This window comes from Sus scrofa, chromosome 5 (assembly GCF_000003025.6).
Source record: "Sus scrofa isolate TJ Tabasco breed Duroc chromosome 5, Sscrofa11.1, whole genome shotgun sequence".
NCBI lineage: Eukaryota > Metazoa > Chordata > Mammalia > Artiodactyla > Suidae > Sus > Sus scrofa.
Genome location: NC_010447.5, coordinates 51,785,130 through 51,855,167, shown reverse-complemented (window position 1 = coordinate 51,855,167; position 70,038 = coordinate 51,785,130). Strand labels below are relative to the sequence as shown.

The window sequence follows — 70,038 nt, the reverse complement described above, 5'->3', positions numbered from 1 at the left end:
GCCTGAAACTAACATAACATTGTAAATCAACTATACTTCAACTAAATTAAAAAAGAAAGTAGAAACAATTGGCAAAAAAAAAAAAGAGTTGACAGGACTTGGAGTTGATTGAGTGTGCAGAAATAAGAATAGTTTTGTACATTCTTTGGGCAACTAGGCAGATGGTCATGCAGTGTGCTAAAATAAGAAACACTGGGGGAAGAATGGATTTACTTGAGAGATTAGGTAACGATTTCAATTTCAGAAAGGGGGAGTTTGAAATACCAGCCAGAGGTCCAGTAGAAAGTTAGATATTCTCCCTCCTCAGAACCTCAGAGGAGAGATCTGGGCCACAGCAGGTCATGGAAGTGGGAAGAGCTCTGGAAGAGGAGAGCAAAGTGGGTAGGGGAGACTGACTTGAAACAGAACTCCAGAAGATTCAGCTTTTACAGCAGAGGTTACAATATGGTGCCCCAAGTTTTACTTGGTGTACCCAGTGCTTGGTATAGAAGATGCAATTATTTCTCAAAAAAAGAGAGATTTCACATAAAACTTGGGACTTCTGTTTTTTCCTTAAAAAAAAATCTAGATCCTATTTGCATACCTTCCCAGCAACAATCAGCTGGAGCTGGATAAATCTGTCTTCTTAACAGTCACCATAGTTACCTTAGTCTCCACAGGAATCTTTTACTCATTTACACTAACTGGCAATGTGTTCCTAAAACACAGAGTCTTAAGCTTTTGATTTAATTTTTTACTGTACACCTTTGGAGTTGCTGATCAGGAAATGGCCAAAGAAAGATAAAGTAGCTATACTTAAATTAACCTCGTAATCTAAGTTGACCACACCCACCCATCACATTGAAGGCAATGAGAAGGATTTTTGACTTGACTGTTGAGATTATTTTAGTGGCAGCATAAATGGAGTCTCACTCAGATGCCCAGGACTTGTTTTTAGAGTAGAGCTTTTGGTTTCGCTGTGCTCTCTCCTCTAGCTTTATTCTATTTTTATTCTTATTTTGGCCACATCCATGGCACGGAAATTCCTGAGCCAAGGATTGAACCTACAGCACAGCAGTAAAATTGCCAGATCCTTAACCCACTGAGCCATCAGGAAACTCCACTGGCTTTATTTTAAACCCTTCTTTCACTGAACAACTGTATAAGATGAAGAAATTTGGAAGTGTAGCTTTAGCCTCTGTGGATGAAGATCTGAAAGAATGAGATTTGGGGAAGAGAGAAGGCAGAGAGATATTTGTCTGGGGAGAGAGTAAGTCACCCTGAGAAGTTCAATCAAATTTTGTGGGAGTTCCCATCGTGGCTCAGCGGTAACAAACCCAACTAGTATCCATGAGGAAGTGGTTCCATCCCTGGCCTTGCTCAGTGGGTTAAGGATCCAGCATTGCCGTGAGCTGCAAAGTAGGTCACATGTAGTTCGGATCTGGTATTGCTGTGGCTGTGGCATAGGCCAGCAGCTGGAGCTCCAATTGGACCCCTAGCCTGGGAACTTCTATGTGCCACAGGTGTGGCCCTAAAAAGAAAAAAAAAATTGTAATGCTTTTGTCAATGTATATCCCTCCTCTTTTTTCCCGTTAAAATTTCAATATAATCACTTTAAAAAAATATCAGTCTGGAGTTGCAGTTGAGGCTCAGCAGGTCTCTGTGAGGATGTGGGTTTGACTCCCGGCCTCGCTCAGTGGGTTAAGGATCCAGTGTTGCCACAAACTGTGATGTAGGCTGGCAGCTGCAGCTCTGAATTGACCCCTAGCCCGGGAGCTTCCATAAGCCGCAGGTACAGTCCTAAAAATAAATAAATAAATAAAATTTTAAAAATTAAATATTAGTTTAAAAAAGAAGAATCAAAGCAAAAATTGAGAGCAAACACTGCCAAGAGCAGAAAACAAGGCCTGATGATACTATAGGTTTATGAGATTGCTGGAGAGGTAGCAGCGTGAAATCATTTTGGAATCAGGCTATTCTTAGTCAGAAGTGGAACTCTTTCCTAGCCTGTGGCATGGGAGTGATTATACCTACCTCATGAGAATGTATACATGTCCCTGGTATAATGTCTGCCAGATCCTTCTGCAACTCAGATCCAGGGACTGCAATCCAGATGCATGACGTTGACCCAGGCAGGTCACTCAAGCTGAGAATCTGCCTCTTGCCCTGGTCTCCGCTCAGGAAACCATTAGTGGGTTGCCATTCGAAACTCCCTTTTCTCTGAGCTCTACTTGGATGCAGGGCCACTGGTGTGGAGGTTAGAAATATCAAGTTACAGGCTTACTTTTCTGACATTCTCCATCCATCAAGTTCAGAATATAAAATGAGGCCAAATCTTTTTACACAATGATTTTAGACTAACAGATATAAAAAAATATATGTGCAGAAGCTTATAAAATATACACATGCACGACAAATACAACAAGGGTAACAAGTCAAGTTACATATGTGATAACGTTAAACTAATTTTCCTCCAAAACATTGTCATGAAAATAGTTAATAGAGTAATATTTATTTGTTTGGGTTTTTAAATACTATGAAAGAAACTAGTGTTATCATGGTCATTGTACAAAAGTGACATCTGCCAGGGGGAGTGTCTGTTAGCAATCACCTTCTTTACCTTCTAAGTCAATGCTCAGGGTAGTTAGGCGAACTAGAGAATCAGTCCTAACCAACCTTGATGGAACCAGCCGTCCATGGGACTCCCATTAACTCTAATACCATCAGTGTTCAGCAAATGTCCCCTTGAGAACACATATATTTGGACTTACCTGTTTCTAACCACCTAATCAATCTCCATTTTCATGTGCAAAAGACATAAAAGAATGTTGTCATTAAACACAGATCCTGGATGGGATATAGTGTTAGATCACAAGGGAAAACAGACATCACTTGGCCCTATTATAAACACAATTTTGTAGGGAAATCAGATTTTAAAATTTAATGTTAGATCATATTGAATTATTTTTTTTTCATGTTGAAATGAAAAAAAAAAAACTGTAACTTTCACAAGAGCGATACCAGGCAATTTCTCAATCACCGTGCTTGAATAAGAAGTATTACTTTATGTGGTTGGCAATTCCACATGCACTTTGACTAGAAAACAAGTTGTTCTTATAACGCTGAAATGATTTCAAGAAACACTGTGAAATTACTCTCTCAATATGATTATAAAATTCTCTAGTGCTATGCTGATTTAGATTGGAAGGCTAAGAGGAAAGCGATATTAGAAAATGCCATGGGTAGTTTTTTGGGTGTTGTTTTTTTTTTTTTTTTTTTTTTTTTACTTCTAGGGCCACACCTGTGGCACATGGAAGTTCCCAGGCTTGGTTGAATCAGAGCTGCAGCTGCGGGCCTACATCACAGTGGTGGCAACACCAAATCCTCAAACCACTGACTGAGACCATGGATCAAACCTGAATCCTCACAGGCACCGTGTCAGGTTCTTAACCCACTGAGCCACAGTGAGAACTCCAATAGATTTTTTTCTAAGCCTGTATACCAGCTGACACATGGCAAATATGTTCTGTTGTTATCAGAGGTCTAACACAATGTAACAAAGATAAGTACTATAGGAGGCAAATATATACTTCAGCATATTGATATCTTAGTGATGAAGAGCATCGTTTTGACTCTTGGGGTTGTCTTTTTTTTAGATGTGTGATCCCAGGCAATATTTTAAATGAAATCAGTATTTCCCCAAACATGTATATAGCTGCCTACTCAAAACCACACATGAATAAATAAATCAAAGATGAATAAACGAGTGAATGATAAAGATAATGCTTCTCTCTCTACTAAGGACATGTCAACATCATTATGATTGTTAAAAGTTTTTCTGTCTTTCTCTCTTTCTTTTTTTAAGGAGGCAATACTGAGAAATGTTAGCTTGGCTTGCAAAACCAAAAGTTTAATTCTTGAATAGAAGCAAAGTTTAAAAATGCTTACTTTTTAGGAGTTCCCATCGTAGTGTAGCGGAAACGAATCCTACTAGGAACCATGAGGTTGCGGGTTTGATCCCTGGCCTTGCTCAATGGGTTAAGGATCCCACATTGCTGTGAACTGTGGTGTAGGTTGCAGACATGGGTGAGATCCTGCACTGCTGTGGCTGTGGTGTAGGCTGGCAGCTGTAGATCTGATTGGACCCTTAGCCTGGGAACCTCCATATGCCACAGGTGCAGTCCTAAAAGAGGAAAAAAAAAAAAAAAAAAAAAAAAAAAGGCTTACTTTTTAGATTATATACTAAACCGGCTTTCCCGTTCATCCTGGGAATATGGCCACCTGGCTGAGACACATTTCCCAGTTTTCTGGAGACGAGGTATGTAGACACAGTACTAATTTTTTACCAAAGGAATGTGAACAAAATGGATTTATGCCCCTGACTTCAGAAAATTCCTTAATTCATGAAAAGTTTTATTCTTGGGAATATGTCCTATAACATCATCATTAGCTAAAGAGCAGTTCTTTTTTTTTTTTTTATTATTATTTTCCCACTGTACAGCAAGGGGGTCAGGTCATCCTTAGATGTATACATTGCAGTTACAGTTTTTTCCCCCACCCTTTCTTCTGTTGCGACATGAGTATCTAGACATAGTTCTCAATGCTATTCAGCAGGATCTCCTTATAAATCTATTCTAAGTTGTGTCTGATAAGCCCAAGCTCCCGATCCCTCCCACTCCCTCCCCCTCCCCCTCCCATCAGGCAACCACAAGTCTCTTCTCCAAGTCCATGATTTTCTTTTCTGAGGAGATGTTCATTTGGGCTGGATATTAGATTCCAGTTATAAGTGATATCATATGGTATTTGTCTTTGTCTTTCTGGCTCATTTCACTCAGTATGAGATTCTCTAGTTCCATCCATGTTGCTGCAAATGGCATGATGTCATCCTTTTTTATGGCTGAGTAGTATTCCATCGTGTATATATACCACATCTTCCGAATCCAATCCTCTGTCGATGGACATTTGGATTGTTTCCATGTCCTGGCTATTGTGAATAGTGCTGCAATGAACATGCGGGTGCATGTGTCTCTTTTAAGTAGAGCTTTGTCCGGATAGATGCCCAAGAGTGGGATTGCAGGGTCATATGGAAGGTCTATGTATAGATTTCTAAGGTATCTCCAAACTGTTCTCCATAGTGGCTGTACCAGTTTACATTCCCACCAGCAGTGCAGGAGGGTTCCCTTTTCTCCACAGCCCCTCCAGCACTTGTTATTTGTGGATTTATTAATGATGGCCATTCTGACTGGTGTGAGGTGGTATCTCATGGTAGTTTTGATTTGCATTTCTCTTATAATCAGCGATGTTGAGCATTTTTTCATGTGTTTGTTGGCCATCTGTATATCTTCCTTGGAGAAATGTCTATTCAGGTCTTTTGCCCATTTTTCCATTGATTGATTGGCTTTTTTGCTGTTGAGTTGTATAAGTTGCTTGTATATTCTAGAGATTAAGCCCTTGTCAGTTGCATCATTTGAAACTATTTTCTCCCATTCTGTAAGTTGTCTTTTTGTTTTCTTTTGGGTTTCCTTTGCTGTGCAAAAGCTTTTCAGTTTGATGAGGTCCCATGGGTTTATTTTTGCTCTAATTTCTATTGCTTTGGGAGACTGCCCTGAGAAAATATTCATGATGTTGATGTCAGAGAGTGTTTTGCCTATGTTTTCTTCTAGGAGTTTGATGGTGTCCTGTCGTATATTTAAGTCTTTCAGCCATTTGGAGTTTATTTTTGTGCATGGTGTGAGGGTGTGTTCTAGTTTCATTGCTTTGCATGCAGCTGTCCAGGTTTCCCAGCAATGCTTGCTGAATAGACTTTCCTTTTCCCATTTGATGTTCCTGCCTCCCTTGTCAAAGATTAATTGACCACAGGTGTCAGGGTTTATTTCCGGATTCTCTATTCTGTTCCATTGGTCTGTCTGTCTGTTTTGATACCAGTACCACACTGTTTTGATGACTGTGGCTTTGTAGTATTTCTTGAAGTCTGGGAGAGTGATGCCTCCTGCTTGGTTTTTGTTTCTCAGGATTGCTTTGGCGATTCTGGGTCTTTTGTGGTTCCATATAAATGTTTGGATTGTTTGTTCTAGTTCTGTGAACAATGTCATGGGTAATTTGATAGGGATTGCATTGAATCTGTAGATTGCTTTGGGTAGGATGGCCATTTTCACAATATTGATTTTTCCAATCCAGGAACATGGAATATCTTTCCATTTCTTTACATCTTCTTTGATTTCTTTGATTAAAGTTTTATAGTTCTCGGCATATAGGTCGTTTACCTCTTTGGTCAGGTGTATTCCAAGGTATTTGATTTTGTGAGGTGCAATTTTAAAAGGTATCATTTTTTTTGTATTCCTTTTCTAATGTTTCATTGCTGGTATACAGAAATGCAACTGACTTCTGAATGTTAATCTTATATCCTGCCACTTTGCTGAATTTATTAATCAGTTCAAGGAGTTTTGGGGTTGAGTCCTTAGGGTTTTCTAGGTATAGTATCATATCATCTGCATACAGTGACAGTTTTCTCTCTTCTCTTCCTATATGGATGCCTTTTATTTCTTTTGTTTGTCTAATTGCTGTGGCTAAGACTTCCAAAACTATGTTGAAGAGCAGTGGTGAGAGTGGGCATCCCTGTCTTGTTCCAGATTTGAGTGAGAAGGCTTTCAGTTTTTCCCCATTGAGGATTATATTTGCTGTGGGTTTATCATAAATGGCTTTGATGATATTCAGGAATGTTCCCTCTATACCCACTTTGGCGAGGGTCTTGATCATGAATGGATGTTGAACTTTGTCAAATGCTTTTTCTGCGTCTATTGAGATGATCATATGATTTTTGACCTTTTTTTTGTTAATGTGGTGTATGATGCTGATTGATTTGCGTATGTTGAACCATCCTTGTGAGCCTGGGATGAACCCAACCTGGTCATGGTGTATAATTTTTTTGATATGTTGTTGGATTCGGTTGGCTAAGATTTTGTTGAGAATTTTTGCATCTACATTCATCAATGATATTGGGCGATAGTTTTCTTTTTTGGTGGTATCTCTGTCTGGTTTTGGAATGAGGGTGATGGTGGCCTCATAGAATGTCTTTGGGAGTATTCCTTCTTCTTCAACCTTTTGAAAGAGTTTAAGGAGGATGGGCACCAATTCCTCTTTATATGTTTGATAAAATTCACCTGTGAAGCCATCTGGTCCTGGACTTTTATTTGTAGGGAGTGATTTTATGACCTCTTCAATTTCATTTCTAGTGATCGGTCTGTTCAGTTGGTCTATTTCTGCTTGATTCAGATTTGGCAGGCTGTAAGATTCTAGAAAATTGTCCATTTCTTCCAGATTGTCAAACTTGTTGCCATACAGTTGTTCATAGTATTCTCTTATGGTTTTTTGTATTTCTGCTGTATCCGTTGTGATTTCTCCTTTTTCATTTATAATTTTGGTTATTTGGGTTCTTTCTCTCCTCTTTTTAGTGAGTCTGGCAGAGCAGTTCTTTTGTAAGGGACAGCATATTCCTGAGGATGACCCAAACAGGGAAGATAAACTAACTGCAATACAAGCAGATACCACTCAGGCAAGTTCAGGAAATGAATAATCAGGATATAAGCATGCAGTGTCTTCTAAAATAACCAAGGAAGAGTTAAAATTAAAAGGTTTATTATCTCTTTGACAATTAGCTTAGTAGTTCTTACCCTCAGAGGAGAGATGGGCAGATACACAGGGACACCAGGTTAGAGGTTTGCAATTAAAAATTGATGTTGAGTCCCTCAATCCTACACCAATTAACTTCTGGATTAAAGTTCAGAGATACTGCTTGTTCAGAAAGCATTTATGATCTCAACTTTGCACCTTATTAAAATTATTAGGCCTTGATTCAGGAACAAAACATACAGTTTTCACATTACTTGTGGAAAAACAGAGAAAGACCTTGAAAGTTTTTCTTAAGGTTTATTTTGTCTTAAACCATAAAAATCTTGATTAAGAATTGTAAGATATCAGAATACTTCAATAAGAGAAAAAAAATCTAGGTTTGAAACTGGATGATTTCTATTAAATAACAAAGAAGGTCTTTGTCTTTTTTTCTTTTCTTTTGTCTTTTTTAGGGCCACACCCACAGCACATGGAGGTTCCCAGGCTAGGGGTCTAATCAGAGCTGTTAGCTGCCAGCCTATACCACAGACACAGCAATGCCAGATCCAAGCCTCGTCTTCGACCTACATCACAGCTCATGGCAACGCCGGATCCTGAACCCACTGAGCATGGCCAGGGATCGAACCCACAACCTCATGGTTCCCAGTCAGATTTGTTTCTGCTGCACCACAACGGGAACTCCAAGAAGGGCTTTTTAAGTTTGCATGAAATATTGGTGGATACCTGGCATAGTTCATCACCCCACAGGAGCCTGGGTACCTGCCAGGACATGTGTACCAGTCTGTGAGCATCTATATGACATTAAGAATTTTATCTTAATTCAGTATTCTATGATAATCTATGGGGGAAAAGAGAGAGAATTGATATGTATATAACTGGATCACTTTCTACGGCAGAAATTATCACAGCCTTGTAATTTAGCTATACTTCAATGAAACTTAAAATAATTAAGGATTTTTATCTTAGTTATGTAGAATTTTAGAAATTCACCTCTACCAAAATGCATCATTTAAAATGAAAATGTTGGAGTTCCTTCAAGGCTCAGTGGTTAACGAACCCAAATAGGATCCACGAGGATGCAGGTTTCATCCCTGGCCTCACTCAATGGGTGAAGGATCCAGCCTTGCCCTGAGCTGTGGTGTAGGTGGTAGGTATAGCTTGGATCCCGAGTTGCTGTGGCTGTGGCGTAGGCAGACAGCTGCAGCTCCGATTCAACCCCTATCCTGGGAACTTCCATATGCCCCAAGTGCGGCCCTAGAAAGCAAAATAAATAAATAAATAAATAAATAAAAGAAGAAGAAGAAAAAAAATTTTTGTTTCCTTCAATGAGGAGTAGATCCGTTTGTAGAATAACAGGAAGAGAAAGTTGTTATCTGTTCTAAGCATCTGTTTCTTTCTCTTTTGATTTTTTTTTTTTTTGAGGGATTCAGAAGACATTTACTCATGTTATTGATGGTAATTCTTTGTCAAAAAGATACTTTTGAAAAACATCCTCATGCAGAGTTCACCTCCTTAAACCTGCCTGAGAAGTCAAGAGAAACAGATTGTTCCTCCCCGGGGGCAAATAATTCATTCTCCAGGAGTTCCTGCTGTGCCTCAGTAGGTTAAGAAACCAACAGTGTCTGTAAGGATGCTGGTTCAATTCCTGGCCTCACGCAGTGGGTTAAGGATCTGGTGCTGCTGCAAACTTCAATTTAGGGTGTAAATGAGGCTCGAATCTGGTGTTGCTGGATGGTGTATGCCAGCAGCTGTAGCTCTTAATTTGACACCTAGCCTAGGAACTTGCATATGCTGCAGGTGAATTCTCAAAAAGATAAAAAAAATTCATTCTCTAGAGTCAACATAGCATACAGAAATTGGACTTGGTAAAATAACATTCAGTGAGAAATACTAACCTGGTTTCCTTACTCTGGATAGCAGAAGTTTGAGTGCAATTCAGGTAGCATTCACCTGGTTGAGATATTTAATGCATATCAGTCTCTGGAGATTTTTATTATTTAGGATTTCATGAAGACAACACTGTTAGGTGAGCACGACTGAACTGACATTATGCCTTGAGTAATACAAACAATTGTTAAACATTTAAGCATAATCTATGCAGAAGAATACAAATGAAAGTTCTGATATCAACTTGTAGTTGCTTCTTTGCAAGGAGCTGGGGAAAGCCCTTAGCTAGATTCAGAAGAGAATAAAGTCTTTCTTCTCATTATTTTTGCTTTTTAGGGCCACACCCATAGCATATGAAGATTCCTGGGCTAGGGGTTGAGTGGAGCTGTAGCTGTAGCCTACACCACATACACAGCAACATGGGATCCAAATGGCACCTGTGACCTATACCATAGCTCACAGCAACACCGGATCCCCAGCCCACTGAGCAAGGCCAGAGATCGAACCTGTGTCCTCATGGATGCTAGTCAGATTTGTTTCTGCTGAGCCACGTCAGGCACTCCTTCTGTATCTTCTTTTTGAGGTGCCCTAGGTTTTACTGAAACTTTCCCTAATGCTTCCTAGCAATCTGTTTCAAGACACTCCCTATGGGAAATCATTACCTTGTGTCAGGGCCCTTATTAATACTTCCGAATTTTTCATTCTGCATCTGGAAATGTTCATAGTTTAACATTTAAGCCCTGAGTCCTATCCATTTTCTTTCTGTTAATGATATCTCAAAAGATTCCATTTCTCTGTCACCACTGTGGTCTATTGGGTAACACTCAGAACAGGATTTCAATGCTCCAGTGCCAACAGCCTGCATTCACAGCCCCCACACAAAGTTCTGAGCTGCTTCTCTTGCTGGGCAACCATTGTCCTCTCTGCAGGAATAGTCTATGGGCCACTCATTCAGTGTCCTGGGCCAACTCCTTTCTGCTTCTCTAGGTGTCACCTGGACCAAGACTTTCTTAAGCTCTACCCTTCTAGGTTAAGTTAGATTTCCACTTTAATGTTTCTTTATTGCCTGGGTGTACCTCTGGCTACTTTTGTCACACTGCATTTCGTAATGATTTTCCGTTTGCCTCTATTTCTTCTCTACAAGATTGTTGTAGGTGGAATTGTGTTGTTTTCAATTTTTTTTTTTTTTTTTTTTTGGCTGCTCCAGCAACATGCATAAGTTCCCAGACCAGGGATCGAACCCACCCCACAGCAGTAACAATGCTAGATTCTTAACCTGCTGAGCCACCGGGGGACTCCTATTTTCATCTTTGAATCTCAACTCCCTAGCACAATATCTGGAACGTGACAGTCAATAACAATTTGGAAATTCTGCTTGTTACTGTATTTTGTGTAGTGTCATTTACTTGAAGCATACATTTTTTTTAGACAACATTTCACATGGCTTACAATTATCCATATAGTAGTGCAAAGGCAGTACAACTTTGAAGTAGGATTAAAAAGAAAAAAAAAAAACAAGAATGGAGATATAGAGTATCCAGTAAAAAAAAAAAAAAAAAAAAACTGGACACAATCATGTGTAAAACTCCTTATAGCATGGATAAGTCTCAAAAATATCCACGTAAAACAGGACCTCATTTCTCTTATTCTGTTCTTTTTGTTCACAAGATAATAAGCAAAATCAATTTCTCGGGAGATTTTTATTTTTACCTTTAAAAAATTTAGAGTATCCAAATATATTTTTATTATTAAAATTAAAAAAAAAAAAAGGAGTTCCCATTGTGGTGTAGTGGTTAACGAATCCAACTAGGAGCCATGAGGTTTCGGGTTCAATCCCTTGCCTTGCTCAGTGGGTTAAGGATCCAGCGTTGCCGTGAGCTGTGGTGTAGGTTGCAGACGCGGCTTGGATCCCGAGTTGCTGTGGCTCTGGCACAGGCTGGTGGCTACAGCTCCAATTCGACCCCTAGTCTGGGAACCTCCATATGCCTCAGGAGCGGCCCAAGAAAAAGGCAAAAAGACCAAAAATAAATAAATAAATAAATAAATAAATAAAATGAACTTACTTCTTAGTGTATGGGTTGAGGCATAGAGGAAAGCATTTAAAGGCACAATTTTAAAATGAAATATAAAAGGAGTTGCCTCCTGGTGGCTCAGCAGGTTAAGGATCTGGCGTTGTCACTGCTGTGGCTTGGGTCACTAATATGGCGCGGGTTTGATCCCTGACCTGGGAACTTCTGCGTGCTGTGGGCATGACCAAAAAAAATGAGATGTAGGAGGTCTCGCTGTGGTGCAGTGGGTTAAGAATCTGACTGCAGGAGTTCCCATTATGGCTCAGCAATAATCAACCAGACTGGTATTCTTGAGGGTGCAGTTTCCATCCCTAGCCTCACTCAGTGGGTTAAGTATGGGTGTTGCCGTGAACTGTGGTGTGGGTCACAGATGCAACTCAGATCCTGCATTACTGTGGCTATGACGTAGGCTGGCAGCTGCAGCTCTGATATGACCCCTAGCCTGGGAACTTCCATATGCTGCAGGTGAGGCCCTGAAAAAAAAAGAAAAATCTGACTGCAGCGACTCAGGTCACTTCGGAGGTGTGGGGTTTGATTCTTTAGCCCAGTGCAATGGGTTAAAGAAAAGGATCTGGTGTTGTCACAGCTGCTGTATAGGCACAAACACATGTTTTAACCTAAAATTTTGTTTTTTTTAATATACAAGTGAATTAACATTCATTATAAGCCTGCTTGTGCCAAGCTTTTAGCACAAGCTTTTTAGCACACTTTTCCTCTCTCTCATCTGCCCCCTCTGCCCCATTATTATTAGGGATAGAAACAGAATGTAATATATCTAAAAATTCTAAGTACGTTTATGATGTTTCCTTGTAAAGCCCTCGGCTAATCTATATGTGTTATTTCTGCCTACAGTTAAAAATATCCTGTGCATTGTTTTAGAATTATGTAGTTGATTAGAAATGACCATTTATATCTTCAAGATGAATTGAAAGTACCAGCTGCCCGGTATCAGGTGGGAGTCATAATTTCCAGCCAGCCATCTAGTTCCCCATTGCTAAGAGGATGTGCCAGGCAACCTTGAGTGTTTGGTAATTTGGGCAGTAAAATATCATGTCAGCCAGCCATCTAGTTCCCCATTGCTAAGAGGATGTGCCAGGCAACCTTGAGTGTTTGGTAATTTGGGCAGTCAAATACCATGTAGTAGAACAAACATGAGATAACCTGGGAAGTGAGTTGTCATCACCCTCAGATTGATTTTTTTTCCCTTGGGAGAAAAATTCACTGTGTATTTAACCCTTCTAAACCTCGGGGTTTGGTATATCTCTTGGAACATAGACATCAGATTTATTTCATGATAATCTCATTGCATGAATTTGAAGTAGAATAATCACTTCCATAGCTTTGGAAGTGTAACATTTGAACATAAGTGTAGTGTTCGTGCACTAGACTAAACATATAAATGTCATATGACTACATCCATATATATGTTTTATTTCTCTGATCTCTAGTAATAAAATTTCGAGAATTCCCATTGTAGCTCTGCAGTAATGAACCCAACTAGCATTCATAAGGATGCAGGTTCAATCCCTGGTCCCCCTCAGTGGGTTAAGGATCTGGCATTGCTGTGAGCTGCAGTGTAGTTCGCAGATGAGGTTCAGATCTGGTGTTGCTGTGGCTGTGGCATAGGCCGGCAGCTCTGATTGGACCCCTAAGCCTCAGAACTTCCATATGCTGTAGGATACAGCCTTAAAAAGAAAAAAAAAATTCTAGGTTGTTTTAAATTAAATCTGTCTTCTAAGAATGAAAGAATTCATTTTTCCTCCATTTTTTCCAGTGAAATCTATTGGTTTAACACGGTAAGGTTTGTCCTCTATTATCTGAGCATAGATAAAGTAAAACAGAATATTTAAGGAGAATAGTGGCTCTTCAACTATTAGCTTCTGTGGGTTTCAAGCTAATAACCTAGAAATAAGAAAATTTGGGTCTCAATTCTAGACTCTGAAACACAGTGTCTATTAAGAAACAACCTGTTCCAGGGGCTTGAAAAAAGACACAGAGTTTATGTCTTATAATAACATTTATAACCTGTCATACAATGAAAATATTTTATATACTGTAACACTTCATAGAATCTCAAAAATTCCCCAAAGATAATTATTAGCTTTACAGAACTCTGATTTCTGTAAACAGTAGCAAGTAACTCTTACAATCCAATGACCTAATTAGCATGGGTTGCTTTATTTTGTAAACTAGACAAGAACATTAAAAAAATCATCACTAGAGCCTTCAGCATCCAAAGGACACTTCATAAAAGATTAAGTTGTTTTTGCTATTTTCCCACAGTGTAGAACACTGGAGAAAAGTGAAACAAGAAGACAACATTAATTTGTCAGAATTTCTGAAGATGTTAATGTCCTTGATATTATTTTTAACATTTAAAGTAATTTTTACATTTTTAATTCAAAAAAATTAATCAATACATTCACCTGCTTCAAAAGCCATAAAAATATAAAAATTTTACCCTAAAATTCTCCCTTTCATATGTCCAGTTCTTACCACATTCCCTCTCCCCTAACCCCTAACCATCACTCTTTTTTTAAATGAACTTAAAGTTTCTTAATGTACATAACACCAAATATCAATTTTTTTCCTCCCTCTATTTTTCTGCAGGCTGTTATTTTCACCCATCAATCCATCTTCCTGTACTGATATTTGGAGAGCATGCTGATTCATTCAAACATGGAATAATATGCCACTGACTGAAAAGGCATGCTTTAACAGTCTTTCTATTGAAAGACATTTCAATTGTTCACCATCTTCTGGTATTATAAACGATGCCGCCTGACTACACTAACACATGCATCATGCTGCTCTTTGCTAGTATGCAGGGTTAAGTTTAAAAAATGGAACTTCTGAATCAAAGGCATATATGCATTTACAACTTGAGAGATGTTACTGAATTGCCCTCCATAAGAGTGCATCAATCTGTATTCCTTCCAGCAATATATGACTCCCAATTCCCCACAGGGAGTTATTAGAGAGTGTCAACAAATGTTCGGATTTTTCCTAGTAGGTGAAAAGTGAAACATCAGTTTCCTTTTAACCTGCACTTCTTATGAATGAAGCTGGGAATTTTTTCACCTACTTCATAGTAATTTGCTTTCTTCTTTGTGAACTGTATATGCACGGCCCTTTGATTCTTTTTCTATGGCATTTAAATAATTAAGTTCTATTAGAATGGACATTTAGAATGCATAAGCAATTATGTCCTACTGTACAGCACAGAGAACTATATCCAATTTCTTGGGATGGTGGAAGATAGTATGAGAAAAAGTATGTGTGTGTGTGTGTGTGTGTGTGTGCGTGCACACGCATGTATGACTGGGTCATTGCTGTGCAGCAGAGATTGAAATAACACTGTAAATCAACTACACTTCAATAAAAATAAAATTTTTAAAAAAATTTAAAAGCTTAAAAAGTTAATTCCTAAGGAGTCCTTATACATTAGGGAGACTAACCCTTAGCCTGGGATTTGATATTTTTCACCAGTTTTTCATTTTCTTTTGACTTTGTTTGCATTGTTTTTTCAGGTAAGCAGTTCTTTTTTTCTGCTGTTGAACTGGGCTAATCTTCCCTTTAATGACTCTAGACTTGGAGACTTAATTAGAAAGGTCCTCTCTAGTCCAAGATAATAAAGGAATGTTCTAGGAGTTCCCGTCATGGCTTGGTGTTTAGCAAACCCGCCTAGGATCCATGAGAACTCGGGTTCAATCCCCTGGCTCCGCTCTGTGGGTTAAGTAACCAGTGTTGCCGAGAGCTGTGGTGTAGGTCACAGATGCAGCTCGGATCCCTCGTTGCTCTGGCTGTGCTGTAGGCGGGTGGAGGTGGCTAAGGCTTCGATTGGACTCCTTAGCCTGGGAACCTCCGTATGCTGCAAGTGCAGCCCTAAAAAGACAAAAAGACCAAAAAAAAAAATTGTAAAATAAAGGAATGTACCATATTTTCTTTTACAACTAATATTTTTTCCTTCTTTCTGCGTTTAAACTATTGATTCATTTAGAAATTATCCCGTTTTAGGATGTGAGACATACAGACAATATTTTTTCCAGTCATGCTGTTGAGTTATTCATAATCCTTTCCACTTATTTAAATCTTATATGCTAAATTATGCCCATAAAGGGTCTCTCAGTCCATAAAGATTTACTTTTCAGAACTGTCGTGGCACATGGGATTCTACCACTGTACAATTATTTTTATGATAATATTGCACATATGTAGGTTTTGACAATTTATGACATCATTTCCTACATGTCATCTCATTTATAGCCTTAGTCACTACAACCAAAAGGAAAGAGCCATGACTCACTCTGCAACATTTAGGAACAAGTATAATTCTCTGTGTACTGTACTAAACATCTAAATGCCCCATTACTACACTTTTATATGTTTTATTTCCCTGAAGACATGGGCTTTGCCTTCTGACTCTCACCATGACAACTAGAAGAGTTATTTATACCAAAGAGACACAAGAAATATTTGTTTATTGGCTAATTGAATGTATTATGGCTTCCTTTTTTAATTCTCTGCTTCTTTTTATTCACATAGAACTGTTTGCTCCAAAACTGGAAGCAGGAGTCCTACTTGCCTTTGATCTTGCAGTTTTTTAAAATAAAATCTTATGTTTCTACAGGGAGCTTCAGTAATATCAGGAAGCAAATTGAGTCAGATGCTAGAATAGAAAATGTAGTGGTTTCCCCTCAAAAGATCTGCATTTGATGTTCATTGCAGCAATGTTTACAATAGGCAAGACATGGAATCAACTTAAAAGTCCAACAACAAAAGAAAGGATAAAGAAGATGTGGTGCATTTATACAATGGAATATTACTCAGCCATTAAAAAGAAAGAAATAATGCCATTTACAGCAGCTTGGATGGACCCAGAAATTATCATACTAAGTGAAATAAATCAGACAAGGACAAATATCATATGAGATCACTAATACATGGAATATAATAAAAATGATACAAAAGAACTTATTCACAAAACAGAAACAGACTCCAAGATTTTGAAACCAAACTTAATGGTTACCAAGGAGGAAGTGTTGTGGGGAGGGATGGATTGGGAGATCGGGATTGGCATATACGCTCCGCTATATTGAAAATGGATCAGTAACAAGGACCTACTGTATAGCTGGTGGAAATCTATTCAGTACTCTGTGATAGCTTATATGGGGAAAGAATCTGAACAAGAATGGATGTGTGGGAGTTTCTGTTGTAATGCAGCAAAGATGAATCTGACTAGTGTCCATGAGGATGTGGGTTTGATGCCTGGCTTCGCTCAGTGGGTTTAGGATCCGATGTTGCCATGAGCTGTGATGCAGGTCGCAGATGCGGCTTGGATCCCACGTAGCTATGGCTGCGGTGTAGGCTGGCAGCTGCAACTCCAACCCCTGCCTGGGAAATTCCATATGCTGCATGTGCAGCCCAAAAGAGCGGGGGGTGGGGGGTGGGGGGGAAGGAATGGATGTGAGTACATGTATTACTGAATTTGTTTTACAGCCGAAATTATCACAATGTTTAAATCAACTGTACTTCAATGAAAACTTTAAAAAAAAAGTAAGAATGCATATTTTGGTAACTGCATATCTTAAATAAAATCGGATCAATTTTCAATAAAAATCTCACTTAGCCAAAAATACTCCTAGAGGAAAAAAAATCCCCCTGTGGAGGAAAAAAGTTAACCTGGTCCAAAAAGAAGAAACGTTTGCCACTCAAAACTTTCTTTTTTAAAGCCAACTTGCTGCTTTCCTTTGTTATCTAATACAGTCTTGACGTTAACAAAATTTTTATCCCTTTTTATACCCATCATTTCTTCCACTTTTAGAGGTTTAGTGTTTCTTTCTATTGATCTTCTCTCTCACCGTCTCCTTTCTGTCCTCCCAGAGTCAAAACTCGAGGCTATTTTTAATGCCCTTAGTGTTCAATCCATTGAAAAGTAGATGTATACATTTCTAAAGTTTCTGTTCACATTGCATTTCCTTTTGAAAGACACTGAAAGACAAAATCTCTTTATTTTATTTTATTTTTTGGCTTTTTTTTTTCTTTTAGGGCTGCACTTGTGGCACATGGAGGTTCCCAAGCCAGGGGCTGAGTTGGAGCTACAGCTGCTGTCCTACACCACAGCCACAGCAACCCAGGATCCAAGCCTTCTCTGTGACCTACACCACAGCCAGATCCTTAACCCACTGAGCCAGGCCAGGGATCAAACCCTCAACCTCATGATCACTAGTCAGATTCGTTTCCATTGCATCACAAGGGGAACTCCAGGACTAAATCATTTTCACTGACCCCTGCAAGACCTTAGCCCTGACTGTTCCTCACCTCTTACTAAACCTAACTGTCCCACCAATGACTGCTAACCCACGGCCCCTTGATAAGCCTGCCTCTTGTGCTGTGATTAACATGACCTCAGATTTTTCACACCTTTCAAGAACTTGAACAATGAAATTTGACCTTCCTTAATAGAGCCTAAAATAGCTGTAAGTGTCTTTTCCCCCTAGAACTCTCACCTTGAGCACTCATCACATTGTAATTTTAAAAATAAATGCCTGACTTAAAAAAAAAGAAAAAAGAAGAAGAATCTGAAAAAGGACAGATATATAGTTTCTGTATGGCTAATTCATTTTTCTGTATACCTGAAATGAGCACAACATTCTAAGTCACCTGCCCTCCAATAAAATTGTTTAAAAATCTGTATTTGACCTTAAAAACACCTTCACTAAGGCAGAATCCAGATATAACTGAAAGCATTTATTACACAGCTATTGGAACACAGTAATACCAGACAGGAAAATGGGGTGATGGAAAGGATCAGTTTGGATGGCAGGACTTGAAGACGTGTACTGTTCTTATCACCTACCATCTATTCTTTCCTAGTGTCTCGTAATAATACCTGAAATTTCTTTCTTTCTTTCTTTTTTTTTTTTTTTTTTTTTGTCTTTTTGCCTTTTCTAGGGCCGCTCCTGTGGTATATGGAGGTTCCCAGGCTACGGATTGAATCAGAGCTGTAGCCACCAGCCTGTGCCAGAGCCACAGCAACGCAGGATCCAAGCCGCGTCTGCAACCTACACCACAGCTCACGGCAACGCTGGATCCTTAACCCACTGAGCAAGGCCAGGGATCGAACCTGCAACCTCATGGTTCCTAGTCAGATTCGTTAACCACTGCGCCACGACGGGAACTCCAATACCTGAAATTTCTTCTGGATCACAGCCCTCCAGCAAGCTCAGTTCATGGGCTCGGTTCCAGAAAAACCAAGTCATTAGTCAGTGAGAGCACAGCATCTCCCAGGCCATGGAGGTAGGTCCAGGTTTGTGTATTTGACTCGGTCAGAGCCAATGGGATGCAATGAGATATCTTCTGGAGTTTCTAGGAAAGCAGTAAGTACAATTTCCTACCAGACCTGAGCATGAGAGGAGGTGAGACTCAAGTTGTTGTAGACAATTTGCCACCATCTGAAAATCAAATACTCATACAGAGAAGAGAAAAGCTACAGAGTTGGAAACATACTTGATAATTCTGGTGACACTTTTTGTTCCCAAATTTAATCTTGCTTACGGTTAATGCCACTTCTAGGCTTTTCAGTTCGGCACACCAAGAAATCCTCCCACCGTTTGGTTTTGTTTGTTGTATCTAGTTTGAAAGAATACTAGCCCATAGGTCAACTCCATATACTAGCTTGGTTGCATTTAGACAAGTCAGATTAGCACTTGTGTCTCAGGTGTCTTTTGTAAAGTAGTATAGGGACAAGGTCACTTCCGATGCCAAAATTATGAGACAAAATTATTTTTATGGGTAACTTATCTATGTCAGTCTCCAACAATACATTATTTTTGTATTTTGGATATTGATCTATGGAACGTCTGAATCCATGTATTAACTGGTAAGGTGTTATTGGGCATTTGATCTATTTAGGGCATATTAGCAGTTCTATTTTCCATGTTTCCCCAGAGCACAAAAAAACAATCCAAGTGCTCAATATGTGAAGACTCAGTTTTTCCTCTTAGTTTTTACAGCATCTTGTTTTGCTATTTGTGGTTCGTGTCTATCTCCTCGATTAGACAAAAATTTATTTGCTAACAGGTGCTTTGTCTTATGGTTGGTTATCCTAATAAAAGTCTTGGAGAATGTGTCACTGAATTAAATTTGGCTGCCGAGACACATGCCCGAAAATAACAGCGATAGGTGTTGATTTCCTCCTAATGCGACTACACTTTGAAAGTAGGCAGTCTGTAGCTGGTCCAGCAACTCCATGAAAACCAAGGACCCAGGCTTCTTCCAGCTCTTGGCTCCTGTATAACATGGGTTTTGCTTTTCTGCTCATGGTCCAAGACAGCTGACAAATTTGAGATGATGGTTTTCTCCTTCTTTTGGCATTAAAATGTCTATTCTTCTGTATAATGGTAAGAACATGTGGTCTTTTTCTTCTCCATGTCTTTATTTGGCAAAATAAGAAGTTGGCAAGCTTATCTGGAGGCCACCTGCCTCCTTCCACACGAGAACTCATTCCCCATCCCTGACAAAGTTTAAGACATTGTAAGCTGCTCCATGAAAGTCAAGCTTGGAAACCAATGGCTTGCTGTAAATTCAATATTCACAGAGAAATTGGAACAATGAATTACAGACATAAATTAAAATAACTTTTCTCCTAAAACAAACACCATATGATATCGCTTATATGTGGAATCTAAAACATGACACAAATGAATTCATCTAAGAAACAGAAACAGACTCACAGGCAGAGAATAGATTTGTGGTTGCCAAGGGGGAGGAGGATGTGGGAAGGAAGGGTTGGGAGTTTGGGATTAGCAGAGGCAAACTATTATATATAGGATAGATAAACAAGGTCCTACTGTGTAGCACAGGGAACCATATTCAATATCCTGTGATAAACCATAATGGAAAAGAATATGAAAAAGAATATAAGAGTTCCCATTGTGGCTCATTAGGTGAAGAACCTGACAGTGTGTGTGTGTGTGTGTGTGTGTGTGTGTGTGTGTGTGTGTGTGTGGATGCAGGTTAGATCCCTGGCCTCACTCAGTGGGTTAAGGATCTGGCGTTGCTGCAACTGGAGTGTAGGTTGAAGATACAAATCAGATCCCGTGTTGCTGTGGCTATGGTGTAGGCCAGTGGCTGCAGCTCCAATTAGACCCCTAGTCTGGGATTTCCATATGCCGCAGGTGCAGGCATAAAAAGAAAAAAGAATAGGGAGTTCCTGTCGTGGCACAGTGGTTAACGAACCTGACTAGTATCCATGAGGATTCGGGTTTGATCCCTGGCCTTGCTCAGTGGGTTAAGGATCCGGTGTTGCCGTGAGCTGTGGTGTAGGTTGCAGACGAGGCTCGGATCCCAAGTTGCTGTGGCTGTGGTGTAGGCCGGCTGCTACAGCTCTGATTCCACCCCTAGCCTGGGAACCTCCACATGCCTCAGGAGTGGCCCTAGAAAAAAGACCAAAAAAAAAAAAAAAAAAAAGTATATAACTGAATCAGTTTGCTATACAGCAGAAATTAACCCAACATTCTAAATCAACTACACCTTAGTAAAATTTAAAAAAATTTTCCCTTATATCTAGCTAGATATGGTCATTATCTCAAAAGACTGAGTTATTTTGGAAATGGGACCTGAGCAACATACTTAATACCTCTGGCTTAGTCTCTCTGCAATACAGGGATATCCTCTAGCATTAAATGAAAGAATGACTTACACATTATTTTATAAACACTAATGAGACAAAAATGTAACAATACCTAACACTTACGGAACAGTAGTGTTTTTAGGAGAACAGGTTAAGAAGCTATAATGCCTAGGCTGAATCCCAAGTTTGCTACTTAGTGGCTGTGTGACCTGGCATGTCTGTTTCAGTTTCCCCATCTGTAAAATGAGGAAGTGATTCTGTCCCTTTCTCTAAACTATGGATGTTGGTGCATTTAATGTTGTCCCAGAGTTCTCTGAGACTCTCTTCATTTGTTTCCAATCTTTTTTCTCTTTTCTGTTCCGCATCTGTGATTTCCACTTATCTGTCCTCCACCTGGCTTTTTTGTTCTTCTGCCTCCTGTATTCTGCTGTTGGCTGTTTCTAATGAATTTTTTATTTCAGTTATTGTATTTTGCATCTCTTCTTGCTTAAGTTTTATATCTTGTATCTCTTTGCTCAGTGTTTCCTGTACATTATCCATCTTTGCCTCCAGTTTATTTCCAATGTCTTACATCATCTTCAGCATCAACAGTCTAAAGTCTTTTTCCTGGAGGCTGAGAATCTCCTGATCGCTTAGCTGTTTTTCTGGGGTTTTTTTCTTTCTCTGATTTATAGTTCTCTGTCTTTTCATTTTTATATGTTTTTGGGGTGGTGACCTTTTTACAGATAATAGAGTTGTAGCCTTTCTTACTTCTGGGGTCTGTCCCCCTTGTGGCTGAAGTTGGTATGTGGGCTTGCTGTAGCCTTCCTGCTGCGAGGGACTGGTGCCTGCCCACTGGTAGGTGGAGCTGATTCCTATCCCTCTGGTGGGTGGGGCTTTGTCTCTGGATGAGATTAGAGGCATCTGTGTGCCTTGGGGAGTCTTTCGGCAGCTTGTTTACTGATGGCTGATTGTTGTTTAGCCTGGGGCTTCTCAGTGCTGATAGGTGGGGCCAGATTTTCCCTAAATGGCTATGTCTAAATTCCCAAGAGCTTTGCTTCCAACGCCCTTCCCCACAAGCCACATTCACACCCTGTTTTCTCAAAGAGGAAGTGATTCTGAAGCAGGGTGATTTTTTTCGAGACATTTGGAATGTATGCAGACACTTGAGTTGACACACCTGGGGAGATAGGTGTGTAACTGGCATCCAGTGGGTAGATACCAGGAATGGTGCTAAACATCCTATTACTCCAAGCCCAAACCAATCACACCAAAGTTGAGAAACACTGCCTTATAAAACAGGAAGATTTAGGTGAGTAACCATGTATGGAAAGCACCTGGAACAGTAAGCACTACTGAAGTTTTTAGTTACTTTTACAATGAAGCCTTGTACTGTTTTGTTTTTTTTTTGGGGGGGGGTCTTTTTAGGGCCACACCCCTGGCATAGGGAGGTTCCCAGGCTAGGGGTCAAATCTGAGCTGTAGCTGCCCGCCCTACACCACAGCTCACAGCAAGGCCAGACCCTTAACCCACAGAACAAGGTCAAGGATCAAACCCTGCAACCTCATGGTTCCAGTCAGATTTGTTTCTGCTATGCCACGATGGAAACTCTGTTTTACATTTTCTCATTTAACTCACACACCCATATTGAACAAGTACCATTACCTCCACGATATAGGTGAGAAAATTAAAGCTTGGGAATTAAGTAGCTAACTTTCCCCAAACTGCAGTTAATCGATGAAATTCAGGTTTAAGTGATAACAAGCTTCATGATTTTAACACTACCTAAACTGACCCCTAGGTATTACATACATTGGAAACTTTTGTTCAAGGAAGTTAACCCCATTAGGCTATCAATAGCCTGGCTCTGAATAATTCAACCCAAATTTTCATTTTTCCTCATTATCAAGTGGAACCAACTCTAACAAAGATCACTTCAATTTTAGAAGCTGATTTAGAGGCTCCTCTTTTTAGAGAAATAAAATGCATTCCCTTATAAATATCACCCACTGGTTCTAGTTCTTTTTTCAGTTGTAACCTTAAAATGGTAAACTCAGTATTTAGAGCAGTGAAAATCCTGATATTGTGATGATGGATACATGTCATTATACATTTGTCTAAGCCCACAGAACCGCCCCCATACCAAGAGTGAACTGGAATGTAAACTAGTCTTTGGGTGATGGCATGTCAACTTCGACTGTAACAGACAGGACAGTCTGGTGAGCGATGTTGATAATGGGGGGAAGCTATGTGCGTAGGGGACAAGCGGTTCATGGGAAATCTCTGTATGTTTCTCTTGAGTCCTTAAAAAAAAAAAAAAAAAAAAACAGGACAACAACAAAATCGTAAACACATTGTGACAAAGAATTGTGCTGTTTGGTGGAAGGGGTGGAAACGATGGAATGCAGATGACAGAATTTAGGAAGATTCATGATGTGGGGGAAGAGTTAGAAAAGCTAAGATCGGAGTTCCCAATGTGGCTCATCAGAAACAAATCTGACTAGCATCCATGCGGACGCAGGTTTGATCCCTGGCCTCGCTTACTGGGTCAAGGATCTGGCACTGCCCTGTGGTGTAGGTCACAGACGTGGCTCAGATCCAGTGTTGCTATGGCTGTGGTGTAGGCTGGCAGCTAAAGCTCCAATTCGACTCCTAGCCTGAAACCACCATATGCAGAGTACGGCCCTAAAAAGACGAAAGAAAGGAAGGAAGGAAGGAAGACAGACTAAAATCTTTCAGGAACCATTCAAGAAAGAATTTGAGAGACAGAAGCACACTATGATAGTTAACTTTATTTGTTCAAGGACTTGCTTGAAAGCATTAAACTAAGCATGGGCTTTGACTCTGGGAGCCCACATTCACATATTTAAGGAAGATAAAAGCAAACTGTGCTCCACATACATGGATGAAAACTAAAGGCTTGTGGGAAATCACACTGTAGTTTGTAGGTTACTACAACCTAGAAGCCGGGAGTCACAGGTCCTTCAGATCCTTCTGGATGCCCCACAGAGTGTCAGCACTGTTCTTGAGCTGGGCAACCTCATCATCCTTCAGCTTCTGGTTGATAACACTGGTTAGTCCTCGAGCATTCAGGACACATGGGAGGCTCAGGAAGACCTCATTCTCAATGCCATACATGCCCTGCCAGAGCAAGAAAAACATCAAGGTTAAGAAATGAAACCAGATGGAGTTCTCTGGTGGCCTAGTGGTTAAGAATCTGGCATTGTCACTGCTGTGGCTTGGGTTCAATCCCTGGCCTGGGAAAGTACACGTGTTGAGGGTGTGGCAAAAACAACAATAACAACGAAGAAGAGGACTTTTGATGACAAACCACCACAAAATGGAGTTCCTGTTGTGGCTCAGGGCAAATGAATCCAACTAATACCCACGAGGATACAAGTTTGATCCCTGGCCTTGCTCAGTGGGTTGAGGATCTGGCGTTGCCGTGATGAAGGTTGCAGATGAAGCCTGGCTGTGGCTGGCAGCTGTAGCTGCAATACGATCCCTAGCCTGGGAACTTCCATATGCAGTGAGTCCGGCCCTAAAACAAACAAACAAAACCAACAGGAAATGAAACAACAGATCAAGATAATCACAGGTCCTGGGTTTGAACAAAAAGAACTGCAGGAAATTTGTTAAGTATAAACTCACTCCTTAGTTTTTAATCACTTACATAAGGCCTATATATCCCTAATATTTGTGTTTCAAATTGGATTTTATACATGGAATATACAAATATATGCCACGATAAAACTAGAAATTCAAGGAGTTCCCGCTGTGGAGCAACAGGATTGGCAGCATCTTGGGAGTGCTGCGACATAGGTTCGATCCCCGGCCAGGTGCAGTGGGCTAAAGATCCAGCATTGCCGCAGCTGCGCTCAGACCTGATCCCTGGCCTGGGAACTCCATATGCCAAGGGGTGGCCAAAAAAGAAAACAAAAACAAAACAAAACTAGAAACTTAAGCAATAATTGCTTTTTTTTTTATTGAGAAAGAATGGATATGTGTACATGTACAGCTAAATCACTTTGTTGCATAGAAGAATCACAACATTGCAAATCAACTACTCTTCAATAAAGCTTTAAAAAAAGAAAAAAAAAGTAAGTTCTTTTACTCACTGACACCGTATTGAACTTATTGACACCTCTATTTTGATTCACTTTAATAGATTTTGATATATACATCTTTGAATTAAATCACATTCCAATGTGGTTCTTATTAAGCTTCTTTTCATGGAATTTTAAGTTTTTAAAAATCCTTTAGTTAAGGGGCAAATTTTAGGCAGTAGTTGACCTACAAGGTACAGGATACCAGGTGGAGGCCACTCTAAGGCAAGATTCTTACAACGCCTAAGAGTTGCTGAAAAAAATAGTACTACTTTCAAAACAACTTACCCATGTGTATTAATTTCTCACAGGGGCAATTTAACTACATAATTAACTGATTATTTAAGTATATTAATCAAGTTACTTGTAGGAAATGAAGGAATTATCTTAGACAGCGCTTTAATACAATTTTAGCTTTATTTAAAAATAATCTCTACTGTACCACAGCTTCTGAATTAAACTGAATTTGCTAAGGTATCAAGTGCTATATCAAAGCCATTTATAGTTTAATATACTAGCTTAATGAAACTATTAAACCTATTCAAATGATCAGCTGAGAATGATGCTAAATAAAATAAGAGTTAATATTTAATTGGCCACATCAAAGAAGGAACAAACTGTAAACAGGTATGTGATGTCTCAGCCTCTGCAGATTTTTTGCTCTTGGTGTTTGAAACTCCTGTTGCAAAGGAGAAAACTGCCCATAAAACCCTGATGAAAAAATAACTGTGGACCGAGACATTATCTTGTTCTTAAAATGACTCTACTGGAAATCATATAATATTTTAGAACAGTTTACCTGCACCATTGTTGACACTGGGTGAATCCTGGATAGGTTTTTCAACATGGATTCAATAAGATCAGCCACGCTTAAGCCAATTGCCCAGTTGGTGTAGCCTTTCAGCTTGATGACTTCGTAGGCACTAAGGGAGAAAAAAAAAAAAAAAAAAAAAATCATAAAAGAGATCATTGAAACCAGACTCTTTGGGTTTGACTCCAGCTCCATCTCTTTACTGTGTAATCGTGAGTAAATTATTTCACTTATCTGTCTGTGTCCACTTCTGTAAAATAAGAACAATGGCATCCACTTCATAAATTTGTGAAATGAGTTAATATCATGTAACATCGAAAATGTAAACACTACATGGTAGGTGCTAAGTAAATGCTTTGACACATTTAAAGAGTTTACTCTTTGACACATTTTAAGAGTTTACTGTACAAATGACTACCTATAAAGTCGCAGTGGGAAAATGTACATTTTCCAACCCATCTTCTTATTCCTAAACATAAATATTTCCAAAGATATTCATGAAATCAGGAGATAATGACCTTTACATTCAAAGAACAAAACAATCCTTGATTTTCAGGTCCCTTTGTGGTCACTAACCATTGTCCCCATAAAATACCACGGCCAACTAACTTAAGAGTAAAGTGATGGCAATACTCTGCCTGGCAACTTTCTGAGCACAAATTGTACACTTTGGAACCCACAAAGGCACTTGGACTTGAGAAGTAGGTAGCAGGAGTATTATTTAACGCAGTCTATCACTGACTGAAAGACCTTGAGCAAGTCACATTACCTGGGTGAGCCCTGGTTTTCTCATTTGTAGCATAAAGGGTTTATGCTAATGAAATTCTTCCACTTCCTTCTCTTTCAACTTTTTTTTTTTTAAATGGCTGCACCCTTGGCATAGGAAAGTTCCCAGGTCAGGGATGGGGTCTGAGCTGTGGCTGTGACCTGCACCACAGCTGCAGCAATGCCAGATCCTTTAACCCAACGCACCAGAGTGGGAACTCCCCTTTCAACTTTCTAAAGATATACAGGTCAAATTCCTGAAAAACAAGTCATTAAAATGGAACTAAACTAAATGATTCCATATTTGAGACATCAGTTAGTCTGTTACAATGCTCTGAAAATAAAAGCTAACAATCTGAAGCTAAGCACATTCTTTACACTAGTCCAAAATGACACCATATTTCATGATACGAAGGCCATACAAAGAGAGGATGGTTAGTAACAAAAGATAGTGGGACTTGCACAGCAAGTCTGACCAGTACAAAGTTAGCCTTTTCTGTTTCAGAAGCTGCCTCTTAACTATATTAAGGTTTATCTGAGCAGGCAGCCATGCAAAGTATTCACAATTTTGTCTAACTAACAATGCAATTAATTATCTTAAATCGAGCCCCCTCCCACTTACCTTTCAACCACCATCTTATGCACTTCTTTCCAATTTTCACTATCATTGTCCGTTCCCATCTCTGGATTCAGTTCCTGGAGAGACACACCTGCCACATTCACCCCACTCCACACAGCCACTATGGGGGGGGGGGAGAGAAAGATACAACATTTTACCTATGCCTGACATTATTTTTAAAAATTCATTTCTTCTCAATTCAGATTTATTTCACCACGTTACCCACTTTAACTGCTCCAATGACAGCTGTGTACAATACACCCCCCAAAGGCTGACACTTGCCCTCAAATAACCACACGCATCTAACCTTGTAACTTTCAACCGTTTTGGTGCTGTCATACTCCCAGACAAGATGGAGTTCTTGCCTTTCTCTAGGTTTGTGAAGTCATAAGGGATTCTAATTTGGGACTATCCTAAACACTGGGTTTGAGGAATTCTTCAACTTTTCCCCTGCTTATTCTTCAAATATAAGCCGTGTTGTTTTTTTTTTTTTTTTTTTTTTTTCCTTAAAGGGAAGTGAAAAAGTTATTCTTGGAGAAAGCCTAGAGTCTATCTCTTCCTATGTCCTAAGTTTAGTCCCATTTCTCGAGAAAATGAATTTCTCATGAATGAATTTCTCTGGTCTTAAGAGGATCAATTATTTCCTTCCAAGAATGTCCCCCAAAGTTAGAATTTACTTGGAGAAAAAGCTAAGTCAAGGACACTAAAGCAATGGGATATTCTCTCCCAGAGGGATGGAGAAGGTTTAATAAGCCATAAACAAAGGTCTTCTTAATGTAGGGGAAAAACAAATATCAGAAAGGACTACAAAAAAATAGGCCTTTGAACCAGACCTTGAAAAGTAAGTGTTCCTCAGGGATCTTTGACAGAGAACACTGTAGTTTCAGGAAATCTGAGCAGAGGCAAGGGGGTAAAGCCTAGAACCAGCTATGAAGGGCAAAGCTGCTTCCCAACTTTCATGAATTCAGGCTAATTGCTGAGAAAACTAGGGCATTTTCATGGTCTTTTATGAAGACTATGAGATCTACATAATGAGGCCTAACTGAGCATAGTTTGTTTCATTTTATGTACACAATATAGAAAGAGGGGGAAAAATGACACAGTCATGAGTGAATAAAACACTGGCTAGGACTCAGAAGACAGGAGTCCAGCTGCAGTTATGCCACTAACCAGCTACAGAATCTTCAATGAGCCATCAGGTCTGCTTTGCCTCAACTGTTTCTCCATTAAAATGCAAACCCTGAACTAGAGGACATGTGACAGCTCTTCCACTTTTGTGGTTCTAGTAACTGCGTAACTGATAACCAGCACTTATTGGGCTTTTACTGTACACCAGACATTGTACCAAATAATAAAATTCAGACAAATCCTGGATGAGAAATTCTTGAATAAAGTGGTACAATGTGTCAGAAAAAAAAAAGTCAGCATCATTATATAAGAAAGCACAAATTGCAATAATTTTAAGATCAAATTCTTACAGTACCAAAGTAAACTCTACTCAAAGCTTTTGCCACCCAATTCCTTCCTCCTTCAGGAAATATGAATACAATAGCTCTGTCCACTGAAAGGGCCTGCAAAGACATACCAGGAACATGAGCATAGCTATGCCCAGGTCTTAGTTTCTAAATATGATGCCCGTAGAAGGAGATAGGACCCTCTGGAGAAATAGACGATTCTAGTACTGAGAAAAGGAGAGTATGATATGAACCTTGTACACGCTGCTGTCCTAAGGAAGGGGTCAAAAAATGATGAGACATGTCAACAAGACAAAAAAGCCAGCTTAAGGGCCTGTTACTTGCCAAATTCTAGACAATTTGCACATTACGACATTTGTGGAATAAAACAAAAATCTGAGACTATGTTGACATAAATAAGAAAGAAATGAAAAATCAGAGTTCCTGCTGTGGTGCAGCAGAAATGAATCCATGAGGATGTGAGTTCAATCCCTGGCCTCGCTCAGAGGGTCAGGGATCCAGCTTTGCCATGAACTGTGGTGTAGGTTCCAGATGTGGCTTGGATCTGACATTACTATGGCTGCAGCTCTGATTCGACCCCTAGCCTGGGAATTTCCATATGCTGCGGATATGGCCATAAAAAGCAAAAAAAGAAAAAGCTCCTCCTTCAGTTGAATACGAATAATATCAGAAGAAATGATGGAATCAGAATATCATGTTTGGGATGTTCCCTTATAACACAGTGGTTAAGGATTCAGGGTTGTCACTGCTGTGTGTGGCACAGGTTTGATCCTCGGGCCCGGATGTCCACAGGCTGTGGGCATGGTAGGAAAAAAGTAAATGTTTGACAACTATCATAGTAATAATTTATTTAACTAAAAATCATTACTGAATGGTCAACTTAGCAGGCAAAAAATTGATGAGGAATCAGATGTTCACCCAGTTAGTATCAAAGTATCCTCCCCAAATTCCTTATTTGTAACGTAAAGCACATTAAAATTATAAAAATAAAATGGAGAAACAAAAACTCAGAACGGCAAGAGTAATACCATAAGTGCACAGGAAATCGTGTGTGTGTGTGTGTGTGTGTGTGTGTGTGTGTGTGTGTGTGTGTGTGTGTGTGTGGTGTTTGGTTTACCGCTTGAGTCGCCATGTTCTCCCAAAATCCACCCGTGGCAGCTGCTGGGATGAACACCAAGCTTTTCAGCCATAAGATAGCGAAACCTTGCAGAATCCAGGTTACATCCACTTCCAATCACACGGTGCTTGGGTAATCCACTTAGCTTCCAGGTAACATATGTGAGAATATCCACTAAAAATTTAAAAAATAACAAACATTAAGTACATTAAAAATGATTTCAGGAGTTCCCGTCGTGGCACAGTGGAAACGAATCCGAATAGGAACCATGAGGTTGTGGGTTCAATCCTTGGCCTCGATCAGTGGGTTAAGAATCCGGCGTTGCCATGAGCTGTGGTATAGGTCGCAGACGTAGCTCAGATCTGGTGTTGCTGTGGCTCTGGCGTTGGCCAGCAGCTACAGCTCTGATTTGCCCCCTAGCCTGGGAACCTCCATATGTCGCAGATGTAGCCCTGAAAAAAAAGACAAAAAACAAAACAAAACTGATTTCAACTGCTAAGTCCATTGGTGGGTGCCCTGCTTTCCTCCTCTTCCACGGCCCCATTCCCCAAATGAGATATGATCAGAAAAATGTAAATACTTGACTTTCATAGTGAAGATGTCCATGGGTTAGAAAGATAAGAAAACATATCTAAGCTTTAGAGTAAAAACGATCATAAAAACATAAAAAATGCAACATTGTGGGGTTTTATTTACATCATTACTTGAGGCAAGAATACCGTAGGTTCTTGCGGATTAATTTACTTTATGCGAAAAGAAAAAAGTTGAATTAGATCATCCCTTAACGTTTCTTCCAGTTCTAACATTCCATGGTTGTAATGACTGTCATCATAAACCAAAAACTACTGGTTAAATTACAAACACACGCTACTATAAATTTTCCTGGGAATAAGACCCTAGCATTTTCTAGTCTTTAATGATAGGAATTCTATGACAGAGCCTTTGCTCTGGTGCAGCACAACCCGGAGACAGCACAGGGGTAAAACCTGTTGGTCTAGAGAACAGCATTAGCACTTACGGGCTCTGCTGTAAAAAGCAGGAAAATGTGCACACAAGGAAGGTAAGTCTCACCCCCCCACCCCCCCCACCCCCAGCAGACAGACACCAGCTAAGATATTTTAAGGTCGTTTTGGCCCGGATGTTGTAAACTCTTCCTTGGTAACTTTGACTCAGTGGGAGTGACTCCCTGGTGAGTTAAGACTTTGAAGCTATACCTGGAAAGTTGTATAAACAGTTCATAACATTTGCCTTAAACACAGGATGTGACGGCTTCATCTGTGCCTGCTGTTTGTCATTCATGTTCAACCTATCTGCCCCTCTACATTTATGAGAAATTTTAGATGCAAGACTAAACTATTAAGGAAACGCCAACCCAGGGTTGCAGAGAATATTAAAATCATCTCTGGTCTTGCTGGCTTGCATCTCTCAATATCTCAAATTTTAAGAATTCTCCTGGCTCTTATTTATCACTTTTCTCTATGGGGTGTATCAGAGATCATAGGTTTTACCATTTCATTAATATATCTACTCTGCTCACCAGTAAATAGTAAACTTGGTGGCAAATTGTAAGGCAAAATAAGTGTGAAATAGAGAGTGAATTTTGACTGTTTAGGCTAAAAAAATGCAATTCTTTCTAGCCAGAAGTTTTAAGTTACAACATTTGGTGTTTAACATGTATTTGTCCATAAATACAGTCTATTTCTATCTGTAAGCCTAGACTAATGGTTTTCTTAAACTCTTCAAATTTAATCAAATCCATTTCAAAGAAATTTAGAAATAAGGAGACTAGAATGCATTTCCTCTAAAACAGAAGGTCAAATACGCTAAAATATTCCAAATGGAGACCTCGTTCAAATGTTTCATTATGCATCCCAGGAGAGGCTTGACAGCAAATTTTAAGAGTTTTTAGACTCTGCAACAAACCCAGATAAAACAAGCAGATGACACTGCTTGATATAAAACGCTTCTCCCATTTTTAAGCATTTGGCTTAAAATGCTGGGATGGAGCCACTGGTGTTGCAAACATTCTTTTGTGGCCAATAACCGAAGACATGTGAATCGCTTCTGCCAGTGAACACTTTTTTTTTAAGTTCAGAGAAAAAAAGAAAAAACAAATATTCAAAATATTGAATTTAACAGAACTTAAGGCATTATAATACCTGGGTTCGAAACCACAATTATGATGCAGTCAGGACTGTACTTGACAATCTGAGGGATGATGAACTTGAAGACATTGACGTTCCTCTGCACCAGATTGAGACGACTCTCTCCCTCCTGCTGGCGAACGCCTGCCGTCACCACCACAATCTTGGAATTGGCGGTCACAGAGTAATCTTAAAGGACAGGGGAAAAGGTAAGGCACTTGACATACAACTTATCACCAAAACACGCCATAGGATGTGCTCTAGAAAGCCAAACATACGTAAATGTCCTGAACTTCTGTGAGAATTATGTGTTCTATATAAGGTGCTGCATTGCAACACCAGTGTTCTGTGGCGTTTTCCTCCTTGAGCCATATGGACACATGCCAACAACAACACTGGCTGAGAAAGTGAACCCAGGAAATAAAGAAGGCCATAAATTGTTTCCAGCGAACAACCTCAAAATGCTATTGGCTTTAGAGAATACTGAACTGGCAGTAATAATACAAAGCATAATCAGCGAGTCCATGGGGAGTTCCCTTGTGGCTCTGTGGGTTAAGGATCATGGCTGTGGTGCTAGTTTGATACCCAGCTTGGGAACTTCTTGATGCCATGGGAGTGGCTGAAAAAAAAAAAAGTGTGAGTTCAAAAGGTCAACAGGCAGCCCTTCAACAAAAAAGCAATTTAGGGAGTTCCCGTCGTGGCGCAGTGGTTAACGAATCCGACTAGGAACCATGAGGTTGCGGGTTCGATCCCTGCCCTTGCTCAGTGGGTGAACGATCCAGCGTTGCCGCGAACTGTGGTGTAGGTCACAGACGCGGCTCGGATCCCGCGTTGCTGTGGCTCTGGCGTAGGCTGGCAGCTACAGCTCCGATTCGACTCCTAGCCTGGCAACCTCCATATGCCGCGGGAGTAGCCCAAAGAAATAGCAAAAAGACAAAAAAAAAAAAAAAGGCAATTTAAAGGTAACCGCAAAGAATGTACATATATGTGTATGACATATATCTGTACAGCAGAAATTGGCACATTTTCAATCAACTATACTTAAAAAAATTTAAAGGAAACTGCAGACTTGCAATGTAAATTCAATCCACGAAGGGGAAGAAAAGGCAGTGAAGTGTTTGTTCATTAATTCTAACACTTAATATATTAAAAAAGTTTCTTCACTTTTACCAGGGACCTTCTTTAGAGAATACTGCATTTTTCAAGTACGTACATCCTTTCCCAATTCATACAGACATTGCCTTGTGACCCGACCATTAGACTCAATAGCTATGGATGATTCATATAATTAAACCATGTTGCTAAGTGACTTTTGATAGCTAATCAGCTTCCTCTCCCGTAAGATAGAATAGGACCTACCTCTCATAGGGATTACTGTGAAGATGAGACATGTAAAAAGTTTCACACAGTACCCAGAATGCTACCAATCCAATTAGCAATAGCTATTATCAGTAGCAGAATTGTTAGAAATTATTTTGGAGTTCCCTATTTCTATATCTATAGGTACAGCCATGCTGTGGGGACAGTACCTGCCTAAAGATACCTAGAATATGAATTTATTTAGTTTCTTCAAGGCACGCAAATTGCCTTGTACCAATACGTCTTTGGATCTGAAACATCCCTGTTCTCAGATACATGTAAACAAGCATTATAATACAATTTCCCCCAAATGTTATCATGTCCATGGAAGCCACGTGGGGGGAGAGTTTATAGAGGTACCACTTGTGTCTGTCCTTGAGGATGAACTGGACCCAAAAGGAAGGAACTGCCAACACTAGATTCACTAGAATGGGAAAATCCATTTTCTATCAAGGAGGGAGGATATCCATTTATTTGACCACTTTGGGCATGAAATGAGACTACCTTTATCTGCCACAATTTTGGGTGTCTGAAGGAACAAGCTTCCGTGCTGCAGATCCATCATTTCTCCTTTGAGTTTATCTTCCAAAACATCCACCAGAGCAAGCTCATCCGTCAGAGACTGTAAACACAAAATCAGGTGTTAGGACACCTAAGCCACGCCTGCACAAGCTAGAGACAAGTACCAAACGTCTAAAGATCTAGAGAATTTTCACCATGGAGCTAGGTGTGCTCTTTCAACAATTTCATGACAAAACGTCTTGAATAACCAACTGTTAATATTTACACCAAATTTTCATATTTCACCTCCTAGCATTCCATTAATTGCTTAAAGAAGATGTAGGTATGAAACCAACTTGGTTCAACAGTGGCCTCAGAGTGTTGGGGATGACAGTGAAAAAAGACACACAAACCCACAAACAAGCTTGGGCAGTGTGTCCATCCCTGAAGGTCACCCCCAATTTAGAAGGGTTGTGAGAGGGCAGATTTGGCCGAAACCATCAAGAGGTTGAGTTCATTTTATAGCAGGATTTGAAGCCCTGGTTGAAGCTTGGAAGCCTCAGGTTGGCTCCGGCCAAGGTCCTGGTGGGGAATAACAGTCTTATGGACACCAGGCATCCAGTACTAGTAAATTCTCCATACATGATCAACCCAAACTTGCCCAGTCTCAGAGTTCTTGTTTTCTACTCTCATGTCATCCTGTGCCACATGACCCAAGTAAAACCAAATCAGTAATCATGTGCATTCTTCAGCATGGCTTCGATCTTCTAGGAAAAATGACGGTGTGTGTGTGTGAATCTACCTGCATGTTATTAACTTTTCAGCTTCTAAAGTTCTTTAAAAAGCACTTCTCCTCCCCCTCTGAAATATGACCAGAATCCTTGCCTTTATGGGTTCTAGGGTTGTTAGCAAAATAATTTAACATACCACACTTTAAAAAAATACTTCTAAGGATAGTGTGGTCGGTTCTGTAGGTGGTGGGTGGGTTGCAGGGAAAATAAGACTAAGTAACTGGGGTTCCAGAAGCATTCTGAAGACTAAGAATAATCTAAGAGCTGGGTTTCCTAGTGACCTAACAGTTTAAGGATCCAGTGTTGTCACTGCTGAGGACTTCATATGATGGGTGCAGAGAAGGCGGCACTGAGCAGCAGAGAGAAGCAAAGAGAGGGAGAATCCTTAGTCACGTTCAGCTTGCCAACAAAGCAGATCCCACTCCTCACAGGAGCCTAGGAATGAACACTGTCTCCTGTTTCCAGAATCCCAGTGGCAGCTGGCCTCAAGCTGTGAGCTATTGTAGGCTGGCCTGTGAGGGTTTCCCTGAGCCTCCCTGTGACTGAATGTGCTCTTAGTTGCAAGCAATTGATTCACTTGCAAACTTCTGAAACAACCCTTTTATGAGTTGGGGAGGACTTGGTAAATATTGTCTCATTTCCATATATGTCAAATACTGGTGTTTATCTTCACCCGTTTTCAACTACAACACCTTTGAACACTTTTAAAATGGTTTCATTCCTCTGACACCTCTAACAAGGTCACACCAAACCCTCATCTGTGTTTCTGAAGCCCTAAACTCATACTCAGTAGCTCGACAGTTCGGTCAAGGTTCCGAGCAGCAGGAACATCACTCTTATTTTGGGACCATCACGTGCGTGCCACTGAATCAATGGGGCTTAATTTGGGGCTTAAGTGCAAAAGGATGTCATAGGATCTTAGATCCTGTCTTTTGTTTCAGTGGGTAGAGAATTGGCTGAGAAGTGCATAGTCAGCTGGCAAGGAAGGAAGCGATCCAACACTCGGAGAAAATAATTGCAGCGCTGAATTTAGCTGCATCTGTGCAACTGAATATCCTCCCAGTTGGTGGCAAGCAAATGGATGTGTGACTAAGTACTGACACTTTGGCTTAAATAAATCTCTGTAGTCATACTGTATACTAGCCTCTGAATTTACCATATGTACATTCCACTTAAGTCGTAAATATATTTTAAAAGGTTTGATACATCAAGGTTTAGATTAATTGCAAAAGCAGTAACTTATTAGGGGTCCGAGTCAGAGAAGCCAAGAGCATCACTGTTGAAATCTTAGTTTAACCTACTGTAAAAAATATCTGAAATCCTGTGTGGACCAAATATATCCAAAATTATCTACCTCTTGACCTTCTTAGCTAATAAATTTCAGCCTTAATATTTTATGGCTGCCTCCCCTCCTCTCTTGACCTGCACATGTGGCATGTGGAAGTTCTTCGGCCAGGTATTGAACCTGCACCACAGCAGGGAAATGCTGGATCCTTAACCCACTGAGCCACCAGGGAACTCCTTGATGGCTGCATTTTTAATATTCAGGTGTTTAGTCTGCATGAAATTTATGGGAGGAAAAAGTAACTTTTCTCAAATAATTAGCTAAATAAATGGACAAGCACCATGTATTCAATGTCATCTTCTCCTCTGGAATGCCACTTTTTATTCAATACTCTTTGGGCCTGTTTCTGGGCTTTTAGTCTGTTCCATTAACCTGTCTATTCTTATACAAATACAAAATTTTAATTTAAGTCCCTCTTTTAAGCCAGGTCCTGCGCTGCAAAAACTACTTTGCGGTATGTCTGTAATTACACTGCTCCTTCTATGCGACATCTTTTGCTATGTCTATAGCACAAGGGTGTGGCCACGGCTGACTAAATCAAAAACAGACACTCAAACCAAAAATAGCTAGACAATGGCTAAGGATAGAATAACTGCAGGGAAGCTCTACGGGACCTTGACAATATGATGGGACCCTGGCAGCTAAAACACGGGGCTTGAGGGTGGTTGATGGGGGGCAGAAGCCATGAAAATGGAAAAGCTATGATCAACCGTTGACCAAATGGAAATGCATTTTTTTTAGTAATGGCAGGGATATTCATTTATTTAATACAAAATTATACTGAACGAGCCAGGCACTATTCTACTAATGAGGGCTGCAGTATTGACCAAATCTGGCAAAGTTCCTGCTCTCAGGGAAGGTACCAGGAAGGGAACAGGCACAAAGCACACAATTTAAGATGATTCTGATAATGGGAATGCTATAAGCAGCATAAGGCATATGAAGTTAAAGGTACTACTGGAAGGAAATTTACTTGGCATTGGATAGTCAGGGAAGCCTGCCGGCAAAGCCAATAACATGAAGGATGGAAAGGGGTCAACTCTGATGCTCTAGGGCAGACACCGGGGAGAGGGAAATCAATTATTAAAAGGGCTTAAGCAGCAAGCGAGCTTGGTATTTTGAAGGGCGGAAGGTAAGGGAAGAAGTCAGGGGCAGTATCACCACACAGCACAGGAAGGCTCTCCTGACACTCTGTGAATGGCGCCCCCTAGAGGTGTGCACCCCTTCTTGCTCTAACAGACAGGCAGGGAGAGATCCTTGACCCTCACCCAATTTTATGTTTGTGGCTAGAGCGCTGTGACACTATCAGAAAGTTTGAAGTAGGGGAGCTACTTTAATTTTTAAAGCTCACTATGGTAATGAGGATGGGGACAGTGGGCAAGAGAAGCAGAAAACACCTGAGTCTTTTTTTTTTTGGTCTTTTTACGGCCGCACCTGTGGCATATGAAGTTCCTAGGCTAGAGGTTGAATCAGAGCAAGCTGCTGGCCGACACCACAGCCACAGTAACTTGGGATCCTGAGCCACATCTGTGACCTACGCAGCAATTTCGGCAACGCTGGATCCTTAATCCACTGATGAGGCCAGGGATCGAACCTGCATCCTCATAGATATTAATGGGTTCTTAACCCCCTAAGCCACAACTCCCCTGAGTTTTTGTAACGGTGGGACACTGTACTCAGTAAAGAGTCCCAGCTATCTCCCAGGGCCGACCCAAGGTGTGGGCCTTCTTGACCTCCATCTCTGGTGGCTTGGCTCACTTTCTGAGCCAGGGCAGTGTGTGAACGACCTCTGAAAAGAACACCAGGAATAGACTCAAGAGGCCGGACCTGCCACCTACCAGCTATGATCTTAATCAAGGTGCTTTATCTTTCTGAGTTTTTTTGTTTGTTTTTCGTTTTCCAACAGTAATAATATATAGCTGACAATACTCCTTAGCGCTTTCGTGGAAGATTAAGGTAACTTGCAGGCACCTGACAAAGTCGCACTGTTGGTTCCCTTTCTTATTAAAGGAGTGGGGCTTACAGTCCTTATCAAACATTAATAACAATTTTGACTTTTAATCCTCCCCTTGAAAGTAAGATTTAAACATTTTTAATTAGTAAGATGGTCTTTGAAGAAGGCAGTCCTTCCTTCATGGCAGCCCAGCTGGAAGATTCCTACTGTGTTAGTAGCCTGGTCTGTTCTCAAGCACTTGAATTAGGCCAAAGTATTATATAACTGCTGAGAGAGTCTCAATTAAATTATTTACCAAAGAGGACTTTTAATTTACAGTTAAAGCGATCAGAGAGGTACTCCTTATAGAATCATGATAGCTCAGATGTAGCTTCCTTAAAAGTCCCAATTTTGAGATTAGCAGGAGGAATAAAAAATCTTTACCGAGCATTTTATTAATACATTTATATCTGGGTGGGGAGAGAGATAAATTAAGAGTTTGGGGTTAACATATATACACTACTACTATGTATGAAACATGTCAACAATAAAGACCTACTGTATAGCACAGGGAATTAAAGTATACTCAGTATCCTGTAAAAACTTGTAATGGAAAAGAATCTGGAAAGGGATATATATTTATGTGTGTTATATACATATATGTACACACGCATACATACACACATATGTATAACTAAATCACTTTGCTGTAAACCTGAAACACAACTCTAAATTAACTATACTTCAACTTAAAAAAAAATATTTATGTCTCTAATTGCCCGAATATGTGTATAGAATAAAAAGAAATTGCAGAGTCACTATGTTAAGAGTTCAGAATCCTGGGCTCAAAATGTAGCTGTGACTGTAATCAGGCCACTTAATCTATTCAAGTCTCAGCTACCTCATCTGGAAACAGGATGTGAACAATTTCCATTTCTTGAGGTTGTTTAAAATGAAGCACTTGAGTCAAAATACTTCAAACATGGTACCTACTCAATAAATAGGTTAAAAAAAAGGTAAGTTGGAATACTCATTTTAACTAGTACAGCATCAAACTGTGATTACTCACATTCCCAATAATTTGGGAAGCAGCTGTCCAAATCGAGAAAACTAGTCAATTAAACCAGCAGGTAAAAGTACAAAAGAAAACCTGCATCGGGAGTTCCCATTGTGGTACAATGGAAACGAATCCGACTAGGAACCATGAGGTTGTGGGTTCGATCCCTGGCCTTGCTCAGTGGGTTAAGGATCTGGTGTGGCTCTGGCGTAGGCCGGCAGCTGTAGCTCCGATTCAACCCCTATCCTGGGAACCTCCATATGCTGCAGATCAGCTCTAAAAAGCAAAAAAAAACAAAACAAAACAAAACAAAACAAAACAAAAAACACCTGCATTGGTGTGTACTACATATTTTAGTAGGATTTTTCTGTTTTTGGCTCTTTGTCTTTTTAGGGCCTCACCTGCAGCATATGGAGGTTCCCAGGCTAGGGATCTAATCGGAGCTGTAGCCCCCAGCCTATGCCACAGCCACAGCCACAGCAATGCGGGATCCAAGTGGTGTCTGCAACCTACACCACAACTCACCACAACGCAGGATCCTTAACACACTGAGCAAGGCCAGGGATGGAACCCGCAACTCATGGTTCCTAGTCGGATTCGCTAACCACTGAGCCATGACGGAAACTCCTATTTGGGTTTGTTTCCGCTATGCCGCGATGGGAATTCCTAGTTGATTTTTTTTGATGACTTTTTCCTAGTGAAGATTCATTCAGAATTTGTGCCTTTAGAATTTAAACTGTGTAAATAGAAATATCCTGGCTAGGAATTATTCAATGCAGTCTAGAGGAGCGGAAGGTGCTAGTAGCGTGGCATTAGTGTTAATCTCCTGATGTTGATAATTGCACTGATTATGTGAGAGTATGTCCTATTCTGAGGAAGTGTACTCTGACAGACAGAAGGAAAGGAAGGGCATGACTGCACTTATTCCCAAATGGGTCAGAAAAAAAAATATATATATATATATGTATATATGGAAAAAAATGTTAAGAATTGGTAAATCTGGGTGAAGTGATATAAAAGATTACTCTGTAAAAAACTGTTCTTGCTAATTTTCTGAAATTATTTCAAAATCAAATGACCGAGTGGAGGTTTGAGAATAGGATATTTGCATGACTTCAAAAGCAACTATGCAGATTATTATAGAGGGTAAAGAGACCTCTGCAGTGGAGAAATCTTGCAGTTACCACTTTAATCAGAGGACTCTTGGGCACCATCAGTAACAAGACAGACATTACACACCTCCTGATATGATGCTTCACGAAGAACCTGCCATTACCTGGTCATAACCCCACCCCTCAATCTAACCTGAACCCAATTACAAGGAAACATCAGACCAACATAAATTGAGGGACATTCTACAAAACTGATGGGAGTTTCTACAAACATATCAATGACACAAGACAAAGAAAGGCTAAGTTCCAGATTAAAGAAGAATAAAGAGATATGATGAGTATATAAAAATATGATCTTAGATGAGGGGTGAAAACAGCTATAAAAGGTATGACAGCTGGAGAACTTCTAATCTGGCTACTGTATACTAGATAGTAGTACTGCATCAGTGTTAAATTCCCTGAGTGCAGTAACGGTACTGTGTCAGAAAGGAAGAATGTCATTCTCCCAGGAGATACACACTAAAGTGTTTAAAGGTAAAGTATCATGATGTTTACAACTTATTTCATATTATTCAGGTGAAAAAAATCTTTTAAAGATACAATAAAATTCCCAAGCACCTAAGGAGCTAAGTACACACACTGAAATTGTCTATCAGGTATGGTGTTCTTGAAATGTACCTTTCCCAGAATGCTGATGGCACATGCCATACCGACTTGTCCAACACCCACTACAGTGATCTTATTGTTTGGGATTGTTGTCTCTTCTTCTGCAACTGGTGCAATCAGTTTTTCCTTAAGAGTTGCCATTGTGCGCTGAAAGAAAAGAATCAAAATATTATGCATGCATCCACAGAAGAAACCTGAATGGGAAACTGTAATGCAACTGTTCCAAGTCTGACCTAAAATACATTTTGAAAGAGCCGAATGATGTTCTAGAACACAGAATATATTTTTAAAAACCACCTGACCCATGTAACAAAAAATTTAACCAAGGCAAAATACCTCCAGGAAGCCTTACTATAACATGGGTTCTTCTCTTCAGTCTGTGATTCTCTAGCAATATTTAACAAAGTTGTGAAATTTTGCCTTATGACTATTCATTCACTGGCTAAAAAATATGAATACTTACATATAAATTAGCTGATTTGTTTTGATGCCCCCTATAAAGTATTTATGTGTAACTACTCAAGTTAGAGCCTGGTGTCAACACATACTTAAGCTTGGTTTAAAAGAATGGCCAGTTATGAATGTAATTTCTGCTACCAATGGTCAGTATCAATCTTAGACGATAGGGGCCAACTTGGTTCTTTTTTATTCTTCTAAGTCTCACTTAAAATTTGTCAGTGTACTGGATATACAATGTGCGCTTAAATAAATACAGTGATGGTAACAATGATGAAAAATGTTGTGTAAAACTGGCAAAAAATTTGACTCCTTTTAATGCACCTTGTAAGCTTATAAGCTTATTGGAAGGTGAGTAGATACATGTTTTTTTTTTTTTTCCAGGGAGTCACATTAGAAGAATATCAGCCTTTGAGTCAGTTTCTTTCCAGCCATTAAAGAGTAGTCCAAAAAAAAAAAAAAAAAAAAATTCCAGAGTTTGCAAAAATGTTAGAAAACATTTATGGAGTTAATACCAAATTGATCTGTATGACATTGGATATCAGATCATTGGATATCAGATAAATTTTCAGGAGAACTAAAATAAATGGTAAAATTTATTGTATCATCCTGCCTTCTTAGGGAGGGTATAAGATGATAAATAAGCCCTTTCGTTGGAAGTTATCACTTGTAATTATAACCCATTATAATGACTATTGTTTGCCTTGTGCTTTTAATGCTAGACTGTGCATGAGGAAGACAATGTCCCTGTTTCAAACTGTACTCCTGCTTCCCAGTCTTGTTTTGTTTCTCATCTGCAAAGGACTAAGTAACAAAACCTAGTTTAGTAACTGTATATATAAAGTAAGAGTTAGTAAGGCTCTGAGTTGGAATAAAGTACTTAAATTTGGAGACAACTAGTTAACTATTTCATTCTATTTTTTCCCCCAATTCTTAGGGACTAAACTAAGATGTTATTTTGCCTTTACAAACACATTTGCATTTTTCTTATGGATGCTGTTGAAAAAAAAAAAAATACAATGGTGTGCAACTGTCTCCACACAGATGACCTTACACATGTCCTACATTTTGAGTAGAATCAGAAGAATGCTGCGTCTCCCACTCGAACAGAAATACAAATGCAAAGTTTTTCTCCATTATATTATTTTCGCCAGATCCTTCAGGTATACAGAGGAGCCAGAAAAGCAGTGGAAAACGAAAAGCCAGAAAGACTGCTAGTAGAAATACAGATTATTTGTTCAAATAAGACCTTTTAAACTATCTAGGGGTTTCAGAAATGACAATTTAGAATTCTGAGCCAGTGCAGATTTTTTCCCATCTTTCTTGAGAAAAAGAGATTTAAAAAATTTTTTTCCTTTGTAGGGGTTATTTAATTGCAGTTAGGTAAAAACATCCCCACCCTCCTGCCCCTTCTGTGCTTATAAATCATTTGAAATGAACCCATGCCTTAAGATCAGGAACAGAGATCCACTTTGCCGACTGCCTCTCAACTCTAACCTTTTAAAGGCCCACCACGTTTTGCCCTCCAATTCATCCACTAAAATGTGCACGCTCTCCCCGCCCCCTCTCTTCAAGGCCCCAACCACAGACTGCAGTGCAGGCCGCCCAGGGGCCACCTCTTCCTCTTGGCGCCCGCAGCGCAGAGCGCAGGTCAAAAGGGGAAGCAGCAACCATGAATCTCCTAGGAGAAGGTATCTAGGGGAAGAAGTCTAGGCTTTCCTTACTCTGGACACCAAGAGCTGGCTAATAAACAAAGCACCTGAAGCATCAAGAAAAGAGGCCAGAGGAGTTCCCGTTCTGGCTCAGGGGTTAGCGAATCCGACTAGGAACCATGAGGTTGCAGGTTCCATCCCTGGCCCTGCTCAGTGCGTTAAGGATCCCGCGTTGCCGTGAGTTATGGTGTAGGTCGCAGACGCGACTGGGATCCTGCGTTGCTGTGGCTGTGGCGTAAGCCGGCGATTACAGTTCCGATTGGACCCCTAGCCTGGGAACCTCCATATGCCACGGATGCGGCCCTAGAAAAGACAAAAAAAAAAAAAAAAAAAAAAAAAGAAAGAAAAAGAAAAGAAAAGAGGCCAGAAATGAACCGGCCCAAAGCTCCGGGAGGGGATGCGGGTGCCGCAGTCGGATACAGCCTGGAGGGCAGGGTCAAACCCACAGATCACCCTTTACCCTCATTCCGGAAAAGCCGGGCACTTTTACATTCCCGAGGTAGTGGCCGCCTACGACCCGCCAGACCTCACGGGTCATCTGGTCCCTTCCCCCCAACCCCCAGCTCCTCCAGCACGTGTCGGGGCTCTAGCCAGCAGGCATCGGGGAGTGATGCGGCGCCATGAGCCCATCAAGGACACGTAGGAACCGGGATTTAGCTGCAAAAGCAACAAGTCTGTCCCCCGGGAGAGCTCAGGCTGGCGGCGAGCCCAGATGCACAGCGGACAAAGCCCGGGGCTTGGTTGCAGCGCCCCCGCACCGCTCCGCACTCCAGCCGGCTGCCCCCACCCGAATCCGGATGCTCAGGGAGAAAGGCCCGGGAGCGCAGATGCCCTTCCTGGTCCTTCCCTGTCCTTGCTATACAAGGATTCCCCTCCACATCCCACCTGGTTTGCCCGAGAGCCGGGATTCAGGATTCCGAGTGGAAACCTACCAGAGGAGTGAAAGTTCTTGAGACGGCTGTAAGGGTCGCCCGAAGGAGACAAAGTCGGCAGCGTGCGTCTGCTCTGGCGCAGGATCTGCAAGGAAGGAGGAGGAAGCGGGGCCCGCCCCTCATCAGCCTCCGAGCTTTCTCTATTGTGATTGGAAACCCGAGCACCGCCCACCCCTCCCCTCCGCTCGCTCAATCCGGTTCAAGGACGTGGGCTCAAGCGTGCCCAGCCCTCCCTCCGACCGGTTGAGGAGGTCACCTTCTGGCGGCTAAGGCGGCCTCGCTCTCAGCTAGCTTCTGGGCGGAGAGGCTTTTCCACACAGAGGCTGCCTTATTTCTAAAACCTGGCCATCTTAAACTCTTCTGGACGCTTCTCCTCTTGTTCGGATAAATTTAGTCAGAATAGAAGTACATTTCTGTTTTGCGTTCCAGGTCAATTTTAGAGGACCACTGTTCTGAGCAAAGATGCTGGTGGTGTGTTCCCCTGGAAGAGTGCTGCTGATTCTGGATTTTTTTTTTTTAATAAAACTTAATTTTCTTTTCTCATCATTTCGATATAAAGTTCATTCGGTGCAATAATGACTAGTGGGTTTTTCCCACCTTATTCAGTTCAGCAAAAATGCAACCGTTAACCTGCTAGTTGCCTGTGAAACTAGTGAGGCCGAGTGCCTGATTTCTGAAGTTCTCTACCAATCTGTATGATCTCCAGGGCAGATAATGGGGCCACCAGAAAGATGGAGTTTCTCTGTTGGTTTCTGAGTTACTCCAAAGCTGCATGTTGCCAATTTATCTGTGTTTCCAACATTCAGCCCAGTGCCTGGTACCTCAATGAATGAATGAATGAATGATGAATGATGAAGCAGTTGAAGGCATCCTATTGTGCCTTCAGTAGTGTGTGTTTAATAAAATGCTTTCAGGTATAGCAATCTCACAAACTCCCTGTATTTGAAAGGAATTTTTTTGCTAGTGTTTTTTTGTAGTTATTTATTTTTGTTAAATGGCCGTTAATCTTATGCTTTAATTTAATCTCAGTGCCAAGCATGGGAGGTTCAAAATGAATATATATAGCAGTGTGTTGTTGAGGTGTTCCCAGTCCAAGGAGACAGACAAGTAGGTACATTCCTTCAATTGTGATAAAAAGTGATAATAGATATTTGGCTAAAATATGATAAAAATTCAAAGAGCCCTAAGAAAGGGTGTGTCTAGAGGAATTGATAAACCTCAAACTCCAGGATTACAGAGTCCAGTTAGTGGGAACATTGATGACTCTAAAGGAAAGTCTAGTTACAAATTGAAACATGATCAGGGAGAAGAAGAATTTGATGGATAACCTCAAAAGTATTATTATGTTTATCCTGAATCCAAGTTTGAAGCAAGACCAGCAAGTCACTCTAGAAAGAAATCCAGAAGCCACCCTAGACTTTACTTACCTGCTTTCCAAAAAAGTTGACCTATATCCCCTGTCGACTTTTAAATATCTCCCCAATTTGCCCCTTTCTTACCATCCCTGCTACTCTGTCTTTGGGAGGAAGGAGGGACAGTAAAAAAAATAATAAGAGAGGAGTTCCCGTCGTGGCTCAGTGGTTATCGAATCCGACTAGGAACCATGAGGTTGAGGGTTCAATCCCTGGCCTTGCTTAGTGGGTTAAGGATCTGGCGTTGCCACGAGCTGTGGTGTAGGTTGCAGCTGAGGCTCGGATCCCGAATTGCTGTGGTAGTGGTGTAGGCTGGTGGCTACAGCTCCGAGTTGAGCCCTAGCCTGGTAACCTCCATATGCCGCAGGAAGCGGCCCTAGAAAAAGGCAATAAATAAATAAATAAATAAATAAATGAATAAATAAATAAAAATAAAAAAAATAATAAGAGGTTCTTATTTCCTTTACCACTAGAATTTTAGAATGGAATAGGAGTTCGACATAATGAAGTCCAAATGACTACCCAGCGTGGAAGTAACTGGACTCAAGTTACTCTGAGTTAAGAATAGAACCAGAAATAGCTTTGTTCTGGCCGCTATCTGTGTGCCTGCCTATGGGAATTCTTTTAATTCTATTTTTGTTCTTCCGTGGTTGTGAAATTACCAGATTAATCTTATTAGAATTAAAATTCCTTGAGAGTATTTGACTCATGTTTTTATCTCCAAGTAACATAGTATCTGACAAGATACATGTGTCTCTCCCAGCTAGATACGTATAAAACTTGAGGCATCATAGGAGAAAATAAACTCTGTAAATTAGGATTTAAGAGACATTCCTTGATTTGGACTCTTTTATACCATATATATATAATTGGGGGGAGAGGTTAAAGGAAATTTCCCAGTTCTTAGATATGTTTCAGATAGTTGTAGCTCCTTGAAGCTGAGTTTCTGGTGGGCAAATTGCTACTCAAGTTGAAACAAGAAAAGCAATATTTGCTTATAAATGAAGAAATGATATTGCTGAGTATCCCTAACTACAGGAAACAAATATGGGTAAAAAACCAGTGTCAGTGGGAAAAGAAGAGAATTGAAGTTTTTATTTTCCAGCCATTCACTGGATGGCTGTAACTTGGAGTGCTTTTCTTTGTATATATGTCTGAACCATAGAGGTTTAGAAGTTATTTTGTTGTAACAAATTCCTGGGCTCAGACCAAAGAGTATGCATGAGGTTTTTTGTTTGTTTGTTTTTACTTCTCTTGTCCTTGGAGATTGTTTTCTCTGAGAGTTTGGAAAACAACAATGGATAACTCTTCGAGTAACTATGTCTCACTCATGGAAAAATGCCTCTGTTGGGAGAGGTGATACATCTTTTTTTCTGTCTTTTTGTCTTTTCCCGGGCCACACCCGAGCCGTGTGGAGGTTCCCAGGCTAGGGGTCTAATCGGAGCTGTAGCCACTGGCCTAGCCCACAGCCACAGCAACGCTGGATCTGAGCCACATCTGCGACCTACACCACAGGTCATGGCAATGCCGGATCCATAACCCACTGAGCAAAGCCAGGGATCGAACCCACAACCTCATGGTTCCTAGTTAGATTCGTTAACCACTGCACTACGACCGAAACTCCGAGGTGATACATCTTTGAAAGGTCCCTGTGGTGAGCCTTGCCTTGGTAAGTGTTTATTCCAGGTAGAGGGATATTGAGAAGAAAATACACAGAGCAGATTACACACCAAAGGTGAACTTTCAGGCAGCTGGCTCCTGCAGAGCCAATCAGATAGCAGAACTTTCCTACTGCTTACAAGGTGGTGCCCTTAAGTTTGCCTGGGCACTGCTTCTGTAAGAAGGGTTCATCCCACATGCCCTCAGGGCATTGCAAATATCCTCATTGTGGGGAATCTACCATCAGCCATTCCTGTGGCTTAGTGGGTTACGAACCCCACTAGTATCCATGTGGACTTTGGTTTGATCTCTGGCCTTGCTTGTGAGCTAAGGATCCAGCATTGCTGTGAGCTGTGGTATTGGTCACAGATGTGGCTTGAATCCCACATTGCTGTGGCTGTGGTATAGGCTGGTGGCTGCAGCTCTAATTCAACCCCTAGCCTGGAAACTTTCATATGCCGTGGGTGCACCCCCCCAAAAAAAAATCCTGTTCGTGCAATCATGGCCTCTTATTCTTTCTGGTGCTAAAGTTTTTCTTCTATAGCTTCAAATACTTTTTTTTTCTTATTTTAGAGACTCTGAAGCAGATGAGCAGTTTTTCTGTGTTTTGGCCCTACACATTTGAACGTATTATAATTATTTTTTTTTTAGAAAATAAAAGGTAAAGAATGTCGACAAAAAACTAATGAGTCGATCTAAGAAAGGATTGGAAAATCTTATTTGAGTCAAATGTGAGGGTGATAACCTGGGAAGAGCATCTCAGAAAGCTCTGAGAACCGTTCTACCCATTAGAAGTTGAAACATAGTTATCTATATTTTTTGGGACAGAGGGCTATACATCAAATGATAGATTGACAGTTTACACAGCCCAGATCTGAACATCATCCTGGTGGGTCATGAGACCTCTTACAAAATTAAGAAATAATGTTATCTTTAAGGAGTTGTCTTGTTGATGATGAGAGAATGTTGCTCTTTACGGTTAAACAGATATTCCTGCCAATGGAAGAGGTCTAGTCCATGTACAGTGCGGATTACACAGTGCACAGTGGGGGAGCGCGGAGACCAAAGAGCAGAGAAGAATTTTCATGTTTAAATTTTCCTTATCTTGCTATAACATACAAATTGTACTTGATAAGAATCAAATGGAATGAAAATACTTATAATAAAATAAATACACCCCCACTACTTCTCCCCTCTCATGCCCAGTCCAGATGCAGCTACTTCTTCCCAAATGCCTCTTGAATTTTAATCCTAAAGCCTAACTGCTGTTTCCCTTCTTTGCTTGTATTCATTTAAAATATGATCCTGTCCACAAAACAGAAATCATGGACATGGAGAGCAGACTTGTGGTTACCAGAGGGAGGAATGGGGGATAGACAGGGAATTTGAGGTTGTTAGAAGCAAACTATTACATTTATTTATTTATATATTTATTTATTTGTGTTTTTGCCTTTTCTAGGGCTGCACCCGAGGCATACGGAGGTTCCTAGACTAGGGGACTAATTGGAGCTGTAGCCATCAGCCTACGCCACAGCAACGCGGAATCCAAGCCACGTCTGCGAACTACACCACAGGTCATGGCAACGCCGGATCCTTAGCCTGTCAAGCGAGGCCAGGGATCAAACCCGAAACCTCATGGTTTCTAATCAGATTCATTAACCACTGAGCCACGACGGGAACTCCACAAACTATTACATTTAGAATGGATAAGTAAGGGGGTCCTACTGTATAGCACAGGGAACTATGTCCAATCTCTTGGGTTAGAACATGATGGAAGATAGTACAAAGAAAAAGAATGTGTATATAAATATATATATATATATATATATATACACACATGTGCATGACTGAGTTGTTTTGCTGAATAGCAGAAATTGAAGAAACATTTTCAATCAACTATTCTTTACTAAAATTTTTTTTTAAAAGTAAAATAAAATATGAATGACTATGCAGTCCTTTAAAGAACATCTATTTTACAAGGTGGAAAGAGTTATCATGGAAATTTTTAACTGGAAAATCCTGGGGTTCACTTGACTAAAGTTTTCTTAGAGTGCTATAAAGCAAAACACAGCAAGGAATTTGTTTTCTATAATAAAAAAGCCCCCACAGTGCCCCAGTGACCGCCTCACTCTGGCTGTTTACTGAGTTTCTATCTGGGTCTTTTATTTATTTATTTATTTATTTTGTCTTTTTGCTATTTCTTTGGGCCGCTCCCGAGGCATAAGGAGGTTCCCAGGCCAGGGGTCGAATCAGAGCTGTAGCCGCTGGCCTACACCAGAGCCACAGCAACGTGGGATCCGAGTTCTCTCATGGCACAGTGGGTTAAGGGGTTGTCCTGCAGCGACTCTGGTCACTGGATGTGATTCCTGGCCTGGGAACTTCCACATGCTGTAGATGTGGCCAAAAAAAAGGGGCTTTCATTTATTGTGAAAAGTACTGTATGCCAGGTATATGCATATACATCGAAAGCATGTAATGCATGTGGTTACCTGAATGAACAACATGTAATATTTATTTTACTTGCAGTAATTCATTTAATTCTCATTTCAGGACTATAAGGCACTATAGTCCTTAGTAAGATACTATCCTCATTCTACAAGTAAGAAATCTGAGACCCAGAACATTAATATTCTGCCCAATGTCACACAGCTAGTAAGCAAACTGTTTTAAAATTTGAGGATCAGGAGATCCCGTTGTGGCACACCAGAAACAAATCCGACTAGTATCCATGAGGACGCAGGTCTGATCCCTGGCCTCATTCAGTTGGTCTGGGGATCCGGTGTTGCCATGAGCTGTGGTGCAGGCTGAAGACGAGGCTTGGATCCCACATTGCTGTGGCTGTGGCATAGGCCAGCAGCTGTAGCTCTGATTCTACCCCTAGCCTGGGAACTTCCATATGCTGAGAATGCAGCCCTAAAAAGCAAAAAAAAAAAAAAAAAAATTGATCTTTTCTCAAACTCAGGTTTACACACATTTGTTTCCTTTAGAAAAATATTACTTTAAATATTTCAAGAAATCAGGAAGTTTACAAATATTCAGCTATTCAGAAACACCATGTTTTTATTAACTATCCCCAAATATTTTGAGACGTGCTTTTACTGTGATAAATAATATTGCATAAATATCCTTGTTCATAGTCATTATCCATATTTTTAATTTCCTTTCTTAGGATCACTGGAAGTGAAATTACTGGGCCAAAGAGTATGAACAAATTGTTTTTCAGAAGAATTACACCCGCTTACTCTTCCTAGCCCTTGTCTGTTTTATCTAATGTTTTATTTCTTCTAGTTGGTCAGATGAAGATGGAATTGTGTTCTAAACTTTGTTCTAATTTTTTATGTAATTTTAATTATTGGTAAAAATATATATCTTTTGGATATTTATAGAACACTTGCCTCTTTCCTTCTTTTTTCTTCTTCTTTTTGGCTATGCCCATGGCATGGGGAAGTTCCTGGGCCAGGGATCAAACCCACGCCACTGTTTCAAATTGGACCACAGCTACAGTAACACTGGATCCTTAACCAGTTGTGCCAAAAGGGAACTTCTTTTCTTTTCCTTTTTTACTTTCCTTATCTGCTCTGCTTATCTACGGCAGTAGATATTTGTTTTGTTTTGTTTTTTTCCATTTAGCAACTATTCGATTGTGAAACCAGCCCTGGGGTTTCTCTCCTGCTCTTACCCCTTCCTCCCCCAGGATGCTTAAGAGAAGAGCCTGTCTGAAACTGGAACCAACCAAGAGAAACAAGAATTAGGCGATGGTAGGCAACGGAAACACCAGGTGATGGTATTTGAGTCCCTTCCCCAGACTTTTTCGGATAAACAAACCACTGACCAAAGAAGGGGTTCTTGCTGACAGATGCTTTGGTCCATTTTAATCACACTGACTTTATTTGTCTCAACACCAAAATATTAAAAGTGTAGATGATTTTTAAAACCTTCTTATTTTGAGATTATTTCATTTCATTTTATGTTATTGTATTTTATCTTTTTTTATTTTTTAGCTGAGTCTGTGGCATGCAGAAGTTCTTGGGCCAGCGATAGAACCCAAACCACGGCAGTGACAACACCTATCCTTAACCTACGAGGCCACCAGGGAAGTCCTTAAAATAATTTTAGACTCACAAAAAGTTGAAAATTATTTGGTAAGTTCCTATGTACCCATCATTTGGCTTCCTCTGATATAACATCTAATTTAACCTTTGTACCTTATTAAAACCAAGAAATTAAGATTGGTACACTACTATAAATTAAACTATGGATCTCATTCAGGTTTCAACAGCTTTTCTATGCATCTGAGTATATGTTAAAATAAACATTTCTTTATATTGAACAATCTGCACAATGTCCACAGATACTTTCTCTAACTAGAAAATAAATATTATAACTAAAATATATCAAGCACTGCCAACGTTTTTACACAATGTCAATGGACTCAAGGAATGTCTTTCACTTTTAAAGTAGAAATGTTGCAAAGAACATATGCCTGAGGCATTTTGGCTGTGGACTGTGCATTTAAAGTTAGTTATTATGTCTTGCTGATAACTTAAGGCAAGTTAAAATGCAACTTTCCGCAGTGTTCTTGTGCGCCACAGAGAAAGTTATTTCTATCCCTCATCCATCACCAGTGGCTGACCTTAATGGGTTTCTGAAAGCGATTTCCCTGAAGCTGTGTTTACCCTCCACTCCAAATGCTCATTGGTACTTCCCAAGGAAAAATATGATAGGAAATACTCTCCTTGTCTGCATTTAAATATTTGAGAAGCCTTTTAAAACATGTCTCATTTTGCTTTCTCTGATCTTAGCCAATAGAAAAAAAAAAAAAAAGGAAAAAAATCAACAACAAAAAAAAACTAACAAGAGAATAAAATTACAGAAAATCAGAAGCACCAAAATCAACCTCTAAAATCCAGAATCTTGATTTGTTCATTATACTGAAAAAAATGGGTACTGTTTGGGAACCAGTATTTATTGAGAACTGCTATGCATTAGATGCTATACTGAGTGCTCTGAGTGGCACAATATAATTTTGGCAATATAGTCAATAGTGTACTGCTGCTATTGACCTTGAGACAATGGTCTAATAGTATTTAATAAAGAAAGGTAAAATCTAAGAAAATGATAGAATCATAGTAAGACCAGAGGCAGAAGAAAAACCTCAGCCAGGAGTTCCTGTCCTGGTTCAATGGTAATGAACCCAACTAGTATCCTTGAAGATGTGGGTTCGATCCCTGGCAGTTGCAACCTAAGCTGCAGCTGTGGCTACATTGGATCCTTAACCCACTGTGCCAGTGTTACGGCAGCTGCCCAGTAGCCCCTGAGCCCCTGTGTATCAGCTCTAGCGACAGCCTTGTGGCTGTAACGTACCATCTCCAGCTCTGTGGCTGTATTATATCAGCAGCTCTTTTATCCAGCGAGAAACCAAGCGAGCACTGGGAGAGTTGGAGAACTCAGGTTTGTTATGCCTGTGGGCTCAGAGAAGATCGCTTGCCGGAGTCTGAGCCCCAGAGAAGGGTTTCACAAAGCTTTTATGGGCTAGCTCCTCCGGGTTGGTGCTTGGCTGGTGGACCGTAGTGAGAACAGGCAGGGTCGTAATTGCGGAAGCAACTTTACAGAAGCAGATGTGTGGTGGGGAGTGGTGGTTAGGGGCAGGTGGCTGGACTTTGCTTAGTCGTCATGGCCGGGGTCTCTCCTTTCTACCTTTTAATTGGGACATTTTCTCCTACACCAGGCTGGGATCGAACCCATGTCCCAGCACTCCCAGACACTGCCAATCCCATTGCGCCATAGTGGGAACTCTTCAAATATTAAAAATCTTAGATTACCAGTTAGGAATAACTTCATGATCATCAATATATTTTTCATCCTTTTTGCTGTTGTTGTTATTTTGTTGCACTCATGGCATGCAGATATTCTCAGGCCAGAAATCAAACCCTTGCCACAGCAGTGATAATGCCAGATCCTTAACCTGCTGAGCCACCAGGGAACTCCATTCTCTTCCTGTTTTGGAATTTAATAAAAATTGTTAAAATTCATTGTGATTTCTGTGGGATACCTTTTATTATTTTAACATATATAAACATGTTTCATCCTCATGAGAACACTTTAATCCAGGTGCTATTACTCTCCCAAAGTGAAAAGTTGGGGAATTTGGGGCACAGAGAGATCAAATCACTTGTTCACAAAATTACTAAGTGTGATGGTAAGAATCAAGCCCAGGAGGGTGTGCAATCATCTATGTTAGCCACTTGATGGAGTCTCACAAGTCAGTTTTTGTCCTCTCTGTGCCTCAGTTTGTAAAGCTGCTCTTTTACTTCACTGAAATTTTCTTCTATAGTTTCTTACCTGCTTTCAAGTCCATAAGGTATATTTTCTTTTTTTTTTAATTGCTTAATGGTTTATTCTCTTATGACTCCATCAGTAGATAAAATGGAAGACCCCACCCACCCTGATGCCTTGGGTAATCAAGGCATTTTACTCCTTTGCTGCCTGCTCTGTCTGGAGGACCCGAACATCAATGCCCTTTTCTTTTTTTTGAGTTACCTTCAAGGCCTCACTCATCCCTTGGCCAATCACAAGGATCTGCATGCCTTTCTCAGCAACTCCCTCCACATCTGCAGTCTGCACACCAGGAGAATGCTCAGTTCCTATTTCTCTCCAATCCCAAGCCAAACTTCTCCGAGGCCATACTTTGCAGTCCTTATAGGTTTTAGTAGAGCCATGTACTCTCATTTGCCCCCACAAGTGGGAAGCAATTTCAGGGGAAGACATAAGGAACTTAACTGAAGTCCAACACCCTCTCTCTAAGGAGCTGCAATCTCAAACGGGTTCCAATCTTTATTTCTCCCCATCAGGTATATTTTAAATTTTAGAAATGATATTTTCAACTTCGGAAATTCCATTTGGTTCTTTTCATAGTTTCAGTTGCTCTCTTCTTGATATTCATATTTTCCTTTTTGTCTTTGAATGTGCACATGTGTGTGTATGTGCGTGTAAATCAACCACTTTTGTCATTTCTATTTTCTGTTTGTATTGACTAATTTTTTCCCCTTGCTTCTTCCTATATCTAGCAATTTTTTGTTAGTTGCTAGACACTATAATTGTGAGTGCTACCATATTAAAGTGTCTAGATTTTGGCGCATTCTACAAAGGGTGTTTGGTAGGTATTTAAGTTACTTGTGGATCAGCTTGATCCTATTGAGGCTTATTTTAAGCTCTGTGAGAGAAGTTCTAGAGTAACTTTATTCTGGTCCATTTACATGTATTAATAGGGTATTAGGGAGTTCCCATTGTGACTCAGTGGAAACAAACCCAACTAGTATCTAAGAGATGCAGGTGCGATCCCTGGGCATGATTGGTGGGTTAAGGATCCAGCACTGCCATGAGCCGTGGTGAAGGTTGCAGACATGGCTTGGATCTGGTGATGCTATGGCTGTGGCATAGGCTACCAGCTGTAGCTCTGATACAACCCCTGGCCTGGCAACTTCCATGTGCTACACCTGCAGCGCTAAAAAAAGCAAAACAAAACAAAACAAAAAATAAAAAAAACCAAGATATTAGATTTCTAAGTTATAGACTGAGACCCTGGATCTTCAATAACACTTCTGTAAAATGGCTGATGAGAATTTGAATATCACCAAATCTCATTTGGGTTCTAGGAATCATCCAGTTACATTTCTTGGCAATTGTTTGTTGCCATCCTCAAATCTTATGGATGTCATGTATTCCTTGACTTTCTGGAACACCAATCCCTGTCTCTTCAACCCAGTGAGATGTCAGTGCTTTGCTTAAACTCATTTTTGCCAACATTATGATGCAACAAATTCTTTCAGGCGCAAAGTCAGATCAATTATGAAGCTCATTTTCTCCACCCTGCCCCCAGGATCATGGTCTTGTCATGCCTTCATTCCAGTGTTTAAAACCTGTTGTTTCTCCTATTTTGTTTAGTTTCCAGTTGTTTGCATTTGTCCATCCAGTATCATTTACTCTTCAGTGGCTCCAGATCTTCTTTTCCTAAGCAAGCGTTGAGGAAAATTCTCAATTTCCTACTATTTCAGAATAAAACAGGTTATTTAAATGGTTAAGATCCAGGCTGACTTTCCTGGCATCATATATTCCCAAGTATTTTGGAAGATTTTTGAATTTTTTTTTTAAAACTGCACCACATTCATCATTTCAGAATTATAGCCGAGGGATTTTAAAAAATATTCGAAGTGTCACGCTTGAAATTAATATTTTTCAGATATTCCATAAAGAAAAATTCCATTTCAATAGGAAAGGGATGGAGTTCAAGAGTCTCTGTATTTAGTAAATAGCCAAGCAACTCTGATAGAGGTTTCCAAAACACACATTATGTGTAAAACTCTTCTAAACCTCTAAAGAGTCTCAATATTTATTCACCTTTAACTCCCTAAACTTAGCTCCTTTACTCCACTCCTGAAAGAAGGCATATATGATTCAATGCCAAATGCTTTGATCAAGGTGGTAGGTAAATACGGGAGGCGGTGAGTAGCAAGATCACAAATGTCCGTTCTCAGATCGTCTGGGTTTGAATCCGGGCTTTCCCATTGTTTGCTATGTCAAAGTTAGTAATCTCCTTGAACATTTCTCATCTGTGAAATGGACTCAAGAATGACACTGGCTTGTTGGGGAAATGCAAATAAGGTAAAATAAGTGCAGGACAGGCCCTAAAACTGCAACCAAGGGAGAATCAATAATTTCTTTTCCCAACCTTGCTCGTGGCTTAAGGATCCGGTTATTGCTGTGAGCTGTGGTATAGGTCTCAGATGCGGCTCAGATCCAGCGTTGCTGTGGCTGTGGTGTAGGCTGGCAGCTGTTTTGATTTGACCCCTAGCCTGGGAACCTCCATATGCTGTAGCTGTGTCCTAAAAAGCAAAAATAAATAAATAAAAGAAAAAAGAAAAAAAATTAATAGAATAAGATATTGCCTCTGTTCTGGTCTCTCCCTCTCTTCTCGCCTTCTGGAACTGCAATTAGACCTATGTAAGGTCTTATTGAAACTTCCTTAGCTGTAACCTTTTATTCTATATTTTCCATCCTTTTCTTTTTCCATACTTCTTCTTCTTCATTTTTTTCTTTTCTGGCTGCCCTGTGGCATATGAATTTCCTGGGCCAGGGATCAAAGTTGAGCCACAGTTGTGACCTATGCCACAGTTGTAGCAATGCCAGATCCTTTAACCCACTGTGCCAGACTTGGGATTGAACCAGTGTCTTGGCACTGCAGAGGCATTGCCAATCCTGTTACAGCATAGCAGGAACTCCCGTCTTTACACACTTCTTTCAGGTTTGTTTCTTCTGACTAGCCTTCCTGTTCTCTTTCTTTTTTTTTCTTTTTTTGGGTCTGCATATGGGGCATATGGAGGTTCCCAGGGTAGGGGTTGAATCAGAGCTGCAGCTGCTGGCCTACAACACAGCTACAGCAACTCAGGATCTGAGCGGAATCTGGCTCCTTAACCTGCTGAGCAAGGGCAGCCTTGTGCCTGTTCTTCATTCTCACAGACACAATGTCCAGTTCTTAACCTGCTAAGCCACAATGGTAACTCCATTTAAGTGTAATTTGTTTTATAGTCTGGAGTTCCTCCAGCTCTATTTCGATTGACTATTATTTCTGATGGGTTTTGCTCAAAGAATCCTGTGTCTAGTTCGTTTGTTTGTTTTTGTATGTTGAATATGGTACTTATGAAATGATTTGTAGCAATAATTCGAAATGAGGTGGTTTTGTAATTCACCAAGGAGAATTTTCTATTGCTTTTGCTAGGTGCCTGTAGGGATTAGCAAACTGAGATCATGTCAGTTCATACTTAGGGCATGATGTTTTCTGGGGCACCTGGAGGACTCAGAGCTTGACTACCATTCAGGGAAGGGCTGGTTTGCTTTCAGTTCACCTTTTACTTCTGGGGTGCAGTTCTTTGAGGCTGAGCGTGGTGTTGGGCTGGTTTATCAGTCTCTCACCCATGGCAGGCCCCTGACTGATTTTTGTCTCCAGCCATGCAAGGCCACTAGATGTGAGCTTGGCCTCTCAGTCATTTGTTTCCAATTGGCAAAAGCTTCTGGGGCAACCATTGCATCAAGTATCAGGGTCACCTCTTTTGGAATCATGTTCTCATTTAGACCTCTGCACAGCAATTCCTCATTTTTATCCTGTTATCTCTTTGATGCTTTTAAGAGAGTGTGTGTATGTGTATGAATGTTATAAACATTTTTTTAATCGTTAAAAAAATAATAATAATAATTTCTTTTCTTTCCTATTATTTTAAGGATTTTAATTTTTTCCATTATAGCTGGCTTATAGTATTCTGTAAATTTTCTACTGCACATCAAGGAGACCCAGTCACACATATATATATACATTCTTTTTCTCACATTATCATGCTCCATCATAAGTGACTAGACATAGGTCCCAGTGCTACACAGCAGGATCTCATTGCTTATCCATTCCATTCCAAAGACAATAGTTTTCATCTATTAACCCCAAATTCCCAATCCATCTTACTCCCTCTCTCTCTCCCTTGGCAACCACAAGTCTGTTCTCCAAGTCCATGATTTTCTTTTCTGTGGAAAGGAGGACCAATAATTTCTAATCTAAAATTCTTGGAATCTTTTTTTAACTCCAACAGGGTGAAGCAACTCTCTTAGTACTTCCTTTCCCCCTGGTACACATATCCAGGTGGCCGCATTATCATGCACCTGAGCTTGTGGAAAGGCTTTCTGGAAAGGTGTACCCCTCTATAGTGACTTATCCACAGGCAGAGTCTGTTAATTTACCTGTGAACCCAAACTTTGGGAGGCCTGTCTTCCATCTCTGTATTTTCAGCGCCTAAAGCAAAGTCAGGCATAGAACAGAAATCATTTAATGATTTATTTTTCTTTTAAATGGTTGAATGAATGAAGATTATATGAAAACGTGGATGGGAGTTCCTGTTGTGGCTCACTGGTTAATGAATCTGACTAGGAACCATGAGGTTTTGGGTTCGATCCCTGGCCTTGCTCAGTGGGTTAAGGATCTGGCATTGCTGTGAGCTGTGGTGTGGGTTGCAGACGCAGCTCCGATCCTGCATTGCTGTGGCTCTGGTGTAGGCTGGAAGCTACAGCTCAGATTAGACCCCTAGCCTGGGAATCTCCATATGCTGCGAGTGCAGCCCTGAAAAGACATTAAAAAAAAAAAAAGAAAAGAAAGAAAATGTGGATACCTGAGACCCTCTTGCTGGTTCCTGCTGCTGCTTTTTTCCCTCCTCCTTTGTTTTCATCTTTATCTTTTTTTTTTTTTTTTAAACTTTGATGTGTTTTAGCAAACTTCCCCTATTGTATTCGTAACCTCTTACATACTGGGCGCAGGTTTTGAGCAGATTGGGCAATAAATGTTTACAGGGCTTTTCAACCCTCCTAAGGTCAAGGGGATAATTTATGTGTATCAGGGCAACCCAAGACTGGTGTCTCTACTTTGAAAGTTCCACCGGCGTGATGAGGAACACTTATCTTAGGGCATTCTCTTAGAGTTAGAGTTGTACAAAGACATGAACCTGCAAAAGGACAGAATAAGAAGAGTTCCTGCTGTGGCATAGGGGGTTAAGGATCAAGTGTTTTCTCTGCAGTATCACAGGCTGCTGTGGACCCATGGTCCGTTCCCTGGCCCAGTGTTGCCTCAGCTATAGGGTAGGTTGCAGCTTCAGATTGAATTGGATCCCTGGCCTTGGAACATGCACATGCAATGGATGCAGCAAAATAAATAAGTAAAAAAATGAAAGGACAGAACAAGAATTTGTATTGTTCATTGTTGCATTCTCACATTCCTGGAGCATGGTAACTATTCAATAAATACTTGATGACAAAATTTGTTCAAGTCTCTCATGTGCTATGAACACTTTCTTTTCTTGTCTTTTTTTTTTAGAGCCACAGTTGCAGCATATGGAAGTTCCTAAGTCTAATCGGAGCTGTATCTTCCAGCCTACACCAGAGCCACAGCAACACAGGATCCGAGCCGCATCTGCGACCCACACTACAGCTCACAACAATGCCGGATCCTTAACCCACTGAGCAAGGCCAGGGATCAAACCCACATTCTCATAGATACTAGTCAGGCTATTAACCCACTGAGCCATAACAGGAACTCCTGCTGTTAACACTTTCTTGAATCCCTCTCCTCTCAGAATTCTATGGCATTGGCCTTTCAGTATCCTATAGTACCTTTAAATAGTGTCTGGAGTACAAAATTTGCTCTTACTTTGATGTTTCAAAATCTACCAGTATTTATTCATCCCTGTTATAGACTGCTGTTTGAGTCCCTCCAGAATTCATGTTGAAACTTAATCCTCCTTGTGATGGTATTTGGAAGTGAGGCCATTGAATGAATGCTGATGAGCATGAGCTTGGAAGCTCTTGTGAAGGAGATTTTTTTTTTTTTTTTTTTTTTTGCTTTTTAGGGCCGCACCTGCTGCATATGGAATTTCCCAGGCTAGGGGTCAAATGGGAGCTGCACCTGCCAACCTACACCATAGTCACAGCAATGCGAGATCTGAGCCATGTCTATGACCTACACCACAGCTCATGGCTACGCTGGATCCCTGACCCACTGAGTGAGGCCAGGGATCCTCATGGATACTAGTCAGATTCATTTCTGCTGCACCACAACGGGAACTCCTGGGATTTGTGTCTTATAAAAGACCCACTCCAGAGTGCTCCCTTCTGCTATGTGAGGACACAAAGAGAAGACAACAGCCCTGTATGAACCAGGAAGTGGGCTCTCACTGCTGGCACCCTGACTTGGATTTCCCGGACTCCAGAGACTCCAGAACAGTTAGATATGAATTTTGTTGTCTACAAGCCACCCAGTCTACGGCATTCTCCTGTAGCAGCTCACTCTAAGACAGCCCTCAACTGATCCTGCCTGGGCTTGGCCAACAGCTCTTCTTGCATCTGTCTTTCTGTGACTGCTGTCCTTGATTCCGCTGTGGTGCCAGGCTCTTCCCTCTCTCTATTTATGCTGCCTGGGTATTACGTCATCCAATGGTATCAACAGTTTCCTAATCTTGATTTCTACCTCCTACCCAGAACTCTCTCTAAGCCTCAGACATCGGTTTCCAACTATTTCCTGGAGAGATTTGCCTGGAACCCTTAGAGCTGCTCCAGGTGGAAGTGCCTCCTGGGCATGCTGTTCCTTTCAGCAGTTGTCAGAGGTTGAAAATATTTTAGCCACAAGCAAATCCTTTATCTTGAATGTACATCCAAAAACGTAATGAAAGATATTTTTATATGCATAGACTATGAGTACTGCTAATGGTGGTTGCTCTGGGGGAGGGAGTTGAGTAACTGGGGTGCAGTTGGAAGGAAATTTACTTTTCACTAGATATCTTTTGGGAGCGCTTTTTTTTTTTAGGGCTGAACCCATGGAAGTTGCCTGGTTAGGGGTTGAATTGGAGCTACAGCTATTGGTCTACATCACAGCCACAGCAACGCCAGATCTGAGCCTCTTCTGTGACCTACACCACAGCTTGTGGCAACATCAGATCCTTAACCCACTGAGAGAGTCCAGGGATCAAACTTGGATTCTTAACCCGTTGAGCCACGACAGGAACTCCTCTTGGTAGCTTTTTAAATTTTATACCATACACGTGTATATTGATTTAAATAGTAATAATGGAAAGTGTAAGGAAAGGAGATGGGAAATATTTGCTATAGAAATTCACTTATCAAACAGTGACCATTCAGGAACCCATCAGAAGGAGCTGCCCCATCCCCTTTATTTTTTTTCCCTCACTTAGCATTAATTTTCTAATTTTTTTATTTTATTTTTATTTTTTTGTCTTTTTGCTATTTCTTGGGCTGCTCCTGCGGCATATGGAGGTTCCGAGGCTAGGGGTCGAATCAGCCTACGCCAGAGCCACAGCAACACGGGATCTGAGCCACATCTGCAACCTACACCACAGCTCATGGCAATGCCGGATCCTTAACCCACTGAGCAAGGGCAGGGATCGAACCTGCAACCTCATGGTTCCTAGTTGGATTCGTTAACCACTACGCCACGATGGGAACTCCAATTTTCTTTTAAATGCAAACATGTACTAAAAGGCAACATAGTAACCCTCTCAATAAAAGCATAATAAAATTACCTACTTTTTGCTTTTACTATAAGCATCACTCAAATAGAATTTTCAGAAAAAAATATTTTCGCTAAACCACTATTATGCTTCTAGCAAGTATCTTTTGAACCATGTGATTTTAAAAAAAGTTTTATTGAAGTATAGTTAATTTACAAGATTGTGATAATTTCTGCTGTACCACAAAGTGAATCAGTTATACATGAACACATATCCATTCTCTTTCAGATTCTTTTCCCCCATAGATTATCACAGAATAGTGGGTAGGTAGACCCATTCTCTATCAGAGTACCCTTTGCTGAGAAGATGGGATAATTTTTTTTTTTTTTTTTTTTTTAGTGCTGCACCTGTGGCATATGGAAGTTCACAGGCTAGGAGTCGAGTCAGAGTTGCAGCTGCTGGCCTACGCCACAGCCACAGCAACGCCAGATTGGAGTGCATCTGTGACCCACACCACAGCTCACACCACCACCAGATCCTTAACCCACTGAGCAAGGCCAGAGATCAAACTCGAAACGTTATGGTTCCTAGTCAAATTCATGTCTGATGTGCCACAATGGGAACCCCATTAATCTATTCATGAGTACATGCCCCTTGTAAGCAAACCTGTGCAAAGGGAGTGATACTGTTTCCAGTTCTCCTGAAAACAGACTCAAAGAAATCTGAAATTTGAGCCACCTGAACTTAAATACTGAGTGTATGTATCATCTGTGTGTGCATACTTAGTCATTCAGAAAATTTTTAAGTTCCAGGCACTGTGTTCAGACTTGAGGACCCAAAATTAAATGGCTCACAGCTCACTCTTGCACTCAAATCGCTTAGCTTCTAGAGTTGATATGAAATGACGTGCTCACCATCAGGTGACACTTGGGGCAGCTGGCCTCGTCTAGGAGCATAGAGGACTCAGGCAGTCAGGGAAGTCTTCCTGGAAAACGGAGGTCTGTGCTCACTCCTAAGACTGAGCGGAGTAACCTTGAGCTCAACCTGGGGAGAGGAGAGGAGAGAGGAGAGGACAAGAGGCGAGCAGGAGCAGAGACATGGAAGCGTGGGGCGGACCATAAGCTGGGGGGACGACCCAAGGGTTTGAAGATGCTGGAGCATGAAGTGCACAGGAGCTGATGAAGACCCTAGACGCAACTTTTATCCAGACACCGAGGATATGTTTGTGTGTGTTTAAACCAGGCAAGTCCTCTGTTCCTAATGTTCCATATTCCCCAAAAGCAGCAGTTTACCTTTTTGACACTGCCTAAAATCATATCTATAGGTATGTCTTCCTAACCTTTCAGCAGAAACATGTAAAGTCTCTGAATTTTTATGTAAAATTGTATATATGTGCATATGTGCATTTTTCTAAGGGAGAGAATCCAGTTATCTCACAAGCAGTTTCCAGAAGGGTCTCTCTCTCTCTCTCTCTCTAACAAACACACACACAACACACACACACACACACACATCCCATACTTAAAATGTAGGTGGATACTTCTTTAGTTATAAACTTTTATTTTAATTAAATTTTTTTTTCAAAGTAAAGTGAAAGCCAGTTTATTTAGAGAGACACACATTCTATAGGCAGAAGTCCCTCATCTCAGGAGGGGAGAATGGCCCCACAGCATGGGGTTTGTTCTTATGGGCTAGGTAATTTCATATGCTCTGGTTATAAAATTTTTTTTCTTTTTAGGGCTGAAGATTTGGCATATGGAAATTCCCAGGCTAGGAGTCGAAGCAGAACTGCAGTTGCTTGCTGCAGGATCTGAGCTCTGTCTGTGACCTACACCACATCTCATGGCAACACCGGATCCTTGACTCACTGAGAGAGGCCAGGGATCGAGCCTCATCCTCCTAGATACTAGTTGGGTTCTTAGCCTGCTAAGCCATAATGGGAACTCAACTATACTATTTTCGTACCTAGTAGTCACTGCACAAAGCCATGTAAACTCTTGAATTTAAGGTGTTTGGGGTGTAGAGCTATATGATTCCATAGAACCCCTCTGTCATTTTAATTGGGTCACAAGTCCTCCCAACTGCCCGCAAGTTTCCTATGTAACTATTTCCTGCCTAGTTTTGTATGGGCTGTTTACACTCAGTCCCTTTGCATGCACTTAAAAGTAAATTGGTGGAGTTCCCGCTGTGGCACAGTGGGTTAAGAATCCGATTGCAGCAGCTCTGGTTGCTGCAGAGGTGTGGGGTCCATCCCCAGCCCAGCACAGTGGGTTAAAGGAACCGGCATTGCTGCAGCTGTGGCATAGGTCACACCTGCAGCTTGCATTCAATCCCTGGCCTCAGGAGCTTCCATATGCTATGGGTATGGCCACTAAAAAAAGTAAATAGTTGATTTTAGGGAAAATTGTTCTACATGAATTAAGTCAGAAGTTAATTTTTTTCTGTCTAAACCACACTTTGTTTCCATGACTATTTTTAAATTTTTTTTTTTTTTTTTTTTTTTTTGGTTTGTTTGAAAAAAGTTTCAGACCTCTCTAACAGATGATTGGATTTTTCTCCCTGACATTGGCATCTATAGGAAAGGGGAAGGAAGAATGAGCTGCAAATGCACTATCTGAGAGAAATATTAGGCATGATGATTTCCTGAATAAATTAACTCTTACATTTTTCTTCCTTTACTTAGCTAGTTAATCATGTCTGAGCACGTCAGGTTTACGATGACTCTGTTTTTCCTACAATGATGTTGACTGAAAGAAAACAATACAATAGGTGGGTTTAATTTTTTTTTTTTTTTTTTGTCTTGTTGCCTTTTTCTGGGGCCGCTCCTGCAGCATATGGAGGTTCCCAGACTAGGGGTCTAATCGGAGCTATAGCGACCGGCCTACGCCAGAGCCACAGCAATGCAAGATCCGAGCCAGGTCGGCGACCTACACCACAGTTCACAGCAACACCGGATCCTTAACCCACTGAGCAAGGGCAGGGATGGAACCCACAACTTCATGGTTCCTAGTCGGATTCATTAACCACTGAGCCATGATGGGAACTCCCAAGGGTGGGTTTAATTTTAAAAGATACCGTACATAAGGGACAATACAATGGACTTTATCTTAATAAATCAACACTGTCTCTTGGCTGGACTCTTTCTTCCCTCCTTGCTTGCTTCTCTTTATGACATGTGCCTTATTATCCATTTAGTTTTCTTTCATCTTCCCAAACACACCAAGGATAAATGATCATTTCTTTGTCATTTATCATTTCTTTATTTTTGAATGTATTTTCCTTAATGTAGAGAGTAGAGCATAGTGATTAAGATTGGGGTCACTGGAGCTCCCATCGTGGCTCAGTGGTTAACGAATCCGACTAGGAACCGTGAGGATGTGGGTTCGATCCCTGGCCTTGCTCAGTGGGTTAAGGATCCGTCATTGCCATGAGCTGTGGTGTAGGTCTCAGAAATGGCTGGGATCCCACATTGATGTGGCTGTGCCTGTGGCCCCAGCTGAAGCTATGATTCAGTCCCTAGCCTGGGAGCTTCCATATGCTGAAGGTATGGCCCTAAAAAAGCAAAAAGCAAAAGCAAAAAAAAAAAAAAAAAAGCCTAGGTAGTCAAACATAAAATTACTGTTTATTAAAGAGAATCAGACATCTCAATGGATTTAGTGCTTGTCCATTTACAGGAAGATGCAAGAGTCTAGGCTCACAGAAATTGTTCCCTTGGGAGTTCCCACTGTGTTGCAATGGGGTTGATGATGATGTCTCTGCAGTGGCAGGGACACCAGTTTGCTCCCCAGCCCAGCACAGTGGGTTAAAGCATCAAGCACGGCCCAAACTGTGGTGTAGGTTGCAACTCAGGCTCAGATTGATTCCCTGGCCTGGGAACTCCATATGCCTTGGGGCAGCCAAAAAAGAAAGAAATCATTTCTTTGATATGTACCTTAACTATCTAGTGCCAGTAAGTATCCTGATTTTCTTCTTCCTGAATCCCTTCAGGGTGCACAGTTAAGGGGGTTGCAGTGGCTGATAGCTTGATGGCTGCAACATCCTTTGTTGACTGATGTGACGAGCAACACGTTTTTCACCCACGAGGCCTTGATACGACTCCTGGTTCTGAGAATACTCAGCCTTAGCTCTAGATTTTGCTATGCAGGTACCTTTACTTTGTGAGAACTTATCATCTGTTTTCCTGTGATGTACACACTCTTCGGTATGTATATTACACTGCAGTAGTAACTTGCTCAAGAAAGAGCAAAGATATAAGATGAGAATACTATCCACATTTGAGTCAAAGTGCCTTGCAAGCATAAACTCCTCTCTTTGGATAAACCCCAATTCTGAAAGGAATGTGTATTCTAAAAATATTTAATATGAGGGATGGAACTGGCCATAGATGACTCTTTGAACATATAAGGGCCGCACCCATGGCATATGGAAGCTTCACATTGGAGCTGTAGCCACTGGCCTACGCCACAGACCACAGCAACGCCAGATCCGAGCCCTGTCTGCGACCTACACCACAGCTCACAGCAAGGCTGGATCCTTAACGCACTGAGTGAGGCCAGGTATGGAACCTGCAACCTCATGGTTCCTAGTCAGATTCGTTTCCGCTGCACCATAATGGGAGCTCCAGCTTTTTTTTTTTAATAGTTTCACCATGGCATATGGAAGTTCCTGGGCCAGGGATTAAATCTGTGGCAACGCTAGATCCTTTAACCCACTATCTTGGGCCAGATAGCAAACCTGCACCTCTGCAGTGACCTAAGCTGCTGCAGTCAGATTCTTAACCCACCACACCACAGCAGGAACTCCAGAAAGATTTTTAAAGTATACTGAATAGGTGTTGACTTGAAAAATTTTGGGATAAACATATGTGAAAATATAGATTATTATGGTAAAATTGGCTTCATAAATTCTGAGTGAAGATGCCAAAGAGGAAATAAGCTCAGTCAAGAAATAATACTTAGAGTATTTTTAAATTTTTTGTCTTTTTAGGGCTGCACCCACAGCATATGGAAGTTCCCATGCTAGGGGCTGAATCGGAGCTGCAGCTGCCAGCCTACACCACAGCCACAGCAACGTGGGATCTGAGCTGCGTCTGTGACCTACACCACAGCTCATGGCAACACCGGATCCTTAATGCACTGAGCAGGGCCAGGGATTGAACCCACATCTTCATGGATACTTGTTGGGTTTGTTAACCACTGAGCCACGACGGGAACTCTTAGAGTATGGTTTTTGAAGAGGATTTTCGAAGCAAGCCAGTGTTGATTGAAGAAAAACACACAACCTGAAAGTTGTAAATTGCGCTTTATTTGGGGAACTTCCTGATTACTACCAGAAGGGGGACCCTTGCCAGGGTCCCAGAGTGGGCTCTTGTCTAATACTTGGAAATGAATTGTCCAAGGAGACACAGAAGCAAAAGACTTTATTGGGAAGAATGTTGGCAGGACATATTATGGGCTGGCGTCTCCTCCCTCCCTTTGCCCCTCCCGAATTCTCCCAGTCAGTTGCTGGGGGCAGCACCGAGTTCCTTATTGGAACCTCCTGCTGTGAGACAGCTCATGCAGGCAGTTATAATGGTGCCTGGCCAAGAACTATGGTTTCTTTAAGGGTTCCCTGTGAGGACTATAGCCTGGTGGGCAACCCCCTGGATAGCTCTGAGGAACTGTTCTGAAAAGAGGAGCCAGGATGTAGAGGACTTTTGCTGAGATAAAAAAGAATGTTAGTTGAGCATCAGTAGGTTACTGCTAATTACAAAAAACAGACAACTAAGGTTAATAATCTTAATTCTTTTCTAAGGTTGGGAAAATGTCATTTGGGCTCACTGAAATCATTCCTTTCGTATGCACCTTAACTATCTAGGGCCATTATCCTGGTTTTCAACATCTTGAATTCCTGCAGGATGCACTGCAGGGGGCACCACAGAGGCTGATGGCTTGATGGCCCCAACATACTTTGTTTGCTGAAATGACAGGCAACATTTTTTTTTTTTTTTTTTTTTTGTCCTCAGTAGGTACTTGGATTGAGAAAAAAAATGAACCAAGATTTTATTTTTTCCCTGCAAGGAATTAATTTTTTTTTTTAAATTTATGTATAGCTGGCATTTCTTTTGTGGCTCAGTGGTTAACAAAACTGACTAGGATCCATGAGGATGAGGGTTCAATTCCTGGTCTCGCTTAGTGGGTTAAGGATTTTGTGTTGCCCTGAGCTGTGGTGTAGGTTGCAGACATGGCTCATATCCTGCACTACTGTGGCTGTGGTGTAGCCTGGCAGCTGTAGCTCCAGCTCGACCCCTAGCCTGGGAACTTCTATATGCCATGGGTGTGGACCTAAAAACCAAAAAATAAAATAAATTATAGTTGATTTACAATGTTCTGTCAATTTCTGCTCTACAGCAAAGTGACCCAGTCATATGTATATACACAGATATATATGTATATTCTTTTTCTCATATTATCTTCTATCATGTTGTATCACAAGTGATTGGATATAGTTCCCTGGTGTGCAAGGAATTTTTTTTAACAGGGAGAGCGTGTGTAAAGAATGGAGGTAGAAACCACAGTGATGTCCACAGAAAGGCAAATGGTTTGTTAGACTGGACTGAGGGAAGAGTGCTGCAAAATGATGAGAAATGGAGAATTTGTAAAAGGCTTTAACTGTTAAGGGAAACACGCAGTAAATCTCGTTTGCAGGCGGTGTTAACATTCTTGACAATTCCTGTGCCTTGCCAGCAGCTTTTGACCTTGTACTTCACACCTAGGCCTATATTGAGACGCAATATAGAATAATAGCCATTTAAATTTCACTGTCTAGCATAGCCCACAAAATTCTAGAGGTGGAATTTGTGTTTGGAACAATTTCGAGGACCTCATAGAGAATTCCCTAAATCAAGTTAACCAAACTCACTGTAATTTATTAAAGTCAAAATTCTGTATCAGCAAGTTGAAAGGTGAACCTGAAATTGGACAATTCTGTGGAAACAGTAAAGCTTTAGCTCCTGAAACTTTCCAAGGACAAGGAAAAAATAACTGGAAAGGTAAATGTGGGCCAAAGTTGAAAGATTCTTGTTTGACATCCAGTCTCATTGCAGCAATAGCTGCAGTCTGCAGGGCTTTCAGTCATGTCCTTAAACACTGCCACCTAGTGGAAATTTTCTAGAAATATTGTGTAAACTTCTAACACTTTCCGTATGACTTCACTCTTCTCTTTCTGTCATTCCCATCAATGACAATCTGGATTTTTTCTCTTTATTTAAGTTTTCTTTATTATTGGTTTTGATAAGTTTAAAACTGGAAGAGTTGACAAGAGGATAAGTTTTGGGACTGAGACAGATCTGGGTCAACCAGGACTCTGCCTCTTGCTAATTTTGCGGTTTTGGGTCAATTGCTTAATCTTTCTAAACTTCAGTTTCCTCATTTATAAATGGGAACATTCTGAAGACTAGAGATAATACACTGAAAGGACAAAGGAACATATGAATGCATGTGAAAGGTGGCACATAAATTCACAGAGCAATTGATACAGCAGTGTGCTACATGTATAAAACAGTTACAGGGTGAGCCCAGGCTTGTACACAGGGGGATGCTGACTGACCAATCAGAACAGGTGTTGGCCTTCAACAGCCAGTAGGACAGCGATATGAATACATAGGCTGATATCCGCCCTATCTGTCCACTCACCACTTACTTCCCAAGACACTCTGGTTTCAGCTGATTTCAGTGGTTGCCTCTGGGAGTGAAACCTAGGTGACAAGGAGTGGGGAAGGAAACCAACTTCTCCACTATTTACTTTTTTTAACCAAATGCATTTATTACCTAATCAAAAAATAAATTGAAATAGTTTCACAGGAAAAAATAAATACATAAATTATTACGTGTTTTAATAACAGAAGTATTAAAATGACATTTTGGGTCTCCTTCTGTTTATTTTAGCATTTTAGTTACCCATTAATTTTAAGAAGATGAGTTTTGTATATATTCTGGGGTAATATTCATAATCTGATCATTTCATGGCACTTGTGCGTTGTGGCTTTTCTGTAAAGGGGGGCGGTTCAGACTAAGTTTCTTTACTTTTGATGCCAGATTTGCCCAGACCAAAAGTCCTCAGTTTCTTTCAGCCAACTCACTTTACGTACACTGGTTTCTATGCTTGGAATAAAGCAAACTTCATTCGATTCATTCTGTGATACTGCCATTGTCATAATATGAGTTATCTTCCACTTCAGACAAAATAGAAACAGACAAACCAACCTTGAGTTGTCTGTCTTTGAACTGAAGTGCCTGCAGTGCTGATGGTGAAGTCAATGGGGCAGTTTTATTGAGCTATTTCGTCCTGTGTAGAGAACTAAATTTTAGAGAATTTTTTTTTTTTTTTCACTGTCATATATCAAACACTCTTCAGAATAAGGAGTTCTGGCTTCTGGCTCCTTTGTTCCTGGGTACTAATCTCCTATAGTATCTGTCAACTTTAAAATAGGGCTCATAGGAGTTTAGGGGGAAGGATTATTGGTGAAAGAAGCTGAGAAAGGCGAGCCTATGGGATTCCTTTTGTGGCTCAGCGCGGGTTAGGAGCCTGACTAGTATCTATGAGAATATGGGTTCAATCCCTGGCCTTGGTCAGTGGGTTAAGGATCTGGTGTTGCCACAAGCTGTGGTGTAGGTCACAGAGGCAGCTCGGATCTGGTGTTGCTGTGGCTATGGCATAGGCCTCAGCTGCAGCTTTAATTTGACCCCTAGCCCAGGGACTTCCATATGCTGAAGATGTGGCCCTAAAAAGAAAATGAGAAAAAAGAAAAAGAAAGGCGCACCTAGGAAAGCCCTTTGCTTGGCCTCTTAGTGAATGTCT

At 40.7% G+C, this 70,038-nt stretch overlaps 1 protein-coding gene and 1 pseudogene across 2 annotated transcripts; both read right to left on the bottom strand.

Annotated features, from left to right (window-relative positions):
- Window positions 23,950-44,236, bottom strand: LDHB (lactate dehydrogenase B). 2 transcript variants are annotated; one of them, XM_013988347.2, is made up of 8 exons: window positions 44,079-44,236; window positions 40,991-41,125; window positions 34,078-34,195; window positions 32,230-32,403; window positions 30,071-30,244; window positions 27,482-27,599; window positions 26,083-26,206; window positions 23,950-24,318 (listed from the first exon to the last, which is right to left on the bottom strand). In XM_013988347.2, exons 1-8 carry the CDS (start codon window positions 44,199-44,201, stop codon window positions 24,151-24,153), a joined length of 1,134 nt encoding a protein of 377 aa, XP_013843801.1. In that variant the 5' UTR covers window positions 44,202-44,236; the 3' UTR covers window positions 23,950-24,150. The 2 variants fall into 2 exon arrangements, with proteins under 2 accessions (XP_013843801.1, XP_020947911.1); XM_021092252.1 differs by having other exon boundaries at window positions 44,032-44,168.
- On the bottom strand, window positions 53,621-53,917 carry LOC110260727 (annotated as a pseudogene).

Bases quoted from the DNA above. Each gene is read 5' to 3' on its own strand.
- LDHB (XM_013988347.2), bottom strand. From the start codon at position 44,201: ATGAGGGGCGGGCCCCGCTTCCTCCTCCTTCCTTGCAGATCCTGCGCC. The intron at 41,126-44,078 runs GTAGGTTTCCAC...CTTTTCTTTCAG, and splicing joins CAAGAACTTTCACTCCTCTG to CGCACAATGGCAACTCTTAA. The intron at 27,600-30,070 runs GTAAACCAAACA...CCCCCCCCATAG, and splicing joins AGAACATGGCGACTCAAGCG to TGGCTGTGTGGAGTGGGGTG.